The sequence below is a fragment of the Muntiacus reevesi genome, chromosome 5, assembly GCF_963930625.1.
Source record: "Muntiacus reevesi chromosome 5, mMunRee1.1, whole genome shotgun sequence".
NCBI classification, from domain to species: domain Eukaryota; kingdom Metazoa; phylum Chordata; class Mammalia; order Artiodactyla; family Cervidae; genus Muntiacus; species Muntiacus reevesi.
The window spans coordinates 52,485,648-52,556,212 of record NC_089253.1 but is presented as its reverse complement, the minus strand read 5'-3'; the positions used below and the strand labels follow the sequence as shown (position 1 = coordinate 52,556,212).

Genomic DNA, 70,565 nt, shown 5'->3' with positions numbered 1-70,565 from the left:
CCATTACACCGATGTGAAGAGGTATTATTTGGGAGTTAATTCTTGTGACTTATACCCATTTAACATGTAATATATTCATCTAGCATTTTGGTCATGTATGCTAAAGATTCCCAACCTCTTTACCACTTTTTGTTAATCTTCCTCATGTTTTGAAAGATTTATTCACCTCACAAATTTACTGAATGATTAATATGTTTTCCCTGAGTTGAATGAGAGAAACTCACCTACTATTTTAAAAATCTATAATATTTGTGATGTATACAGCCTTAAAATACATACATTGTCATTCTCCAAAATACAGTAAATTTTGAATGGCCTTCAAAAATATAAATTCTACATGAGATTTAGTTTTTTGGCTGGTGGGATCCTAGTTCCCAGAGCAGGGATTGAACCCTGGCCCTTGGCAGTGAGAATGCAGACTCCTAACCACTGGACCACCAGGGAACTCCCAAGGTTTACTTTTATAGAAATAAGTTTCAGGTGAACCAATGCTTTGATAAAGTTTTTTCCAAGAACTCCTTTTCAGCAAATCAGTCTACTTTCAGTTGGACCAGCCACCAAGGAGCTTTTCTGTTTGAACTAGCCACACTAGCTCATCGGGGCTGAGGCTTTCTGAAATCTTGAAAGGAGTTAGACTGTTCCAGTTTCTACCAGTGCCACCAGCAAAACTTCAAGGAGGATCATCCACCCAGTGTGGCCTTGCGCTCTGCTAATGTGCAGACCAGCTTGAGAATAAGTGAATGGTGCCTCAGAATTCATTTCTGCTGTAACTGGCTGGTGTGTTTGGCATATCAGCCAGACCTGAGCTGTTTTCACTAGCTGCCTAGAGAATTCATCAAAATAGTAGTACTGTGTACTATGTCCTTGCGTTTGAATGGTGTTTTTATCTGTCCAGAATACTTTCACATTTGTTTTTCCATTTGGTCCTCCTAACAGAGAAGGAGCCAGCTGAGAGACAGAGACACAAAGAGGTTGTCATATCTGAAAATCACACAGCCAGTTTGTATCAGCCCAGTTCTCCTGGCCCTAGTCTGGTGTTTTTTTTTGCACCATAGCAGTTCAAAGAAAGATACACAATTAGGGAATCTCCTCTCTCGTGGGCTCTGGGGAAAAATTCCCTCCATAGCCTTAACCCTCTTTTCTAATTAGTCCTAATTAGATTAGTTCTGTTTAGTTTTTCCTCATCAGACAGAGAACAAATTTCACAGTAGGATATGGAAAATCACTACCACCATCAGTTATAGTGACTGTCCCCCTCGGGGCCTTAATGGAGCCTCAGAGGCTCTGGGGTGCCCCTGCTGAGCAAGAACCAACACTGACCACTGCAGAACTGTCCTAGGCGCCGTGGGAAAGAGCGCTCACCGAAGACCACTAGCAGCCTTGTACAGGCCAAAATAGAGGTGTCCTGGCGTCCCAGAGAAAGCAGTCTTGCTCTGAGCAGCTCTCTGTGACCCCTCCAGGACCAAGAAACATGAAGGTCTGGCCTGAAGCAGAGACACACCTGTAGCATTGAACATAACCACATGTCAAGGGCCCAGAGAAGACAGTGGCTGACTAGAAATATGAAACCTTGAGTTTTTCAGTCAAAGCAGCTTCCTCTCCCTCTGCTGGTGGCAGTCGGCTCTTCCTGGGTGGGGGCCAGGTGTGGGGGACTAGAGGTCAGCTCAGGCCAAGGTTTGTGGTTCTCTCTCCAGGTGAACGTCATCCCCCCTGTGTCCGAGGCCATCATCAACTTCCGAATTCACCCCGCACAGACTGTTCAGGAGGTGCGTGCCACGTGTTCCTGACGAGTGGGTCAGCCCTGTTGAAGTGTGTCCAGCGGGGCCGGGTGGAGCTGCAGTTCCAGGGCTGGCCCAGGGGCTCATTTGTTCAATGATTTTTCAAAGGCTTCCTACGTGCCAGGTGCTTGGCTGGGATAGGAGAGCCCTGGCTTTAGGGAGCGTGGAGTCTGGGGTGGGAGATGAATGATGATAACCATGATCAGAGCAGCAGCACAGATAGTGGGCTTGCTGCGCTCATGGCGCTGTTCTCAGGTTTACATACTGTATACACTCGCTTAACCCCCCAACCACTCTGTGAAGCAGGGAGTGTGTCCTCCTCATCTAACAGGAAAAATGAAGGCACAGAGCCATGCAGCAGGTAAGTAGCATGCCCAGCATTATACAGCCAGGACTAGTTCCAGAGTCTGCGCTTTCAGCCTCACACTATACTAGGATTATAACAATTAGGGACGAAAAAATTACCATAGAATCTGAGCAAAATAAGGGGCTGATGCTACCTCTAAGAATCAAGAAAGTCTTTTTCCAACCACTAGAAAAGGACTTAAAGGACTAATAGGATTTGGCTAAAAGTTAAGACATTCAGGGTACAGGGAAAATGAAATCTAAAGAGTAGGATAATTTGGGGAAAAGTGATGGAAGATGAAAATGGAGTTGTATTGATAGTTTGGGGGTCTAGGCTTTGAGTGCCATGCCAAGGAGTTTGGGCTCTAATCTGTGGACAAATGTCAGAGGTCTTCAAACCAGGCTGTGATAGACTCAGACTCTCTTTTAGGGAGACAGTGCTAGTGGCGATCCTGAGGAAGCCTTGAAGTTAGAAGAAATAATTAAATTGTTGCAACATCTCAGACAGTGGGTATGGAGGTCTTAACTGAGGCTATCATCATGGGGTAGAGTAGGTACCCACCAGAGGTGTGAGAGGTGGGTTCTTCAGGACGCAGTGTGTGATATTAGTTCGCCAGGTGCTGATGCCTTTAACCAAGATTGGGAATTCAAGAAGAAAGCAAGTTCTCAGAGAAATATAATGGTCTAGAAATTTGAGAGGCTTCTAATATATTAATAGACAATTATAAATACCTTAGATCTAAAGAGATAATAGAGACAGAGGCTGGAGTATTATTAATTGAAACCCCTAGAGCCAATAAAATCCCATGGGAAGGGTGTGTGACCCCTTGGAGAGAAGAGGTTACAGACAGACTTGTGATGTTCTGCTATGAACATCAATTTAAAACTTAGGAAAATGAATGTGTAATTGCAAACCATGATGAGTGCTATGAGGAAAGGGGGCTGCTGCTATCAAAGAATTTAAGAAGGAATGAGAATCTGTCCGCGGGTCAGGCAAGACTTCCCTACGTGATATCTGATCTGGAAGCTAAAGGGTGAGAAGAAATACACAGAACATTTGACATCTCTAAGAAAGACCAGCTCATTTAAACATCAGGTTGAGCTAAAAAGAATTCAGAAGGAAAATCTGGTCCTTCTGAAAATGATCAAAAAACTAACCTGACAACTATGAAATGAGTATTATATTCCAGGATTAGGCAAGATAAGGGGTGGGTGGTGTTTCCTGGTGCTCTTCCTGGCGGATCATCAAGGGTCCACCGCACTTAGATTTCTGTGGTCCTTTCTCCCTGGGGCCTTCCCCATGGAGGCCGTCGTGTGTCCTCAGACAGGCTGGGGGCAGGCCCGCATTGCAGGGGCTGGGGGCACAAGCTGGCAGCCTGCCCAGAATCACCCGGCGTTGGCAGGGAGCTGGGACAGTGTAAGCCCTGGGCTCTGCTGCTTTTCATCCAGTGCCAACCTCTGTCTTCTCCCTGGGGGCTCGTGGGGCCAGGAAATCACTGAATTCCCCTCACTGAGCTGCTTTCCACCAGTTTTTTTCCAGCCTCATTCCAACTCCATGCCCTTTCCAAGGGCTGTTTTCCACCAGCTGGGGCTTTCATCTCCCCAGGTTCTGGCACTCTGCCCTCCTCCCCACCGCAGTGGCCTTCCTTCCCCACCGATCGATGAGATCTCTGGGCTCCCTAGGCCCACCCTGCTCCCCTGCCTCAGTGGGTAATGGAAAGCCCCTGTCATCCCAGAAGCACACAGTACCTCTTCATCCTGGTCATGCCTCTTCCTCGTGCCCCGATTCTAAATGGCTCCCTGTGCCCTCTTCATCCATCTTTACCTGGTCTCACCTGTAAATTTTTACGGGAAAAATCTGAATGAACTTTTTGACCAACCCAAGAGCTAGGTCTCTGGCCCCATCGGTGAGGAACAAGAGCCTTCAGAAACCTAACAGACTGCCATGTGGAAAGGAAGGTTTGTTCTGTGTGACCCTCAAGGGGCAGAAATAAGGCCACTGGGAGATGTTTCTGGGAGCCCCCACTTAAAGCAGAGTGCTGGAGTATAGCACCTCGCATGATAGTGAGCTTCTCAGAGGCTGGATGTCCACCTATCTAGAGTGTTTTACAGAAAATTCCTGTCTTCCTTCATTTATTCATTCACCAAGTGTTTATTCAGTGGCTACTGTGGGCTAGACATTCTTCAAAGCACTTGGGAAAATGGTGAACAGACCAAGATTCCCATTCTAAAGATGTTTACATGCTAGTGGGTGTAAGGAATCAAATATAAACAAGTGGAAGAAGTAGGCACCACAAAGGAAATCATAGGACTATGTGTCACAAAATGGTTGTGAAGTGGTGTTGGGGCGGTGAGCAGCTATGTATCCATGGTCAGTCCTCTCTTCAGGGCTTCCCCAGTGGCTCAGCAAGTTAAGAATCTGCCTGCAATGCAGGAGTCACAGGAGAGACAGCTTCAATTCCTGAGTGGGGAAGATCCCCTGGAGGAGGAAAATGGCAACCCACTCCAGTATTCTTGCCTCAAAAATCCCATGAAGAGAGGAACCTGGCAGGCTCCAGTCCATGGGGTCCCAAAGAGTCGTACATGACTAATGACCAAGCACACACACAGTCCTCTCTCATGAGGCATTTACACTGAAAGCCAAGAGGGAGCAAAGACCTGGGAACAGCATGCAGGCAGCAAAAGCACAAGTCTCTATTCTCAACAGAGGTGCTGATGGCTCTAGCACTACTGACACATTATCCTGTGGATTCTGTAGAATATTTCAAAAATAAAAAAAAAGAGGTATGAGTAGGTTAGATGCTACAGGAAGCCGTCCTTCAGTTCATTATTAAGAAGATGCTCATCACAGAGTTGTTCAAACATGAAATTGATTAAAACACATGATGGTGATCTTTCTGCCACTGGAAATATTGAAGCACAAGCCAGTGACAGCCTGTCATGGTTGTTTTGATGACCGGTCTTACAGTAGGGTGGAAACTGGTCTTGCTAACTCTAAAGACTTACATCTTTAAGTCCCCATTGTCCCTGCCTTCGAACTTATTCACTCAAGAAGAAAATACAGCTTTGCCTAAAATAGAAAACAACATAATGTGGAAATAAGGACAGTAGGGGCTCAGAGAAGTGAGGAATCAGTGTGCTCTACCTTTGAGGTCCCCATTACCGTTGATGAATCCCTCCTCTTAGTCCCATCCTTGTGCCTCTGATTATTGCCCTTCTAAACAGGCAAATACCAGCTAACATACATTGAGTGCCAGGAGCCCCCCTAAGCATATTATACACGTCCAGTCACGGTAACAACCACCTCAGCAGGTAGGTGGTACCATCATGCTTCTGTTAACAGATGAGCAGGTGGAGACACAGAGGCTGAGGAGTGTCACACAGCTGTGAGTGGCTCCCCAAGACTCAGAGCTGAGTGTGCAGGCCCCTTCCCTGCTCAGCCTGTCTCTTGCCTCTTCTCCATCATTCTCATATCCTTCCTTCAAATTCTGGCTTAAAATCCATACCACTAGGAAATCCATCTTAAATGAACACCACCCTCTTTCTGGCTCTACTCAATGCCATTTCAACCTGTAGGTACTTTGGAAACAGTGAAGCACCATCCTTGTGAAGTCGGATACCCAGCCCAGCAGTACTAGCTCTATAAAGCTTGGGCAAATTCCTTAATGAGACAACTCCTGTTATTTTTTTTTATTATTATCATCTCACGTCTTTTAAAATGTATATATGCAACATTCATTGCGCACCTTTTGTATTCTTCGTACTAGGCATAAAGAAATGCGGCCTTTGGGTCAGGACCTAGCCTGGCGGCTGGTGGCATCCCTGGGCTCTGTGGTGCTCACTGCAGGCACGTGCGCTCAGTTGTGTCCCACTCTGCGACCCCATGGCCTGTAGCCTGCCAGACTCCTCTGTCCATGGGATTCTCCAGACAAGAGTACGGGAGTGGGTTGCCGTTTCCTCCTCCAGGGCATCTTCCCCACCCAGGAATCGAACGCGTGTCTCCTGCATTGCCAGGCAGACCCTTCACCACTGAGCCACCTGCTCACTGAGGTCCAATCTGTGTGCCTTCTTCAGTGTCTGGAGGCAGGAATCTTTAAGTAATGTGGGGCAGGGCACAGCAGACACTTCTGGGGATGACTTTAGGAGCCTTCCAGTGGGTCAAGAACATATCCAGGCAATATATTAATTCTTGTATCAGAGTATTTGAGACATCTGTGCTGGAGTGAAAATAAGCTCTGGCAAGTGAGTTGCCACTCCCCTCAGTCCAACAGCACAGAATTGGCTTTGCCTCAGATGATGGTTTCTAAGTCAGAAGAAGGAACCCTCATTTCCTTTCCAGAACTGACACTGACCTAAAAGAGGTCCTCTCAAGATAATGCCCTCCAGTTATGAGACAGACACTCCCCTTTCTAGGGCAGAGACCATCCTAAAGCAAGGGCTTCTCAAATAGCTTGAGACCGGTGCTGGAGCTTTCCCTGGGGGGCTGGGTGGGTTTGTGGTCAGCCAGCCCAGACGGTCAGCATCCTCATCATTCCCACACAGCTTCATGTGATCCGGTCCTCAGGGTCTGGTCTACATCCTGCCTGGGACCAGGACTTTTGCTGAGTTCAGCTTTGGTCACTTCAGACTGAAATTTCTAGAAGCTTCCTCATGTTCCTTCCTGAGGAAAGGAGGCTCAGCGAGAAAACTTGAATACTAGCCCCCGAACTTCTACTTTTTATCTGTTGAGCTCATCTTCCTGGCCCCAGTGCAGATGGTTACAAACAGGAAGCAGGGATACCCAGAGAGAAGGAAGAAAGTGTATGACCTGTCACCACCTGTCTGAGACTCTCCCAAGCTGAAGTGAGGTCATTACATCTACCCTCCTGCCTCGAGATGGTTGAGATTTCCACTCTGCTGTCTCTTGTACATTTTCACCTAGCCTTAGGTTCTCAGCCTAAGGGAAATTACCCAATATCCTGATTTTCCAGTTCCCTACCTCACGGCTATAAGGCAAGCCTCCCAAACATCTAACACAAATCTACCACACTGCAGATTTCCAGGAAGAACAGCCCTTCTATCTCCAACAACCAGGAGGCTGAAATTGAGGTCTCAGAGCTACAATGAGTCTCTTCTATAAAGGCTCTGCCTTGCTGGAGAGAAATCAGGACTGTATAAATTCATACAGTACTTGAATAGCAGACCAATAAGAAATCAAACTTTCTTTATTTCCTCTCTCAAGGTCCTAAAACTAGCCAAGGACATTGTGGCTGATGACCGGGTCCAGTTCCACGTGTTGGATGCCTTTGACCCCCTGCCCGTCAGCCCCTCTGATGATCAGGCCTTGGGTTACCAGCTGCTCCGCCAGACCATACAATCTGTCTTCCCGGAAGTCAACATTGTTGCCCCAGGTAATGACTTCATCAACTGTGGCTGCCAGAGTTTGGGGGCAGGGGGGCGGTGCTGGAACTGTAGCCTATCTGATAGCCACTGCCTCACCCCCATCCCAGCTGTTCAGCCTGGAAACAGCTGGCTGCTTCCTCTCCTGATGGGACTGGAAATGCATTTTCCCCTCCAAGTGGAAGTGAGAACGCAAACAGGAAAGGATCAGAAACAATAAATTAGGTCAGCCAAGCCTGGGTCCTTGCTTAACCTAGGCCAGCCACTCTGGACTAGAGGAGAGGGTCGGCTGAGATTCCCCTTCCTCTGGAGGAGCCACAGAGGGGGTTGGCTTCCACCCATGCAGTCTGGTTCTGACCCATTCTAGGATAGCAGCTCAGCCAGAGAGCTCAGAATTTGCAGCCCATGAACTTCTCCTGGCTGTACCATTGGAATTAACCCCCTTCACCCCACCCAGTAGCAGTGCCTCTATGCCCCTTCTCCAGTCTTCCAGCGTGCCTTCCAAATCTATGCTGTATAGATAGTGGTTCTCAAATTTAAGAGGACAAGAGGATCACCTAGGGAGCTTATTAAAATGCAGATTACCTGGACCCACTCCCAAAGATTCAGGTATATTAACTCTGGAGAGGACCCTGGAATCTGCCTTTTTAATAAATATCCCAGGGAATTCTGACACCAGCTGATGGCTGACCACAGTTTGAGAATCTCTGGTCTGTGATGTGAGGAAGAGATGCTATAATGTGAAGACTTGTGTTCACTTTGCTTTTATCTACCTTCAATCATGGAGTCTCTCATTTTTCTAAGCTAATTCTTAGGACCTGTTAAGCATGGACCTTAAAGATATTATAGTGAAATTCTATAACCATAAACTCCTCAGGTATTTATTAGGGGGGGGGGGGGGAAGCAGTCTTAGTTTTTAATCAACTTAAATCTGACCCATTTCTCAGAAATTCAACCTCAGGCATTATTGAAACCTCCAAGCAACTCCACCACCCCCACCTTGAATCAGGCTTCGGGGTCTTATGCAATAACATAGCATCAGGACCCCTTAGTCTGTGGTCATCAGTCCTTGTGTTTGCCTCTGAGACATCCATTATCCTGCCCACAAGGTTACTTCAGGTTGCAGATTTCCTCTGATTCCTTGACCTGTCTGGGGGGTGAGATCTCCAGACCCAAGATCTCCCCTGAACATACCCTCTGAGATGTTCTACCTCCTTGGACTCCTACCACAGAGCAGGAGCTGGGTCCCTACCATCTAGGAACCTTGGCTTTCATACTCCCAGGTTCTCCTCTCTTGGCATCAAAGGCTGTCTACCCTTCCCTCTCCCTTGTGGGGCACCTGTGATAATCTCATCAACACAGTTAGGCTTTTACAGAATAAAGATAGGCAGACTTCAACTGGCAGAAATCTCCAAAGCCAGGAATTGTGAAGGGACCCATCTGAAACCAGGAGTGGAAAGTAGAACAATGGACCTAGAGGCTATCATACTAAGTTAAGCAAATCAGACAGAGAACGGCAAATATCATATGGTATCACTCATGTGACCTCTAGGACAATGATATAAATGAACTCACTTGCAGAACAGAAATAGACTCAAAGACGTAGAATGCAAACTTGTGGTTATCAAGTGGGAAAAGTGTTGGAGAGGATAAATAGGGAGCTTGGGGTCAACAGATACACACTATTATATAGTAAGTGTATAAACAGTGGACCAACAGATACACACTATTATATAGTAAGTGCATAAACATTGGATCAACAGATACGCACTATTATATATTAAGTGTATAAACAGTGGATCAACAGATACACACTATTATGTAGTAAGTGTATAAACAGTGGGGACCTACTGTGTAGCTCAGGGAGCTACATTCAGCATCTTGTATAACCTGTGATGGAAAAGAATCTGAAAAAGACAGGTATATCTGAACATGGATAGCTGGGTCACTTTGCTATCCACCTGAAACTAACACAACACTGTAAATCAGCTATACTTCAATCTTAAAAAGGATACTCAAAAAAAAGAACATGCAACACATCATCCCAAGTTTGCTATAAAGCAATAGCCAATTGTATTTTTGAAATTTTTCTGTCACTTTTAAATTATTAAAAATACCTATCCAACTACATGAACACAGAGCTGTGACCCTGTCATGAACTCAAAAAGCACACCTGTACTTGTGGGATCTTTATGCATAAGCTTAATAGCTTCATGATAAATCTGTTCTGCCTGAAAGTACTTAAAAATGGGATACATTTCTAGAATAAAACACTAACTCAATCAAAATAAAACACAAATTACCATCTCAAATTCATCCCACCACACTTTAACTGATAATCTAGGGAGTCTTTTTTCAAAGATCATTCATAATGGAGAGGAATCCCAGCCCCAGCTTGGAGGGGCTGGGGAGGATGGGGACGGACGACCTACTACCTTCAGGAGAGTGGGACACTAGAGAGCATCCTGGGACTATCCAGACCTGCAGTTTGACTCTGGGAAGATAGAGTCCTGCTTCAGAAGACAGGAATAACCAGAAATTATGTTCTACTTTTATTCTTGCCTGGAGAACCGCCATGGAGAGAGGAGCCTGGTGGGCTACAGGCCATGGCTCGCAAGGAGTCGGACACAGCTGAGCACAGTGGCACAGCATGTTCTCCTTTAAGAGGATTGCCATCGGCAGCAGGAAAAGTCCCCCAGAGAGCGTTTGTTTCTGACCTGAGTGATACACAAGAAAGGTTGGGCAGTGAAGAAACGGTGTTTAGATTTCTGCGTATCTAAATTTCTACTGATAGAATAACCTGGCCATACGTATGAAATGAAGCCATTGGCCTCCGTGGTCATCATGGAGAGAGGGCACTTAGCCTTGGACCATGTAGGGGATGTCTCTCTAGTGCCCTTGGGAGGTGATTCTATGTTTCTGGCTGAAATAGTATCTTAGAAAGGCTTTGAAAATGGGTAGGCTGAAGGACAAAAATCCATGGCTGCAGTCTCCTAAGGAAGATTCAGGCATCTTCTGTGGTGACTCAAGAGTCCCAATTTTCCAGGTAGCCTACGGGCCACCACTTCCTTGGCTTGGCTGCTTACATAAAGCTCCATTTCTCTGGATTCTTCCTTTCTAGGTACCTGTATTGGCAACACAGACAGCAGACACTATCTGAATCTGACCACCAGCATCTACCGGTTCAACCCCATCTACCTACAGCCTCAGGGCTTCAGTAGGTGAGTGACTGAAACAGGTTTGGACAGCTTGGTGGAGAGGAGATACATCCGACCTGTCCCTTTCCCACTTCATTCTCCTGACAGCCCACAGAATGGGGCAACCTGGGATTTGTACGAACTAAAAGATACTGCGGAGCCCAACTGGCCAGCTTTTCTCAGTGCCAGAGTCTTGCCACTCCCCAGAATTTAGGGGAACCAGTGACTGTTTTTCAGGGATGGAGATAATCAGGTGACTGGAAAGAACCTGGTAGAATTAGGACGTTGAGTCCCACCTCTTCCTTCCTTTGCAAGAAGCGCTCCCCTCTGGATCTCATTTCCCCTGAAAGTGGGTACTCCAGAATTCTCAACTTCCACTTAATGAACTGCAGACACATTCGAGGTCAAAGATGAACTCATGCTTTGAATTCTCAGAACATACCTTGGGAATCTGAAACTTATTCACCAGTTTCAACTACTGTGTGTGAACTTCTGCTTTGTGGGTTCTTCAGCAAATTTTTAGTCCTGGGATATAGGGGCATGATTTCCATTTGCCTCTCTGCTCCTTACCATACCAGCTCTAATTTCCTCATCAAAAGTCAAGTTGTTTGAATAAATATTTGAATATGAACTTAAGAACAGATTTCATGGGGAGGAGGTTCACTGGTTTTTTTTTAATGAGTGTAGGTGGGGGTAGCTCTTCTTTATATCCTTTCATCTTTGAGGTTACACATGTGCCTTGGTTGTATTGTTGTGTGGAGGCAGTCTGTGGGCATCGGATCTGACAGTGAAGTTCGAGGTGAAGTAGAGAACCCCACAGGCTCTCCCACAGCCTGGCAGTTGCCCTTCCTACCCACCTGTGCCCCTGATAATGTGGGGAGGGGTGGCTGGCATCGGGATAAGTCTAGCTGGGACTCCAGCCTTGGAGAGAGAATTAAAAGATAACTTCCCCTCAGAGGAGGAATCATTAAATAGATTCCAGAGCAGGAGATGATCTGCACTCCCCAGGACTATCATCTGCTCCCCCTGTACTTTGCCATGGACCTAGATCCTGGAGCGGTGACCAACCTGTCCTATGAAATCTCACTGCTTCCAAACGGCTGCTCCCCCCTTGCCCACTTCCTGCCCCTGGAGGGTCAAAGGCCAGTGGCTTCAGGGGATGTAGGGTGCTCTGCAATAACATTTGCACTAAAGCAATGGCCTCCCCCCCCGCCCCCCAAATTTCTCTCCCTCAGCATCCATGGAATCAACGAGAAAATCTCAGTCCAAGCCTATGAGACCCAGGTGAAATTCATCTTCGAGTTTATCCAGAATGGTGACACAGATGTGGAGCCAGTTCCTCACCTGCATGAACTGTGAGGTTGGGGACCAGCTGGATTAGGGATGCCTGATGCTGGACCAGGACTAACCCAAGGGGGAAAGCCAGTGTTGATGAAACTTTTGGTCAAAAATCATGTCATAATAACCTCACCCACCTGCCTTGGTCACTCCTAAACTCAGTGAAAAACAGGGCCAGGAAGAAGGGGAGGACCATCAGGAAGCTGGCTTCTCCCTCCCTCCAGACAGCTCCTCGGTTCACCATCAGTTATTGCCTTCTTTTCCCTCTCTTAAAATAGAAGGTATCTGGCTTGTCTGCCTTGCACTGGTGAATTCACTGCTCCTTGTTAAGGCCTAACTGAGCAGACACAGATTTTAAAAATATCAACCAGATTTTACCTTTTAAAAAGTGTTTAATTTAAGGCACGTTTGTTGGGCTGCCTTTTCCTCAGCTTATAAATTTGTCCTTGCCATAACTTCCTTTCCTTTCCTCCCCTCCATCCCCCCTCCCCCCTCCCCCCATCCCCCCCTCCCCCCCATCTCTTCTTGGATTGTTTATCTGGCTCCTCATCTCTCCCCTCCTGCCCCTGCCTCTCACCTCTTCCCCTCCCATTTATTCTACACCTGGAGCAGGACTTAAACTATGTCACTACCATAATTACCGCAACAGCTGGTCAAATAAAGTGGTCTGTGCAGCACCGTCTGGTCACTGGGGGGTGAAACTGAGGCAGCGGGCTCTGGGGGAACCGCAGACCTCCTGGTTCTGGAAGTTGGGGCCTGGAGAAGACGACCTCTGTCCTTGGGCTCCTCCCAAGGGCTCCCTGGGTTTTGCTCCCTCCCCTACCCTGTTCCTGCCACCTGCTGCTGCCGTCCCACCCCAGGAGGCACTCATCTGCCGAAACATTTCCCTGGCACATCCTGCGGGCTGAGCTCCCAAGAGAAAGACAGCCTCTCTGGAGCCCAGGACCAGCAGGGCCCTGGCCCTGACATCGTGTCCTGGTTCAGACTCATCGAGGGAAAGTGGAGGGCAAGTGGGGAGGGGACTGCCAGTCGAGGCTCTTCTCCACGGGTGGGGCAAGGGCCAGCTGCCCTCCCTTCGGGGACTGCAAAGCTCCAGTCTGTGTTCCGCGGATTCCACGCCGGAGCACACTGGAATCTGCTCAGTAGCTGTCAGTTGGGGGACATTGAAAGGCAGTACTTCTTGGCTCAAGGCTGGGAGCTATGCTTTGTGGGTCACAAGGGAGGGAGTCAAGGTCATGGAGGGAGACACAGACGGAGCTGGTACTAGAGATGACATTCCCTCTTTTTTCCTGTCCAGACAGGACCCTCCTCGCCTTCCTGGAGTTTAACAGCAGTGGGACAGTGGCTTCTTTTCTCCTCGCTATCCCTTGCCCCTCTCCACCCGCCTGTGGGTGTGAGCAGCTCCTCAGGAGCTGGAGCCTAATGGAAAGTGTTCAACACACGGAGCAGGGATTATTTCAGGTTCTCTGCTACTCCCCCTAAGAGTCACATTCCTTCCCTCGCCCTCTCTTTTTTGGCCACTTCTGTACTTAATTTAGCCTTTGTTAGAGGGTGAGCTGAAGAACAAAAAGGACTCATCACATCTGTACAGAGCTGTGCAAAGTACTTTCACACACCTGTCTCACTCATCGTCATTTGCGATCTGTCGTGTCCAAGTCTTCAGGATCGCGTGGACTGTAGCACACCAGGCTCCTCAGTCCCTGGGATTTCCCAGGCAAGAACTGGTTGTTGTTCCTCCTCCAGGGGATCTTCCTGATTCAGGAACCAAACCCGAGTCTCCTGCGGCTCCTGCGTTGGCAGGTCGATTCTTTGCCACTGAGCCACCTACCTGGGCAGCCCCAGACTTATCTCACTGGAGCCTCATGAGAGCTACGTGGAGAGGCATCATTCTTCTCACAGAGGAGAAGTTGTTTCTCAGAGAGATTACAGTCTAGCTGGAGGCAGATTCAAATGCGTGTCTCCTGGCCCCAAGCTCGCTGTTACTCCATAATCCAATGTGACAGATGAAACCTACTTTAACAAGATTAAATATTATTTAATACTGACAACAACCCCAAACGTGTTATTGCCCTTGTTTTTAATAAATGAGGCAACTGAGGCTCAGAGGTTAACTAATTTGTCATGCAGGTGTTAGGGGCAGAGTCCATCTGAATCCAAAGCTTGTATGCAGAAGAGTCATTTGCCCAAGAAGACACAGTTCTGAAGGGGCAGCCTTGGAATTCAAATGCAGCTCACAAATCCCCAAATCCAGTGCTTTTTCAATCATCCTACACTGCCTGCCCCCAAGAACCTCTGGTGTGTGGCTCATTCATTCTGATTCAGGGAGATCTCAAGGACATAGGCGGTTCTACTATTGAATTTGGTTCTGAGCTCAAGTTCTCTGTTCCCCTGGCTGACCTCTTGCTATTCACACTTGTCCCACTGTCTGCCAACATTCCTTACCACCCCCAGCCTCAGCTTCTGTGTTCAGCTCTTCTCCCTTCTTGAGTTTGGGGACAGCCAGGCCTCTAATGATCTCTGGGATAACTGGGGAAAAAGTGAGCAGGGGTCCCTGTCCCTATCAGGTCTCCCTTCTCTCTTCTAGCATCAGAACAATAGTCTTCCGAGCCCCTGGGGAGGGAAGAAGTTCTCGAGAGGGAACTGCTCCAAATCCTGGCTCTGAGAACACAGCCATTCCAGCCCTCTGGCCTCTGAAGTGTTCTGAAAAGAACAGTTGAACGTGCTGGCCAGAACAACATAACAGGATGCTGGGCAGAATGGGACAATGAACCTGGGACTTTCTTTCACCCTTACTCCATCCATGTACCACTGCCCAAATCCATCTGAAAGAGATCCAGCAGATAATCACAAGTACACTGCATACTCCCATCAAGGATTTGGCTCAAGTATCTTATTCATACCTCACTCCCAAAGGTTGGAAGGAAGATACAGTATTCATAGGCAAAGAGAGTGGGGGAAAGGAGTAAATTTGGGCTGAAGACCCTTAATTTTTTTAATTAATTTATTTTTTTATTGAAGGATAATTGCTTTACAGAATTTTGTTGTTTTCTGTCAAACAACATGAATCAGACATAGGTACACATATATCCCCTCCCTTTCCAACCTCCCTCCCATCTCCCACCCCATCCCACCTCTATAGATTGATACAGATCCCCTGTTTGAGTTTCCTGAGCCATACAGCAAATTCCTGTTGGCTATTTATTTTATATATGGTAATATAAGTTTCATTTTACTCTCTCCATACCTCTCACCCTCTCCTCCCCTCTCCCCATGTCCATAAGTCTATTCTCTATGTCTGTTCCTCCACTGCTGCCCTGTAAATAAATTCTTCAGTACCATTTTTCTAGATTCTGTATATGCATTAGAATATGATATTTATCTTTCTCTTTCTGACTCACTTCACTCTGTATAATAGGTTCTAGGTTCATCCACCTCATCAGAGCTGACTCAAATACACTCCTTTTTATGGCTGAGTAATATTCCACTGTGTATATGTACCACAACTTCTTTATCCATTCATCTGTCATGGATATCTAGGTTGCTTCCGTGTTCCAGCTATTGTAAATAGTGCTGCAATGAACAATGGGATACCTGTGTCTTTTTCAATTTTGGTTTCTTCAGGGTATATACCTAGGAGTGGTACTGCTGGGTCATATGGTGCTTTATTCCTAGTTTTTTAAGGAATCTCCATACCATCTTCCGTAGTGACTGTATCAATTTACATTCCCACCAACAGTACAAGAGCATTCCCTTTTCTCCACACCCTCTCCAGCATTTACTGTTTGTAGACTTTTAGGGGCACCCCTGGTGGCTCAGACAGTAAAGCATCTGCCTGCAATGCAGGAGACCCAGGATTGAGCCCTGGGTGGGGAGATCCCCTGGAGAAGGAAATGGCAACCACTCCAGTACTCTTGCCTGGAAAATCCCATGGACAGAGGAGCCTGGTAGCTTACAGTCCACGGGGTTGCAAAGAGTCCAACAGGACTGAGCGACTTCTCTTTATTCTGACTGGTGTGAGGTGATATCTCATTGTAGTTTTGATTTGCTTTTCTCTAATAATGAGCAATGTTGAGCATCTTTTCATGTGTTTGTTACCCACCTGTATGTCTTCTTTGGAGAAACGTCTGTTTAGGTCTTTTCCCCACTTTTTGATTGGGTTGTTTGTTTTTCTGGCATTGGGTTGTATGAGCTGCCTATATATTTTGGAAATTAATCCTTGGTCAGTTGTTTCATTTGCTATTATTTTCTCCCATTCTGAGGGTTGTCTTTTCACCTGCTTATAGTTTCCTTTGCTGTGCAAAAGCTTTTAAGTTTAATCAGGTCCCACTTGTTTACTTTTGTTTTCATTTCCATTACTCTAGGAGGTGGATCATAAAGGATCTTGCTTTGATTTATGTCATCGAGTGTTCTGCCTATGTTTTCCTCGAAGAGTTTTATAGTTTCTGGTCTTACATTTGGGTCTTTAAACCATTTTGAGTTTATCTTTGTGTATGGTGTTAGGAAATGTTCTAATTTCATTATTTTACTTGTAGCTGTCCAGTTTTCCCAGCACCATTTATTGAAGAGGTTGTCTTTGCCCCATTGTATATTCTTGCCTCCTTTGTCAAAAATAAAGTACCCATAGGTGCATGGGTTTATTTCTGGGCTTTCTATCTTGTTCCGTTGCGTTATATTTCTGTTTTTGTGCCAGTACCATACTGTCTTGATGACTGTAGCTTTGTAGTGTAAACTGAAGTCAGGAACGTTGATCCCTCGAGCTGCTCCATTCTTCTTTCTCAAGACTGCTTTGGCTATTCAGGGTTTTTTGTGTTTCCATATGAACTGTGAATTTTTTTGTTCTAGTTCTGTGAAAAATGCTATTGGTAATTTCATAGGAATCGCATTGAACCTGTAGACTGCATTTGGTAGTATAGTCATTTTCACAATATTGATTCTTCCTACCCAGGAACATGGAATATCTCTCCATCTGTTTATGTCATCTTTGATTTCTTTCATCAGTGTCTCATAATTTTCTGTGTACAGCTCTTTTGCCTCCTTAGGTAAGATTATTCCTAGATATTTAATTATTTTTGTTTCAAGGATGACTGGGATTTATTTCTTAATTTCTCTGATTTTTCATGTTAGTATATAGAAAAGCAAGTGATTTCTGTGTATTGATTTTGTATCCTGCAACTTTGCTAAATTCACTGATTAGCTCTAGTAATGTTTTGATACTATCTTTAGGGTTTTCTATGTACAGTATCATGTCATCTGCAAACTGAGAGTTTTACTTCTTTTCCAATCTGGATTCCTTTTATTTTTTTCTTCTCTGAATGCTATAGGACTTCCCAAACTATGTTGAATAATAGTGTTGAAAGTGAACACCCTTGTCTTGTTCCTAATCTTAGGGGAAATGCTTTCAGTTTTTCACCATTGAGAATAATGTTTGCTGTGGGCTTATCATATATGGCCTTTACTATTTTGATATAGGTTCCTTCTATGCCCATTTTTTGAAGAGTTTTAATCATAAATGGGTGCTGAATTTTGTCAAAGGCTTTTTCTGCATCTATTGAGATTATCATATGGTTTATATCTTTCAATTTGTTAATATGGTGTATCACATTGATTGATTCATGTATATTGAAGAATCCTTGCATTCCTGGAATAAACCCAATTTGATCATGGTGTATGAGCTTTTTGATGTGTTTTGATGTGAATTCTGTTTGCTAAAATTTTGTTTAGGATTTTTGCACCTATGTTCATCAGTGATATTGGCCTATAGTTTTCTTTTTTTGTGTTGTCTATGTCTGGTATTGGCATCAGGGTGATAGTGGCCTCGTAGAATGAGTTTGGAAGTGCTCCTTCCTCTGCAATTTTTTGAAAGAGTTTTAGAAGGATAGAAATTAGCTCTTCTCTAAACATTTGATAGAATTCTTGTGTGAAGCCATCTGGTCCTGGGTTTTTGCTTTTGGAGAGATTTTTTTTTTAATCACAGCTTCAATTGGGTTGTAACTGGGTTGTTCATAATTTCTATTTCTTCCTGGTTCAGTCTTGGAAGATTGAGCTTTTCTAAGAATCTGTTTATTTCTTCCAGGTTATCCATTTTATTGCCATATAGTTGTTCATAATAGTCTCTTCTAATCCTTTGTATTTCTGCACTGTCTGTTGTAACCTCTCCTTTTTCATTTCTAATTTTGTTGATTTGATTCTTCTCTCTTTTTTCTTGATGAGTCTGGCTAAAGGCTTGTCAATTTTGTTTATCTTCTCAAAGGACCAGCTTTTAGTTTTATTAATCTTTACTATTGTTTCTTTCATTTCTATTTCATTTACTTCTGCTCTATCTTTATGATTTCTTTCCTTATACTAATTTTAGGGGTTTTTTGTTCTTTTTCCAGTTGTTTTAGGTGTAAAGTTAGGTTGTCTATTTGATGTTTTTCTTGTTTCTTGAGGTAGGATTGTATTGCTATAAACTTCCCTCTTAGAATTACTTTTGCTGCATCCCATAGGTTTTGAGTTATGTTTTCATTGTCATTTGTTTCTAAAAATGTTTTTATTTCCCTTTTGATTTCTTTAGTAACCTGTTAGTTATTTAGAAATGTGTTGTTTAATCTCCATATGTTTGTGTTTCTTACAGGTTTTTTCTTGTAATTGATTTCTAGTCTCATAGTGTTGTGGTCAGAGAAGATGCTTGATATGATTCCAATTTCCTTAAATTTACTGAGGTTTGATTTCTGACCCAAGATGTGGTCTGTCCTGGAGAATGTTCCATGTGCATTTGAGAAGGTGTATTCTTCTGCATTTGGATGAAATGTCCTGAAGAAATCAATGAGATCCATCTCCTCTAGTGTAACCTTTAAGACTTGTGTTTCCTTATTAATTTTCTGTTTTGATGACCTGTCCGTTAGTGGGGCGTTAAAGTCTCCTACTATTATTGTGTTACTGTCAATTTCTCCTTTTTGCATGTTAGTGTTTGTCTTATGTATTGAGGTGCTCCTATGCTGGGTGCATAGATATTTACAATTGTTCTGTCTTCCTCCTGGATTGATTCCTTGATCATTATGTAGTGTCCTTCCTTATCTCTTGTAATCTTCTTTATTTTAAGGTCTATTTTGTCTGATTTGAGGATTGCTACTCCAGGTTTCTTTTGCTTCCTGTTTGCATGGAATATATTTTTCCATCCTCTCACTTTTAGTCTATGTGTGTCTTGAGGTCTGAAGTGGGTTCCTTGTGGACAGCATATATATGGGTCTTGTTTTTGTATCCATTCAGCCAGTCTGTGTCTTTTGGTTGGAGCATTTAATCCATTTACATTTAAAGTAATTATTGATATATATATTCCTATTGCCATTTTCTTAGTTGTTTGAGGTTGATTTTATAGATTTTTTTCTTCTTTTGTATTTTTTGACTATATAATCCCATTAACATTTGTTGTAAAGCTGGTTTGGTGGTACTGAATTCTCTTAACTTTTGCTTTTCTGAAAAGCTTTTTGTTTCTCCATCAATTTTGAATGAGATCTTTGACGGGTACAGTAATCTTGGTTGTAGATTTTTCCCTTTCAGTACGTTAAATATATCCTGCCATTCCCTTCTGGCCTGCAGAGTTTCTGCTGAAAGATCAGCTGTCGAGCATATGGGGTTTCCCTTGTATGTTACTTGTTGCTTCTCCCTTGCTACTTTTAATATTCTTTCTTTGTGTTTAGTCTTTGTTAGTTTGATTAGTATGTGTCTTGGCGTGTTTCTCTTTGGGTTTATCCTGTACAGGACTCTTTGTGCCTCTTGAACATGATTGACTATTTCCTTTTCCATATTGGGGAAATTTTCAACTATAATCTCTTCAAAAATTTTCTCATACCCTTTCTTTTCTCTTCTTCTTCTGGGACCCCTATAATTCAAATTTTGGTGCATTTGATATTGTTTCAGAGGTCTCTGAAATTATCCTCAGTTCTTTTCATTCTTTTTACTTTATTCTACTCTTCAGAAGTTATTTCCACCATTTTATCTTCCAGCTCACTGATTTGTTCTTCTGTTTCAGATATTCTGCTATTGATTCCTTCCACAGTATGTTTAATTTTAGTATTTGTATTGTTTGTCTCTGTATGTTTGTTATTTAATTCTTCTAGGTCTTTGTTAATTGATTCTTGCATTTTCTCCATTTTGTTTTCAAGGTTTTTGATCATCTTTACTATCATCATTCTGAATTCTTTTTCAGGTAGTTTGCATATTTCCTCTTCATTTATTTGGACTTCTGTGTTTCTAGTTTGTTCCTTCATTTGTGTAGTATTTCTCTGCCTTTTCATTTTTTTCTTTAACTTAGTGTTTGAGGTCTCCTTTTCCCAGGCCTCAAGGCTGAATTCTTTCTTCCTTTTGGTTTCTGGCCTCCGAAGCTTGGTCCAGTGGTTTGTGTAAGCATCTGTATAGGGTGAGATTTGTTTGTTTGTTTGTTTGTTTGTTTGTTTTTCCTCTGATGGGCAAGGCAGAGTGAGGTGATAATCTTGTCCACTGATGATTGGGTTTGTATTTTTGTTTTGTTTGTTGTTTAGATGAGGCATCCTGCACAGGGTGCTACTGGTGGTGGGGTGATACTGGGTCTTGTATTCAAGTGGTTTCCTTTGTGTGAGTTCTCCTGTTTGATACTAGATGTTAAAGCGTCTGCCTGCAATGCGGGAGACCTGGGTTTGATCCCTGGGTTGGGAAGATCCCCTGGAGAAGGAAATGGAAACCCACTCCAGTATTCTTGCCTGGAGAATCCCATGGATGGAGGAGCCTGGTGGTCTACTGTCCACGTGGTCACAAAGAGTCGGACACAACTGAGCAACTGAACTGAATTGAACTGAGGGTTAGTTCTCCAGGATTCTAGGATCTTGGAGTCAGTGCTCCCACTCCAAAGGCTCAGGACTTGATCTCTGGTCAGGAATGAAGATTCCTCAAGTGGTTTGTTATGACATTAAGTGAGATTAAAGCAAATATCCAAAAATGAGAAGCCAAAGATGAACACCAGACAAATGGCAGTTACAAAGTCATGGAAATAATAATTAAAATAATGGAATATACACATATACATATACACCCACAAGCAAAGTCAAAACAGTCCAACAAAAATAAAGTACAATAGGTTGACCCGGTGAATAAAGAAAATCAAAAAGTATATTTACCAGTTAAGAACAAAACTAACTAAAGCACAAACTGGAAAACAAAACTAAAGCAAGGTGCCAAGTGGAGAATAGAGCAATGAAAACAAAACTAACAAATATATTGAGAGGACAGGAAAGAAAGAAAAGAAAGAATAGATATGCAAAGTTAAATAGAGGTAGATGAAGATTTATACACATTGAAGATTAACTGCAAGGGAAAAGAACAGTGGGAAGGCAAACAAAGTAATAAATGTAGAAAAAATAGGTATTAAAAATTAAAATTATAAAAGAGAAAAGAAAAAAAAAAAAAGGAAGAAGAAAGAAAAGGGGGGGGAGGAAAAATCCACAGAACTACAAAAGCCCAATGTAGAGGCAGAGGTTTATAACAATAAAAGCTGTGACTGAGAAAAAAATTTAAAAGCTCAGATGCTTAATTAGATTTCATAGTGCCAATAAAATCAGCAACTACTGTGGGGTGGGGGAGAAGAAAAAATACAGAAGAATCCACAGAACGAGTCAAAACATAAGAATAATAAATGTCTTTCTTGAGTCACTGCTGTCAGGGTCCTTTCCCTCACTGGGAGTCACAGTCCACCTCACCTCCCTAGGATGCCCTCCAACACCGTGCTGATCTCTAGGCCTGCTGTGGGGGCAGCTCAGATTCTAATGTGTACTCCTGTGTGTTCTTTCCTTCACTGTCCACAGCTATCAGAACTAGTGCGTTGTCTTTTGTGGGAGCTCTCAGTGGTCTTTCATATATTCCATAGACACAGAATCCTGCTAGTTGATCATGTGGACTTAATCTGCAGCTTGTACAGCTGGTGGGAAGGTTTTGGGTCTTCTTCCTTAGTCACACTGCCCCTGGCTTTCAATTGTGGTTTTATTTTCACCTCTGCATGTGGGTCATCCACTGGGGTTTGCTCCTGAGGCTGCCCTGGAGGACTTGGGTTTTCCCCTGCGAGGGCCAGGTGTGGAGGTGGTGCAGCTGCTTGGGTCGCAGGGGTTCTGGCAGCACCAGGTACTCAGGGGAGTTGGGGGCTAGGGCAGCAGGAAATGTAGTGCTCTAGGAGCACATGGCAACCAGTAGTGGCCAATATGCTGCAGTATTCTTGCCTAGAGAACCCCTCTCCCTGACAGAGGTGCCTGGCAGGCCACAGTCTACTGGGTTGCAAAGGGTCGGACAAGACCAAAGTGACCCTGTGTGCATGGACACAAGACTTTTTTTGCCTGTGGCAGCTCTGCCCCAGTGAGGGTTGAGCATGAAGGTGGCACAACTGCTTGGCTTGTGATGACCCTGGCAGCGCCAAGTGTGCAGGGACCAGACTGCCTCCACCGCAGGAGTCATGGCCCTATCAGAGTCTTTCTTCGAGCCTCTTGTAGCTGGCGATCAGAAGGCCCCCTTGGCCAGTCTATCTCCGTAGCTCCGCCCATTCAGGCCCTCAGAGGGCTCCCTTGCCTGGGGTCCTTCTCTGTTGCTCAGCACGTCAGGCACACAGAGGGGGCCCCTGGCTGGGGTCCTACTCTGAGTTCAGTGAGTCAGGCGTTTGATGGGCCAGCCTCTCTATTGTTCAGCTGTGGATGCCGGCATGTGGAGAGACAGGCTATGGTGATGGCTCCACCCCCTACGTGTGACTCAGCGGTATTGCCTTGCTTCCAAGGCTGCCTGGCTTTCCTCCAAAGGCATTTCCCACCACAATCTCCTCCCTCCCCTCCCCTCCATCTGTCTCTCTGCAGTCAACAGGAGCCCTCACACTAGGATTGCTCCTCAATCCCTAAACTCCAGCTCCCAACCACTGCCCCTTCCAGGAGACCTGTGTTCCTGCCTGGCATATGTATGGCTGCGACAATGACTATCTGATTCTCATTCCATTTATTCTCATTCCATTCTCTATTCCATTCCATTCTCATTTCCATTGCAGATCAGCTGTTTCACTCTCAAGCCTTAAATGTTTCTCCTGTGACTCAGACAGTTGCCCCAATGTGGGGATCAGACCCGTGCTTCAGTTCCCCCACCCACCAAGGGCAGGTCCAGTCCTTCTGACACTCCTAGTTTTTCCCCCTAGTTCCTTTGTCCTACCGAGTTTTGCGTGGTTCTATGGATTCTTTTCCTCTGGTCATGTACTCCTGTCCCCTCTCAGCTGGCGTTCCGCATGCACTTCTGTGTCTGAAGGTGTGTTCCTGATGTATCCGTGGGGAGAGATGTACTCCACATCCACCTACTCCTCCGGCCTCTTGTTCTCTCCTGAAGTCCCTTGATTTTCATCATAGGTTTCTGTAAACTTGGCCATTCTCAATCCAGTATTCTTTTCTTCCAGAGGAAATAATGGAGACAAAGTTCCTTCTGAAGAGCTGGACACTTCTTTAGTTTTTAAAATATTTAAACCTAATTAAATATTTTAATAAAAATAAAGCCATTTGCAGTTTCTGTGTTCAGTGTCCATGTGGCTGTTAATAAAAAGCGTAAGTATCATGTTTCATACGTGACATCTAGATCTACTGTTGACTTTTAAAAATGCACAGCATGGGAGTTGTGAGGTAAGTTTTACTTGGAGCAAAGTGAAGACTGCAGCCTGGGAGACAGCACCTCAGATAGCTCTGAGAAATTTCTCCAAAGAGGCAGGGGGAAAGATCAGTACATATGTGATTTTGGTGAAGGGGGAATACATGCAGTCAAGCACATATTTTCCCAGAAGGTTCCTACTAGTCTCATAAAACTTTTGCTAGTCACAAGGAATAGTTGTCACCATGAAGGATTTTAGTGTTTTTCTAGATATGGGGGGATACAAGAATTGGACTCATAAGATCAGCTCCTGTAAATAGAAGACCTATCCTATCAGTTTTTCCCCCAAGCACAGAGTGCCTCATTTCTGCTATCCACCCTGAACTCCTTTCAGTGGGTACTGAAGGTCAGCAATAGCAGCAGCATGATTTTATCATTGTAGAGGCAGTTGGTAAGTACCAATTTGTAGCCGACAGGGTGCCATCACGGTCATAAATCCGACCAGACTTTGGGAGGCATTTCATGACTATTTCACTATCTCACAGTGCAAGGGAGGCTCCTTCCTGGGTCTGCTGGCGATTGCGAAGACAGGCTACTCACTCAATGTGCTATTACTGGACTAGGTCTTATCAGTAATAATCAAAGGACTCTGGACCAACTTGTCTTAATCTGTTAATGGTCCAGGAAAGATCCCCTCTTATGGTACCTTCCCATATCTAGAGTTACACTATTACAGTCACTGATCACATACAGAACTATATATTTCATCAACTGCTTCAAATTGCTTAGTCATTATTATTTTCATTGGAGGTTCAGTCACACACATTACCAAATGGGAATGCAAGAAACGACTATCTTGTAAAACAAAGAAAGTACAAATAACATAGCTAGCCATATTATTAAAGTCTTAAGTAAGAATGAAGCCAGAACTTACACTAAGTGCATCCCAGTATATTCTCAGGTCATCTGACTTAGACTATTCTGTACCAATTTTTATCTTTCAGGGAAATCTTATGCACTGTCCATAAGACTCCTAGCCCAGTTTCCTAGTGTTACTAAGGTTGATTATGCTTAGTATGATTTAATTGTTCCCAAGATAAAGAAGGGGAGCTTAAATCTGAAATGACCACAACCTAGTGTTAATGTCATAAATCCATCCCATAATTGTGGGAGGTTTTATTCCTTGAATTTTTGCTGTTGCTCTGATTGAGCTTGAATAGCTTAGAGGAAAATTCATATTATGGCCAGGGTCAGAGAACCTATTATTAATCCACCAGGTGAAAGAATTCCACCTAGTAATATCAAGAGTAGCCTAAATAGGACTGAACTTTCTTCCAATTAGACTCTTGGAGTGGAGAAATCCACCAAGGTAATCTAGAAGTAATAGATGCAGATAATTGACCACAACTCAACAATTGGGGTTGATCTTTAAAACTAGCATATCATATCCATGATAGAAAATTTTTGATTTATATGCAAAAGTCTAAGAGGTCAAGATCACACAAATCAGGTCCAAGATCTTGGTAAGCTGCCTACTTCTCATATCATTTTCTTCTCTTCCTGGTGTAGGTGTAGTGTCCTCTATTTGAGCATTGTTTTAAGGTGAGTTTGAGGTCAGCAGTCCTCTCTCTAGGTCAGTCAGTTATAGGGGCCTTTAGAAGTGGGAATTAATCCAAGAGTCAATTTCCCTTCAGTTTCACTGTACATGAACTAGTTAAGAATACTTGATTTAAAAGTCCTTCCATCCAGGTTGGAGACAGCCCTTTAAATTATGTCTTTTCCAGTATATATAATCCCCTGTTTGCAGGTCATGGAGCATCTGATCTTCATCCAGAGATTACTGAGATAAGCTTCAGAAACAAAACTTAGAGTGTCCTTTTAATAATTTGATTAACTTCATATTAATATAACATAATAAGAAGGAACTATCTGGGAAGTGAGTGAGTAAATACAGACCCTCATTTACATAATTGGGATTTAACATTCATTGAAACATAATCTTTTTAATGTCTAAAATTACTCTCATGTCTACCAGACATATCCACATTAAGATTAATTTGTTTGCAAAATAAATCAGGTCTCAAAAAATGTATCTGGGCCTGATAATTTATATAACTGTAATTGATCATATAGGCTTTTTGCTTTACTGAAATTGTTATAAGGGGTCTCAAACAACTTTTTTCCCCCAAACTTTAAACTTCAAACTGAACTTTTTAAAAAAACCTCTCGGGGTTAGGAAAATCGTGCCAAGGACTTATTACATGTTTCACCGTACAGACCTAGATGATCTTCTCCCTTCACAAGGTCCCCAAACACCTTAAGATTTCTGTACCTGTTGGTGAGGTAGCTTTCCTTTTGTTGCTCAGTCACTCAGTCGTGCTTGGCTCTGTGACCCCGTGGACTACAGCACGTCAGGCTTCCCTGTCCTTCACCATCTCTCGGAGCTTGCTGAAACTCATGTCCGTTGAGTCAGTGATGCCATCCAACCATCTCATCCTCGGTCGTCCCCTTCTCCAATTTATCTTTCCTAATTTATCTGATGAAGCTGCTGGAAACCTAATAGATTACAACATCTGGAAGGAGCAGATAGAAAAAAAAGGTGTTTCAGTTCTGCCTACAAAAGTATGATTTACCAAATTACTGTAGGTCATAATTAGTTTGATGGGAAGGTTTTCCTTTCAGCTGTAAAACACGGATTCAACCCAGTAATTTTTCAGACAGAAGCCATAAAAATTATAACCATTTTCACCAGTTTACTCAGTCCTTTTGTTAACTAACTCTTTTTGTTAACAGTTTATGAAGCCATCCGGTTTCTCCTTAGGATTCTTTAATTTCTTACCCAGTTCAGCATTATGGTCTAAAAGTCAGAAACTTACGTTTATCCAATTCTGTTAATCTTCTTGAAGAGGAAGCTTTTTTGCAAAGGCATCAGCATAAAACCTTAACTGTCTATAATGACAACTTAAGGCTCATTTAAAATTTGATTACAATGCAATTGACAAACTAACGTGGTTACTGCTGTGACATACAACACTTGCAGATGATAATTAGAATTATGACTGATAACATCTTACCAGGACATTTTAGAATTTTAGGAACTCCAATAAATTTTAGAATATCTATATAAGTAACATTTACCACACAATATAACCTCAGAAGATCTATTACTCATTTGACAATACTTCCAAGGTAATTTAATGTATCAAATGAACTTAGTTTACATCTCTCTTTGGGATGTTTCAGGGGCCCTTTGAAACATCCCAAAGTTAGCTAGAGGTCAAAGGACTTCATTAAATTTTGATATAGGAAGTTTTGTCGAAAAATATCAAAAAGAATTTAGAACACTCAATCAGATAGGATCATAGGTCCCTGTGAAGCAATAGTTATTCACTTAGCCAAAGTAACAAATTTCAAAGGCAAATACAGAGCAGATCACTTAAAAGGGCTTAAAATCTGTTATCAAAGGCAGTTCAGCATCTTAAGAAAACTTGTGATGCACAAAATCTTTTCTCAGGGTCCACTCTTCACAAACCTCTTTTTAGCCATCACTTGCTATACCATCACTATTTTCCCACTCAGAAACAGACATCTGTAAGTCAGACCTACTTCTTTTTCCCTTAATAAAATGCAATTCTATTCTTCATGCCTTTTTTACTGAAAACACATCCTATTTTCCTTAAGCAACCATGAGCTGACCTTTATATTAGCATTCTATAGATTGGTGAGCATAAATACTAATGATAATTTCTAAAAACACTTCCTTTCTTATAGAGAACATCTCAAGATGGCAGCAAACATATTCATTAATAGTCTAAAATATCCTTAGTCTCTCTGTAAGAGGAAGCCAGTGATTATTAATTACTGTTTCAGTATCTCATTTTATTTGGGAGCGACCTAGGTATTCAATAAGCTTTCATCACTTAACTTAGCAGAACCCTAGTAATTCAGTTTCTCAAAATCTGGAGAGACTAAAATATAATTACTCTTAATGGAGTTTATCTGAAAGCTCTTATCTCATTTACATTTTCTTTCCTTAAAAGTTTCTTCGCACTGAGATCCTTTCCTTGTTGGCAAATTTGTAACAGATATAATAAGATCTTATTTAGTCTATATTAAACCTAGGCCCAATGAAAGTACTATACTGATGACTCTAAGACATGTCTATACTAATTAGATCAACAAACGTGAACATTAATGCCAGGACGCTGCTGTTCAGCCGCTCAGTCATGTCCAACTCTTTGTGTCCCCATGGACTGCATCAGGCCAGGCTTCCCTGCCTTTCACCATCTCTCAGAGCCTGCTCAAACTCATGTCCATGACAGGTATTAATTTAATACTGAGTATTTCCCAGTTCACATGAATCTGAAATTCATTTAGTTCCATTTTTCTTATATTTAGAATTGTTTGATTTGTAAGCACTTACTTTTCTTCAGGCAAATTAAATTAGAGCTCATTAGCAAATTAACCTCAGAATTCTATCCAAAGACAGATACATGCTGAGACAGATATATTCAGACAGACACAATGAGAGATCTAGCTTCATTCCCTGTTTTCAGTGTTTGTTTTTTAGTTTCAGCAATTAGAGATGGTCTTGATAGATAAGTGACCCTGAGAGCTCTGGTCTCAAGGCACAGAGAGTGAAAACCAGTCAGACTTCCTCCCTCAGGACATTTTCTTTTTCCTTCAGGCTAACTTTCTCTTAAACAATTCTTCAAGAGATGGGAATACCAGACCATGACCTGCCTCTTGAGGAATCTGTATGCAGGTCAAGAAGCAACAGTTAGAACCTGACATGGAGCAACAGACTCATTCCAAATAGGGAAAGGAGTACGTCAAGGCTGGATATTGTCAGCCTGCTTATTTAACTTGTATGCGGAGCACATCATGAGAAACGCTGGGCTGGAGGAAGAACAAGTCAATGACAGACTGCCAGCAGCCTTTTTTCATCTTGATGTAGTTTCGAAAGAAGCTTCTAGACACCAATCAAAGTAAGCGTTCTATTCAGTCTGTTTGATCTTGTGGCCAACATTTTCTAACTGTGTGCACAAAACTATCAATTTGGAATATCAAAAGAACCTCAATTTGGTCATTTTAGGTTGAGGTCTCCTTTAGTATAATTTCCTCAAATTAAGTAGGTACATGCAAGTTGAAGTTTTCTATGTACATAACCCTGGCTGAGGTGTTAATTAAAGGCTGGCTCTCTGATGCTCCTTATTCCTGTATTTCAGAGGCTCTATTTCCCGTTTTAGGTTGAGTTTGTCAGAGGTAAAATTCCTTAGTGAAACTGTGTGGTAGGCCCATGTGCTGGTGTGAGATCAGCTCTAGCCATCACCCCAGACATTTCAGTTCTTACGTGTCTCAGTTTCTCCCTCCAGCAATCTAAGACCACCAAGGATACTCAGATCACTGATTCGCCGATTCTTCATCTCCACCCTCTGGGAGCAAGTGCTTCAATTAATGGATGGGTTTCCCCATGGGACCACTGCATGGTGTGAGGACTCAGCCTCTACTACTCCCATCAATGTCTCAGTCACGTGAGAAAACTGTAACTGGTCAGGAGGAGTCTCATCCTTTTTCTTCAGCGCCAAGCTGTCACGTAATATCTTCACTTTTATCCTAACAAATTACTATTAAGGCAACTGAATTGAGAAAAAATGTCAGGTCAGCCTTTCCTGACCACTCAGGCAAGACCACTCAGTCTCCTACAACTGAGCAAACCCTGGTATCTTTCAACCAGCCCCCACCCCAGTATCTTTCAACTGGGCAGGTTATTCCTTGATATCTTTCAACCAAACCCCACCCAGTGTCTAGACGCTGGTGGGTATGTCCCAGTATCTTTCAACTCCCCACTCCCCACCAGTATGAGGGAGGAATGGGGAACTGGCAGGACAGGTCTTCAGATAGATATTTTCAGGAGCCAATATTACTAATATGAGCCCAATTCTTGTATCTCCCCAAATCTAGAAAAGCACGAAAATCCTTCATGGTGATGACTGTTCCTCATGACTAGCAAAAGCTTCATGAGACTAGCAGAAACCTTCTGGGAAAATATGTGCTTGGTTGCTTGTATTCCCCCTTGACCAAAATCACATACATACTGACCTTTCCACTGCCTCTTTGGGACAGTTTCTCAGACCGAGCTGAGATGCTGTCTTCCAGGCTTCAGTGTCCTTATTTTGCCCCAAATAAAACTTAACTCTCATGCTGTGCATTACTTTTTAAGTCAACACTACAAATTTAAGAATGCTATAAATTATTTAATACTACAAAATGTCTTCAGCAAATATTACACTGATTCTTGAGTGCCTCCAAAGCCAGAAATTGGAACTCAAAGAGAAGCAAGAAAGTGGTCACTCAGCACTCCCGGGAAATTACACACCATGCAGGAATCTATTGCCGTCATGCTATCTGAGAGGAAGGATTTGACAAGTCAATTTTCTTTTCCCTTAGCTAAGCAAACTTTGACAGCTCAATTCCTCCCTGCACTCCAAAGCTATGTCTGTCTCCAAAGTTCACAGTGACGAAACTCACAATGCCACATCTTTGGGGCATTTCAGATGTAACTTTTCTTTTCCGAAGATATAGATCAACTTATGGAGAGAAGTGTTTCCCTGGGACCTGAACTGTGTTAGTCCCAGACACGTGTGTTTGGGGTGACCAGGTGCTCTGAACCAGCACTGAAAGCTGAACCCCAAGGGACAGAAGCGCCTCTAGGATTTTAGTAGACTTAGTTCTTTCGTGGCTATAAACTGTGATACCTTCTAAAGCATAAGGCTGGGGTTAAGGAGCTCTCTTGCTCAGATCTAGGAGGTAAAATCTTATTTTATATTCCCCATGGTTCCTGGTTGGGATTCCCTGGTGCCTCTGACAGTAAAGAGTCTGTCTGCAATGCAGGAGACTCAGGTTCCCGACCTGGGTCGGGAAGATCCCCTGCAGAAAGAAATGGCAACCCACTCCAGTATTTTTGCCTGGAAAATCCCATGGATGGAGGAGCCTGGAGGGCTACAGTCCATGGGGTCACAAAGAGTTGGACATGACTGAGCGACTTCACTCTCACTTTTATGGTGCCTCATCAGGGCCATCAGGAAGCCGTCATGGTGAGGAGGTCATGAATAAGCTAAGACTTCAAGGTTAGATAAGAGTTAACAAAGCAAAGAAGTGGGGAAAACAGGGGAGGGGGTGTAAAGGATGTGCCAAACAGAATAGAGTGTGCAAACGAGAGCCTGATGCCTTCAGGAAACCGGAAGGAGGCTTGCTTGGGCCTCATGAGTCAGGACAGGAACTCTGGAGCCTGACATGAGGAGAGCGGGAGAGGGGAGAATAGGTGAGGGGATACTTTTCCTCACTTCCATCTTTCCACTCTTCTCATCTTCACTTTATTCCTTCTTTCTAACATGTATACAGTGATTACGATATTCTAGCCCTTGTACTAAATAATTATACCTAGATATAAATATAGGTAAAGGGCATAGGTATAGAAATAGGAATAGCTATAGATAGATAGCACCAAACAATGTGCTAACCATCAGACAATTGCACTCATCTCCCATGCTAGTAAGGTCATGCTTAAAATCTTGCATGCTAGGCTCAGCATTATGCGAACCAAGAAGTTCCAGATGTCCAAGCTGGGTTTGGAAAAGGAAGAGGAACCAGAGATCAAATTGCCAACATTCACTGGATTATAGAGAAACCAAGGGAATTTCAGAAAAACATCTATCTCTGTTTCATTGACTATGCTAAAGCCCTTGACTGTATGGATCATGACAAACTGTGGAAAATTCTTAAAGAGATGGGAATACCAGACCTTCTTACCTATCTCCTGAGAAACCTGTATGAGGGTCAAGAAGCAACAGTGAGAACCCTGTATGGAACAACTGATTGGTTCAAGATTGAGAAGCAGATAACGAGAGGGCTGTCTGCTGTCACCCTGTTTGTTTAACCTACACACTGAGCACATCAAGGGAAATGCTGGGCTGGAAGAGTTACAAGCTGGGATCAAGATAGGCAGGAGAAACATCAACAACCTTAGATATGCGAATGATACCACTCTATTGGCAGAGTGAAGAGCAACTGAAGAGCCTCTTGATGAGAGTGAGGAAGGAGAGTGAAAGAGCCAACTTAAGACTAAATATTAAAGTAAAACTAAGATCATGGCTTCCCTGGTGGCTCAGAGGTTAAAGCTCCTGCCTCTAAGGCAGGAGACCCAGGTTTGACCCCTGGGTAGGGAAGATCCCCTGGAGAAGGAAATGGCAACCCACTCCAGTATTCTTGCCTGAAGAATCCCATGGACAGAGGAGCCTGGTGGGCTGCAGTCCATGGGGTCACCAAGAGTCAGACACGACTGAGTGACTTCACTTTCATTTTCACTTAAGATCATGGCATCTGGCCCCATTCCTTCATAGCAAATAGAAGGGGAAATGGAAGATTTCCTCTTCCTGGTCTCCAAAATCACTGTGGATGGTGACTGCAGCCATGAAATCAGAAGATGATTGCTTCTTGGCCAGAAAGCAATGACAAACCTAGACAGTGTGTTGAAAAGCAGAGACATTACTCTGCTGACAAAGGTCCATGTAGTCCATATAGGCTATGGTCTTCCCAGGGATCATGTAGGATTGTGACAGCTGGATGGTAAAGAAGGAAAAATGTCAAAAAATTAATGCCTTTGAACTGTGGTGCTGGAGAAGACGCCTGAAAGTCCCTTGGACAGCAAGGAGATCAAACCAATCTTGAGGGAGATCAACCCTGAATATTCACTGGAAGGACTGATGTTCAAGCTGAAGCTCCAGTATTTTGGTCATCTAAGGTGAACAGACAGCTCATTTAAAAAGTCCCTGATACTACGAAGACTGGAGGGCAGAGGAGAAGAGGGTGTCAAAGGATGAGATGGCTGGATAGAATCACTATGAACCTGAACTTGGGCAAACTCCCAGAGATGGGAAGGGACAGGAGGCCTGGTTCACTGCAGTCCACGGCATCGCAAAGAGTCGACTAAACAACATCAATAGATAGGTAGAAATAGATATATAGACACAGATTTATGTGTGTATAATCATTCAGTTATATAATTATAATTATTTAATACTAACAATTACCCGGTGAAGTAGGCTGTTACAGTGTTACAGTTGAAAGATCGAGTCAGTGGATCCGAGAAAGGTAGGTGTGTTCAAAAAATATTTAGGTTAGTCACTGTGCGTGCTGTGCTAAGCTGTTTCAGTTGTGTCCAACTTTTTGCGGGTTCTGTACCACTAGCACCACCTGGGAAGCCCCCAGCAATTCCACTCTGAAGCATTCTTTCAGAAGAATTGAAAACACACATTCAAATAAAAGTTCACACTCCTGGTAGCACTGTTCACAATAGCCAATAGATGGAAAGAACCCAGCTGGACACCAATAGGTGGACGGATAAACAAGATACCTCGTGTCTGGGCCATGGACTACTAGTCACCCACAAAACAGAATGGCACATGCTGCAACGTGGGTGACCCTCGAATTAGTCACGTGGAGAGAGAAAGAAGCCAGACACACAAGGTCACGTTACCTGGCTCCATGTTCATGAAACGTCTAGAATAGGAAAATCCATAGAGTCAGAAAGTAGGTTAGTGACTGCCAGGAGCCAGGGGAAGGAGAGAGTGAGGAGTAAGGGTTAAGAAGTTTCCTTTTGGGGTGACGAAGATGTCTTATAAAAAATAAATAGAAGTGATAGTTGCACAACATTGTAAATATACGAAAAGCTAACAGATTATATGTTTTTTCTTAATTGAAGTATATTTGATTTTCAATGTTTCACATATTGTGTCACTTTGTGACACAAATGAGTCACAAAGTGACTCAATTATATATATATATACACACACAACTGAATCTTTTTCATATGCCTTTCCATTATATGTTATTACAAGATATTGAATATAGTACCCTGTGCTATAAAGTAAGTCCTTGTTTATCTATTTTATATATAGCAGTATTTATCTTTTGGGGCTTCCAGGTGGTGCTAGTGGTAAAGAACCCTTGTGCCAATGCAAGAGACAAGAGATGCAGGTTTGATCCCTGGCTCTGGAAGATCCCCTGGAGGAGGGCATGGCAATCCACTCCAGTATTCTTGCTGGAGAATCCCATGGACAGAGGAGCCTGGCAGGCTACAGTCCTTAGGGTTGCAAAGACTCAGACGTGACTGAAGTGACTTCACAGGCACACAGTGTATACCTTTTAAACCCAAGGTCCTAATTTATCCCCTCCACCTTCCCCTTTGGTAACTGTCAGTTTGTTTTCTATGGCAGTGAATTGTATGCTTTGATTTTATTTACTGAAGTATAGTTGATTTACAACGTTGTGTTAATTTATGTTATAAAGCAAAATGTTTCAGCTATACATATATATACACACACATTATTTTTATGTAATCTTTTTTTAAATCATAGGATACTGAATATAGTTCTCTGTGCCATGCTGTAGGACCTTGATGTTTATCCATTAACAAGTTAATTGTATGCTTTTAAACAATTAATTTTATGTTATGTGAATTTTATCTTAATTTTTAAAAATCCAAAAAAAGTCTGTAGGAGGTGGAGTCAGTAGATGGCAGTTGGTGATTGATGGAGGGTAGGGAGATGCAGAGGGCTTCCCTGGTGGTTCAGTGGTAAAGAATCTGCCTGACAATGTGAGAGATGTGGGTTTGATCTCTGGGTCAGGAAGATTCCTTGGAGAAGGAAATGCAACCTATTCCAGTGCTCTTGCCTGGGAAATCCCATGGACAGGGGAGCCTGGCAGGCTATAGTCCTAGGAGGTGCAAAAGATTCAGACACGGCTTAGCAACTAAACAGCAACAACAAAGGGAGATGGAGAAGTAAAGGAAGGAGTCAAGAAGGACTGCCAGCCAGCTGACTTGAGCAAATGGAAAAAGTGACTATATTTACTGAGAAGGGGAAGACAGGAGTAGATTTCTAGGAGATGACGAGCTCCACTTTGGATATGACAAGTAAGAAGGGTTGAGACACACAAGTGAGGAGCTCAGAAGAAGTCTAAGACAAAGATATTTGGGAGTCATCAACATAGCACCATAAATTAACTCTTTAAGAGTAAATGAGATTTGAATTGGTTCCCAGAGCTTTTTAGGTCTACTATATCCTTCTACTTCTCTGTATATTTATTCTATTAATTTTTCGAGAGTTTGATATTGAAACTCCAACTAAAAATCTTAATTTATCTCCTTAAAAAAGTAACTGTAATATACAGTGGAACTATATGTAACCTTGTTCTGTATTGTCCAAGTCTCCTGTAGCTGTGTTATCATATAAAAATTTTTTAAAAAAGAGAAAATGAGACTTAATATCTAAGGGTCTAATCAAAAAAATAAATAAAGAAAGAAGAACCAAATTTGTAAGTTTAAATCAGAATGTTAAAAGACATGTCTGATAAAGGACTGTTATCCAAAATGTACAAGAACTCTTAAACGTGAAAAATAAGGAAACAAACAATCCAGTTAAACAATGGGCCAAAAACCTTAACAGACACTTCACCAAAGATACACAGAGGGAAAATCAGCATGTGAAAAGGTGGACCACCTCACATGTTATCAGGGAAATACACACTGCAACAATGAGTCACCGCCACACATCTGTTAAAGTTGTAGGCCCAAATCCAGAACCCTGGAAACATCAGATGGTGCTGGGGATGTGGAACAACAGGAACTCTTCCACTGCTGGTAGAAATACAAAACAGCACAGTCACTCTGGAAGACAGTTCAGCAGTTTCTCACAGAACTAAGCGTGTGCATGCTAAGTCACTTCAGTCACATCCGACTCTCCACAACCCCAGGTATTACAGCCCACCAGGCTCCTCTCTGTCCATGGGATTCCCCAGGCAAAAGTACTTGCTGGAGTGGGTTGCCATGCTCTTCTCCAAAACTAAGCATACTCACCGTATAAGCCAACAATTCGGTTCCTTGGTATTTACCCAAAGGAGTTGGAAACATATCCACACCAAAACCTGTATACATATGTTCATAACAGCTTTATTTATAATTGCCAAAAACTTGGAAGTAGCCAAGATATATTTCAGTAGGTGAATGGATAAATAACTATGGTACATCCAACGAATGGAATATTATTTAATATGAAAAGTAAATGAATATGCAGAGCAAAGAGGATTCTTAGGGCAGTGAAAATACTCTATATGATATTATAATGAGAGAAATATATCATTATATATTTGTCCAAACCTATAGGATGTACAACACCAAGAGTGAACCCTAAGGTAAACTTTGGGTGACTATGATGTCCATGTTGGTTCACACTGGTTAAAAATGTACCACTCTGTTGAGTAGTGTTGATAATGGGGCAGGTGATGAACATATGGGGACAAGGGGCATAAGGAAAATCTCTGTACTGTCCTCTCAACTTTACTGTAAATTTTAAAACTGCTCTTTAAGAAAACTGCTCTTAAAGGATAATCTTTAGGGAGACTTCCCTGGTGGCCCAGTGGTTAAGAATCTGCCTTGCAATGCACAGGGTGACAGCTGGATCCGTGGTCATGGAACTCAGATCCCACAAGCCACACAATGTGACCAAAAAAAACCCCCAAAACCATATATATTAGTCATTATAAAGGTAGACTATGTCAGAAAACATTACAGAAATTTTAAAATATAAGGCATTAAAAATTAATATAAATTTCAAAATATAAAATCTCTATATTCAAGGACCTACATGGAAAAATGAAATCAACAGGTAAAACAATACATCCATGTAAAGTAAGTCTTAAGTTGTGTACCAATCATCAAAGACATTTCATCTTTTTACCCTCCACTTCTCCAAATGCACACAGCCACAAAGATAGCCACATAGCCACACATTTTCCCTGTTCCTGAAAATGACACATTCTCCCTTGCCTGTCTGTCATTTCACTCTGTTTCCTCTAATTAGAATGCTTTTCTCCTCTGTTTTCTATTCTTTAGAGGAATATACTTGGGAGTAGAATTGCTGAATAATATGGTAGTCTTGTGTTAAACTTTATGACAAAACATTGAACTATTTCCACAGCAGCTGCCCCATTTTATACTCTACCAACAAATGTACAATAGTTCCAATTTCTTCACATCCTCACCAACACTTGTTATATTTTCTGGGTTTTGCTTTTATTTTTTTTTTATTACCAGTCTAGTGAGTGTGAAGTGGTATTGTATTGTAGTTTTGATTTACATTTCCCTTAAGCTGGCTTAAGGGCTTCCCAGGTGGCTCAGTGAGTAAAAATCTGCCTGCAATGCAGGAGACACAGGCAGACACAAGTTCGATCCCCAGGTTGGGGAGATTCCCCTGGAGGGGGGCATGGCAACCCTCTCCAGTATTCCTGCCTGGAGACTACCATGGATAAACAGCCAGTCCATAAAGTAGCAAAGAGTCGGATGCGACTGAAGTGCCTGGGCACGCACAGATGCAAGCTGGCTTAAAACTCAACATTCAGAAAACTGAGATCATGCCATCCAGTCACATCACTTCATGGCAAATAGATGGGGAAACAATAGAAATAGTGACAGATTTTATTTTGGGGGGCTCCAAAATCATTGCAGATGGTGACCGCAGGCATGAAATTAAAAGATGCTTCCTCCTTGGAAGAAAAGACAGCATATTAAAAAGCAGAGACATTACTTTGCCAACAAAGGTCCATCTAGTCAAAGCTATGGTTTTTCCAATAATCAAGTACAGATGTGAGAGTTGGACTATAAAGAAATCTGAGTGCTGAAGAGTTGACGCTTTTGAACTGTGATGCTGGAGAAGACTCTTGGGAGTCCCTTGGAGAGCAAGGAGATCTGACCAATCCATCCTAAAGGAAATCAACCCTGAATATTTATTGGAAGGGCTGAGGCTGAAGTTGAAACTCCAATACTTTGGTCACCTGATGCAAAGAGCCAACTCACTTGAAAAGACCCTGATGTTTGGAAAGATTGAGGGCAAGAAGAGAAGGGGGCAACAGAGCATGAGATGGTTGGATGGCATCACTGACTCACTGAATATAAGTTTGAGCAAACTCAGGGAGATAGTGAAGGACAGGGAAGCATGGCGTACTGCAGTTCATGGGGTTGCAAAGAGTCGGACACAACTTAGTGACTAAACAATATGACTATTCTGTGCTTACCAGGTGGCACTAGTGGTAAAGAACTGCCTGCCAATGCAGGAGACCTAAGAGACACAGGTTCAGATTCCTGGGTCAGGAATATCCCCTGGGGGAGGGCACAGCAACCCACTCCATATTCTTGCCTGGAGAACCCCCAAGGACAGAGGAGCCTAGAAGGCTACAGTCCATAGGGTCAGGATGAGTCAGACACGGCTGAAGGGACTTAGTATGCATACATGACTATCTTAAGCAACTTGTTTTTAAAAAATCTTGGGTATTTATTTATTTTGGGCTGTGCTGGGTCTTCATTGCTGCACAGGCTTTTCTCTAGCTGGGGCTTCTCATTCCAGTGGTTTCTCTTGTTGTGGAACTCAGGCTACAGTAATTGCAGCATGTGGGCTCACTAGCTCCAGTTCCCGGGTTCTAGAGCACAGGCTCAACTGTGGCACACAGGCTTCGTTTCCCTGCAATAATTGGGATCCTCTCTGGTCAGGGATGGAACCCATGTCTCTTGCATCGGCAGATGGATTCTTTACCACTGAGCCACCAGGGAAACCCCTAAGTAACTTCTGAATGCACCTTCTTGTTTAGTTGCTAAATCATGTCCAACTCTTTTGTGACCCCATGGACTGTAGCTCACCAGGCTCTTCTGTCCATAGGATTTTCCAGGCCAGAATACTGGAGTGGGTTGCCAAATCCATCTCAAGGGATCTTCCCAACCCAGGGATCGAACCTGCGTCTGCTGCGGCTCCTGCATCATAGGAGGATCCTTTACCACTGAGCCACCAGAGAAGGCTCAAGAGAAGCCCAAGAACCCTGGAGAGGGTTGCCATTCCCTTCTCTAGGGGATCTTCCTGACCCAGGATCGAACGCAGGTCTCCTGCACTGTGGGCAGATTCTTTACCATCTGAGCCAGCAAGGAAGACCCAGAATGCACCTACTTTTCTCCAATCCAATGACTTGGTTTTGAGCTATCATATTGCAACAGCCTACTTCATAGAGTAATTATGAGGATTAAATGAGTCAATATATAAATCCACACAGGAAGATTCAACTGAAGCATCTCTGTGTCTTTAAACATCCCCAGAGCCTTCCAAGTGTTCAGTGTTTTCTCCTATGGGTAGGCTCCTCCTCTTGGCAGCCACATTGTTAAAGCTCCCCAAGAGATTCTTATTAGCAGCCATGATTTAGAACCACTGGTTTGGGACACTCTTCCCCAAACTGGTCAGATCATGGGAGTCACCTGGGACACTAATTAAAAGGGCGGATTTCCTGTCCTGGCACCAGATCTTTGGAAACAGAATTTCCAGGAGAGAGGCTTGGAAATCTATATTTTAAGAGAAGTGCCCACAGGTGATTCCTATGACCAGGCCTGTTTAGGAAACCCTGAGCTAGATTGACAATACCAAAAGCTTTGATTGTGTGGATCACAATGAACTGTGGAATATTCTGAAGGAGATGGGAATACCAGACCATCTGACCTGCCTCTTGAGAAACCTGTATGCAGGTCAGGAAGCAACAGTTAGAACTGGACGTGGAACAACAGACTGGTTCCAAATTGGGAAAGGAGTACGTCAAGGCTGTATATTGTCACCTTGCTTATTTAACGTATATGCAGAGTACATCATGAGAAACGCTTGGCTGGAGGAAGCACAAGCTGGAATCAAGATTGCCAGGAGAAATATCAATAACCTCAGATATGCAGATGACACCACCCTGATGGCAGAAAGTGAAAGGGAACTAAAGAGCCTCTTGATGAAAATGAAAGAGGAGAGTGAAAAAGTTGGCTTAAGGCTCAACATTCAGAAAACTAAGATCATGGCATCTGGTCCCATCACTTCATGGCAAATAGATAGGGAGACAGTGGAAACAGTGGCTGACTTTATTTTTTGGGGCTCCAAAATCACTGCAGATGGTGATTGCAGCCATGAAATTAAAAGATGCTTACTCCTTGGAAGGAAAGTTATGACCAGTCTAGACAGCATATTAAAAGCAGAGACATTACTTTGCCAACAAAGGTCCGTCTAGTCAAGGCTTATGGTTTTTCCAGTAGTCATGTATGGATGTGAGAGTTGGACTATAAAGAAAGCTGAGCGCCGAAGAATTGATGCTTTTGAACTGTGGTGTTGGAGAAGACTCTTGAGAGTCCCTTGGATGGCAAGGAGATCCAACCAAGTCCATCCTAAAGGAGATCAGTCCTGGGTGTTCATTGGAAGGACTGGCGCTGAAGCTGAAACTCCAATACTTTGGCCACCTCTTGCTAAGAACTGACTCATTTGAAAAGACCCTGATGCTGGGAAAGATTGAGGGCAGGAAGAGAAGGGGACGACAGAGGACGAGATGGTTGGATGGCATCACTGACTCAACGGACGTGGATTTGGGTAGACTCCAGCAGTTGGTGATGGACAGGGAGGCCTGGCGTGCTGCGGTTCATGGGGTCGCAAAGAGTCGGACATGACTCAGCAACTGAACTGAACTGAACTGAGCTAGTGGATAATCAAAGGGCAGTAAACACAGGGGGCATTTTGAAACTAGATAATCTGGTTTTCAGAATATGATCATCTCACATTCTGGCTCTGGAAAAGCAAAACTTGCTAACCTTTGGTGAAAACTTACAGCAGGGGTGCTGCCCCCCAAGACTGTGTCCCCACCCACACCCATGTGACAGACCATCCACCTTAAACCCTCTGCAGTTAGGAGAGCCCTCACTCTGTGAAGCACAGACCTCAGTGTGAGTCCCGGAGAGCCGGAGCTGCCCAGACGCCTTACTCCTTCTTTGTGGCTCTTCCTCCTTGGTGAAATCATCCTGTTCCTACTGTGTGCAAGAAATGCTCCAAACGTGATGGTACCTCTAATCTCCACAGCATCTCTAAGGAAGAGAGCACTGTCACCATTTTTTTAGATAGGGCTCAGAGACATAAAGGAGTTTGCTCAAGGTCACATACCTAACGCGTGACTGAGCATGGATTCAAACCATGTGATTACAAAGCTGTGACACATTCCACTCTGCAACTCTGTCTCTCAAAGATGACTTCATCTCCCCAGTTATAGCTCACCAGACTATTTGGCTTGCTGCTAAGTTTTCTCAGTTATACATGGGAATTTCAGACCTGCAGCTCCAAAATACCTGGAACCATCCAGCCTGAAGGAATCCAGGAGAGTATCCAGGGAGCTTTGGGAATTGAGTTCAGAGAGAAGAAAAGGGGGTGATGAGAGCACCCAGCTTGGAGCACAGATGGACACTCTTCTCCATCCACCCCCATCACACATCCTCCTAGAACCGAAGGAAGCCGGAAGAGGATATCACCTTAGTTCGGGTCGGCAGGAAAGATGTTGACCTCTGGGAGGGACATAGCTGGGGTTATAGGAAGGGGAAAAATGGGACACGTCATCCCTTCCCCAGCAGAAACGAAAGACGGAAAACTTTCCAGCCATGTCAAGCGAGCCTTGTGACTATACCATGCTGCTTACGGGATTCAGGGTTTACAGGGCTCTGGAATTTTACGATGTTTCAGAATGAGCATCCAGGTAGTCTATGGAGAAGCCACTGGTAGACAGCAGCTGTTCCTGAAAGAAAGGCCACATGACCCGGGGACCCCAGGATAGAAGCTAAAAGAACCGTGTGTTAGCAAAGTGCTGGAGATACGTCCCGCACAGGCTACTCCACAGGCCCCAACATTATCCACGCCTCCTCCCTCCTCTAAATCCTCCAGCTGTCAACAGTCTCATAGTCTAAGAGAAACACTGTGCTTGCTATGTGAGTGCCATTCCATGACACTCCAAGGACCCCTTTTCAACTAAAGTGTTAAGCCCCCAAGTTTATACCACACAGAAAATTCTGGAGCAGCTGCCAGCCTTGTTGTCTCTCGGAAGGGAAACCTGGGGAGGGGATGCTGAGCACCTGAGTTTATTGTGGTGCTGCAAGGGGGGCAACTTCTCTTCTGAACTCAAGGAACTTGGTCAGACTTCTGACCTGACCTGGTATCAGCTGTAGCTGAAGGAGGAGAAAGAGAGGACAGGGCAGAGAAAGTGACATAAGAACGTAAGAGAATGCAACAGGCCTAGGGAAAGACATCCTGGAGATGAGGGGGCCAGCAGTGACTTAACTGTCTTCCATCTTCATGATGGACATTACAGGCCACGAGGAAGTTTCAGATCTGACCAAAAGAAAAAAAGAGTTCCTTAATGGGGAGATAGCAATGAGAACCCTTTAAGTTCTCTCCTTTGGAAAGGAAAAGCATAGAAGAACTGCCTCAACTAACACACTTTAAGAGTGACCAGGAGGGAATTCCCTGGCAGTCCAGGGGTTAGGACTCAAGTGTTCTCACTGCTGGGGGATGCCTGGGTTCAATACTGGTCAGGGAACTAAAAACCCAAGCAGATCCACCAAAAAAAAATAAAATAAAAGGGGGAGAGAGAGTAAGTAGCAGCAGCGCCTACATAAGCTTGGAGGTTCTTGTCATACAGAGACCCACTGTGATATTCAGAGACCCTCACCATCTCCTTGACACCATCACCTCCTCCACTTCTCAGACTCTTCTTCTGGAGCATCTGGCGGGCTTGCTACCTGCTGCTAGTTCCTGTCTTCTCACTTGTGACCTCTGTTCCCTGTATCTGTGCTTCTCTTTTCACAGACTCTATTTCTGCTTTTTCAGCAGAGAAGGGCTGGGCATCTTCCCCTTCCCAAGGTCACATCTGGCTGGGTTGGAAGAAAATCTGTCCCCTCCAGCCCCTCAGTGTGAGGTCCTGGGAATCAACACAGCACAGAACAGACTACCTGGATGAGTCTCATCCATTTTATCCATCATTCATTCAACACGCTTCTTTAGTACCTACTAAGTGCTGTGTGCTAAGGCATTTCAGTAGTGTTTGATTCTTTGCAACCTTATGGATGGTAGCCTGCCAGGCTCCTCTGTCCATGGGATTCTCCAGACAAGAATACTGGAGTGGGTTTCCATGCCCTCCTCCAGAGGATTTTCCCCATCCAGAAGAAGAACCCATGTCTGTTACATCTCCTGCATTGGCAGGCAGTTTCTTTACCACTAGCACCACCTAAGTGCTAGGAGCTGGGAATACATTAGTTATCCAGTGGCCCTGAGGCTTCAGAAGACCTGCAAAACTGAGGTCTTCGGTATTTATATACTCATAGAAATATTTGCAATACCCATAACCAACAAAGAACTCGTATCTAAAATGTATAAAGAACTCCTATAAAACAGTAACACAGAAAGCCTAACAGAAGATGGTGGGGAACACATGTATACCAATGGCTGATTCATGTCAGTGTATGGCAAAAGCCACTACAATACTGTAAAGTAATTAACCTCCAATTAAAATAAATAATTTTTTTAAAAAAGAAAATGGACAAAAGAAATAAAGTACTTGAACAGATATCCAAATAGCAAATAAACATATGGAAAGGTGCTTAACCTCAATCAGTACTAAGGAAATGCAAAACTGAACCACTATGAGATACCAGTGCACACCCAGCAGAATGGCTAACATTTTTAAATCATTTTAGAGTGATGACACAGTGTTGATGGGGATGTGGAGTGATTGGAATGTGGGATGTGGACTGCCTGCAGGAGTGTCAACTAACATGAGCACTTTGGAAAATTATTTAGTAGCGTTTACTGACCCTAAAGGGTTTCCCAGGTGGCATTGATGGTAAAGAAGCCACCTGTCAATGCAGGAGACAAAAAGAGACATGGGCTCAATCCCTGGATCGGGAAGATCTCCTGGAGGAGGGCATGGCAGCCCTCTCCAGTATTCTTGCCTTGAGAATTCCATGGACAGAGGAGTCTGGTGGGCTACAGTCCATAGAGTCGCAAAGAGTCAGACATGACTGAAGCAACTTTGCATGCACGCACACACTTCTTCGCCTGCAGACACGCACTGATGCTAAACACATAAACATATTCAATGACCCAGTAGAACTGATGCTTTTGAACTGTGGCGTTGGAGAAGATTCTTGAGAGTCCCTTAGACTGCAAGGAGATCCAACCAGTCCATCCTAAAGTAGATCAGTCCTGAGTGTTCATTGGAAGGACTGATGTTGAAGCTGAAACTCCAATACTCTGGCCACCTGATGCGAAGAGGGGACTCATTTGAAAAGACCCTGATGTTGGAAAAGATTGAAGGCAGGAGGAGAAGGGGATAACAGAGGATGACATGGTTGGATGGCATCACTGACTCAATGGACATGAGTTTGAGTAAACTCCGGGAGTTGGTGATGGACAGGGAGGGCTGGCGTGCTACAATCCATGAGGTCACCAAGAGTTGGACACCACTGAGCAACTGAACTGATGACCCAGTAAGTCTGTTTGTAAGTATATATCCAACAGAAATAGAAACATAAGTGTGCCAATGGACAGAAACAAAATTGTTACAGCAACTTTATTCACAATAATGCCAAACTAGGAACGACCTAGATGTCCACCAACAGAATAATAAAAAATTAAACTGTGGTAAATGCTTTTAATGGTGATGAAATGAAACTCATATTTTATTGCAAGACAAGAAAAATTGAAACAAAAGTTTTGTCTGCCCACTTGGGCCTCCTCCGTCCCCTTTAGTATGCATTGTGCATACGCGTTAACCAGAACTCCTTAGCAGATAACATTCCTTATCAATCTTGTAAGGGCTCATGATGCCCCACGATCTGCTTTGTTATGCACATCTGGATAGCATAAACCGTCAATACATTATTCAGTGTATAAACCTTCATCTCAAAAACACATATAACTATGTTTTGACCTCCAGCAGGCAGAACAGTCCTCAGAGCTTTCTGAAAAACTGTCTCTCAAGTTATAATCCTCAGGCTGGCTTGAATAAAGTTTTCCATTTCTTTCTCAGAACATCTATTGATTTTTTTTTTTTTTCATCAACAGCTGCAATGGTGTACCATACAGCAATGAAAATGAATGAGCTACTGCTACGTTGGGCTTAAATTTCACAAACACAAAACTGAGTGAGAGGAGCTAGACACACACAAACTAGCTGAACAGTTTCATTTATACAAACTTCCAAAGCAGGTGAAACTAACCAACGGGATTAGACAGAGGTTAATTTAGGAAGGAGGGTGGGGGAGTGACTGGGGGGAGACATGAAGAGGGCTTTTGGGGTGCTGGCTATGGTCGAATTCTTGATCTGGGAGGCTGTCATACAGGTATGTTCACTGTGTCGTAATTTGCTGACCTACATATTTGGGATTTGTGCACTTTCCCACAGATCTGTTGGGAAATTCTATTTTAAAATACTTAACAGGGGAAGGGAACTGCTTCAGGAGAATTTTATTTTTTTGAAGGAGGGTAGAAAGGGAATAGGAGGTGGATCAAGATTTTCCATTCAGGTGGCTCAGCTGTGGCAAGATGAAAAGGGGAAAGAGAGGACTGTTGAATGGAGCAGGGGCAGGAATTATTTCCAGCCCCCAACTGAAAAGTCTCCAGACTCCTTCGCCTTAATTCCCTACCCAATCCTACACCACCTACTCAAAATCGGATCCTTCTGGATGCAACCCAATGTTTCCGAGTCTAGCGGTTACTTTTGTATCCAGGCAGAAAGACGTAGTGTTCCCAGTCAAATTAGAACCCCAATTTTGACACAGCCATGTCCTCTACTAGGTGCTATGAGAAACTGCAGGCCCTGATGCCAAATGTCCCAGCAGCTAAACTGGAATAATCCTGAGGGAGAAGAGGGACTAGACAGTGCGCGTTTGCAAGGGAATTAATTACCTGCTCCTGTTGCTCTGTGTGTGCTGGGGTGCGTGCGAGTTGGGAGGAGGGGGTGCGGTATCTCAGAAAGAGGAAGAGGCAGCCAGAAGCACCTATCCAGCGCTGTGTTTTCTCCGCAGGCACGTCTCTACTCCAAAACTCATCCGGGGGTCTGGAGTCACGCTCGAATGCACCCCTGAGCCACCTTCCGGGAGGAAAATGACAGGAAGGAACCACTGGTCACAGGTTCCACTGACAGGAGGGGAAAACCCAAGGGTGGTGGTTCCTTTACGGGGGAGATCACACCCCGGACACCAAAACATCCCCCAAAGAACTGGTTCTCCGTTCGCGTTGGAGAGGTGGAGATACCCCAGGGAGGAAGTGGCAAAAGGCGAAATGGGAACAGCCCTCTTTGATCCCAGAAGGTGCGTCAGGGAAAGTTGGATTTTGTTTAGCCTGGGATGGATACATCCTTCCGTGCTGCCGATCCCCTCCGCCCCGCCTCGGGCGGTGAGTGTAGGACCACAGCGGTGGTTTTGACCTCTTTTTCCTCCCTCCCTCTCGCCCGCCCATTCCCAGCCCTTCTAAGGCTGGGACTTTATTAAGGCCCGTTCCTTCAGGCTGAGCCACGCGCTTGCAGGAACGCGGCAATCTTGTGGAAAGAGCAGAGGTGACTTCTCCCCAGCAGGCAAGAAGCTGTGTCCCCAAAAAAGGTAGGGACGGTTCTCTCCGGGAACCGAGCCCGGGGCGCAGAGCAGCAGCATGGTGGTTTGAGCCCCGGCGGTCAGAGCTGGCGGCGCCGCTGGGACGTTTCTCGGTCTTCCTGAAGGCCTGAGGCACAAGGAAACAATTCCGTACTCAGGGGTAGACGCGGACCGGCGCGCACGCCTTAAAGGGGCGAGCGACGGTCCCGGCGCGGCGCGGCAGCCCCGGTAGGCGGCACCACGCGGGGAGCGCGAGGACCCGCGAGCGGCCTCCGGCGCGCGTCACCCCGCGTACTGCGCCTCCCCGGCGCCCCGCCCCCGGGGCCGGGCCGCGGCTGAGCCCGCCCCCCTCGCCGCCCCTGATTGGGGGCTGCCGCTGTCCATCCGGAATCTATTTTTGATGGAATGGGGGTGCCACCCATTCTGCCCCAGATCACGTTTGCCGCTAGCAGCCAACCAGTCGGGCCCAAGTCTGCGGGCAAGAAGGGATTGGGGGCGAGCGAGCTCGGCCCCAAAGCCCGCTGTCCGGACTGCCCCCCGCCCTGCCTGGGACGCGGCGATCTGTCCTACCCGCCTGGGGCACCTACCCCTCGTGGAAACCGAGAGGCGGCCTCGCTCGCCCAGCGCCGAGGCGAAATGTAGCAAGTCGGGTGCCGCGGCTGGACACTCGCCTAGGCTGGGGTGTGTGTGTGTGGCGGAGGGCATCTGGGGCCGAGGAGGACTACAGAGGAGGAGGAGTGATGAGAAGTGGGGGACCCTTGCCTCCCCCGAGACCACGGGTCCCCGCCGCCAGTCGCCAGGCGCCCCCTTTCCTTCTGAGTGAGGAGGGGCAGGTCAGTGCTGTTGGGTCTAGGGGGTGGGTGGCGAGGCCGAGGGACCTGGCATCCCGCGCATTCGCTGAGTCTGTTTGGAGGAGAGGCCGGAGGGCCACCCAGATACTTCTCCCAATCCCTGGGTTCGGGGACACGAAAGTCGTCTGCTTAGTCCCCTCCCCGGAGCATCCCGGGTCACTTTTGCCCCTTTCATCCCAGGGCCTAGGCCCGGTTGAAGTCTCTCTACTGGCAAAAGCGGATGAGGGGCTGGCTTCTCTCGCTCCGAGCCCCGTTTCAGGTTAGGTGACTTGGCAGGAAGACGGGAGGAGGAGGGCCGGTCAGGTTTTAGCGGACTCAGAAACTTTTCTGGCACAGGAGTCGCGGACTCTCCTGCTCAGAGCTTTCTTCCTGGATCTCTAATGAAGGTTTTTGAAAACCAACGGGACAGTGTTGAAGGAGACTGGAAAAGGGAGTCCTGGTGACGTGAGTGACTAGAAAGAGAAAACAATTCCCGTGGGCCAGTTACTGGAGTTTGATACACCCTTCCCCAAACTGGAGTTGACTAATAGTGTGTGTTTGGAATACTTAAGGACCTATTCATCCTTCCTAGGGAAATTCTCTTTAAACGTATTTTTAACTTGTGAGAGCTCTTCTGGTGGAATGGAATCAGGTGGGAACAAGGCCCTGGGGGTTCCTGTAGGCAAGAAGTGGGGCCATTACCCTAAAGAGACATGTATTTGGGAGCAAGTGCGTTTTGGCTTATGCTGCTTTTGTTTTTTATTCTGCTCTTTTATTTATTTTTTCGGGTGGTGCTTTTTTGTTTTTGTTTTTTAAGAATGCCATTATATGGCACTCTCAGTAACCCTGGGGAACAGGATGAACCTAGAGAACTGAAATGTGTGCATAGTAACCACAGTGTTACCGTCCTTCCCTTCAAAGTGAGATAACACGCACGTCCTATCTGACGAGCTCACAAGGCCAAGCAAGAGCAGGGGCAGAGAAGTAGCGGAGGCCTGGATCCAAGTCAGTGTCTGAGCTTTTTGTAACACTCTTGACTCTCAAGGGCAGGAGTGGGTAGGCCTCTGGCTCTTGGCCTTGGTCTGGCAGGCCTGCCCCATTGCCTGGGGAGTTCTCCCAGTTTGTTGGGTTTTTTCCCTCAGGGACTAGGGTTTGTAGGGGTGTAGGGATCTTCACTCAGTAGTCAGATTCTCCCTGCTTATTTGCCTTGTCTCATGACTGTGAACTATCGCTTTCTGCAGCCAAGTGGCTGCAGGGAACTCGTGACTGAATTTGTAACAGACCCTACTGGGAGACCACATTTTAGTAACCTTGGGTTTTTAATGGACATTCAAGAAGGGATCTCCCCCAGGACATCCCTTCCCATCCCCCGTTGCTGAGAAGGCAATGCCAAGGTCTCCTGCGCAGCATCTTCCCTGTCCCAGGCAGGCCCCGTCTCATGGCTGTTGACCATGGTGGTGGTCCCTGATGGGCAGTGCGTTGCCTGTTGGGAGGATGGCAGGGCTAGTGCCTGCTGGGCATCCACATGTTTCAGGGCAGGAATGGGGGGTGTTAGTGAAAAAGGAAGGGAAATAGCAAACTCCTTCTGCCTGCCGTGTGGGAATATTCTCGCAGTGGGAGCTGTCTTCTGCCCTACCGTAACATTTCCTTGTCTTCCTTTTCCCACGTAAGGTGTTCCATCCAGATTCTTGTGACTGTGAGGACCAGGGATTTGAGAAGATACAGGGTCTTCCCAGAAAGGAGGAACTTCTCTGGAAAAAAAGGAGAGAGACGGCTGACACTGCCCTGGGACCAGCAGAGCCGGAGGAGCTGTGGGCAGCTGACTGAGCCCAGCCAGAGGCCGCCCCAGGCCAAGTCTGCCTTCCAAAGGATCTGAACTTGGGCTGCTTGTCATCAAAGCAGGACCACCTCAGAGGCGCCCCAGACTTGACCCGACTCTTCTGCTCTGGATGCCCCCGACTCTGAGGAGTCTGCGCTGAGAACCAAAGAAGTGAGGAGGCCAGAAGCTTCTCGGCCGGCTGGGTCGGGCACCTGCACCCCTAGCGCCGGCTGCAGCTCTGGTGCGGAGTTTCCTGCTCCCCTCCAGCTTGTGGCTTCAGTGCTTGATGGGGCTGCCTATCAGTGGATCAGCTTCTGAAGCGCCTGATCAGAGCGGAGAGCCGCGGGAAGAGGTCCCGCGGCCACCACGCCTGCGTTCACCCCAAGACTAAGTTCTTTCCCAAGTTAGAAAGGGAGCCAGAGCGGAGAACAAAAAGAGGGGAGATCCCCCTTCTCCTCCTCCCTCCGCGACATGTCCTCCAAGCCGGAGCCGAAGGACACCCACCAGCTGAACGGGACTGGTCCGGCCGCCTCAGCCTGCTCTTCGGAGGGCCTCAGCCGAGAGCCCTTGGCTGGGACCTCGGAGTTCCTGGGCCCCGACGGGGCGGAGGTCGAAGTGGTGTTGCCTGAGTCTCGGGCCAACGCCAAGGGCCTCCGGGAGGAGGACGCCCTGCTGGAGAACGGCAGCCAGAGCAACGAAAGTGATGATGTCAGCACGGACCACGGCCCCCCCACCCCCTCCCCACTCAAGGAGACCTCCTTTTCCATCGGGCTACAGGTGCTGTTCCCCTTCCTCCTGGCTGGCTTCGGGACGGTGGCTGCCGGCATGGTGCTGGACATCGTGCAGGTAGGAGCTGGGAGGGCGGCGCTGAACCCTGAGCCTGGAGCTGTCTTTTCCTCCTGGGAGACTGTCTCTTGGAGCTTTTCCTCCACCTCCCTGTCAGAAGCAGCTGCTGTTTCCTGGAACCCTGTTTCCCTTTGGATCATCTCCTCAGTTTCTTCTTCCTCTGGTCCCTTTCTACAGAAGCCGTGAGGAATCCCGGTAGCCCTGGGACAGGTGGTCAGGGCTGTATTGCTTAACAAAAGCAGGGTTGATTCCCAAGCTCAGGCTTGGAAGAGGAGATGGAACAGATTGTTGCCTGCCATCTCTCCTGGTCATTCCTGCAGAGCCCAGCTCACTAGGAGACATTTAGATCATGGGCCTTCTCTTTAGGCTTTCTTTCCCCTTTATTTTGGGGGTTTCAAGGATACCCACAGTAGAAAGCTCAGTCTCAAGCCTTCCCTTCATCCCCCTGCTGGGCAGGAATTTGTTCAGCTGCCAAGAGGGTCTCAAATTAAGCAAGAAGGTTCTTAAAGGCATTTTGTGTTGCTTGTCTTTGTGTAACCTTGGCAGGCTCTCCTTAGAGAATGGGGGTGGGCACATGCTGAGACATGATTTGGAGGGTTGGCATGATAAGACATAGAAGTGTTGATTATGTGACAAATATGGGGACAAAATATAACCAAACTTGGGCAGAACTATCTTTTCTCCTTTCTCCTTACCTGTCTTTCATAAACCATGGTGGGCAAAGAGAGCTCTTTGTGAGGCTCCTAGGTAGAATTAAGGAGAGGAATTGGCAGAACCAGGAAGCTAAGAGCCAGGGATATGCTATGTTAGTGTATTGTGGGTTAGGAGTTACCCAGGACCTCCAGGTCCCCAAGATGATTTAAAGCCTTGTTTCCAGCTAAAGTTTTTGAAGCTTAGTAAGACACATAAGGCTTTCTGAAAGTGCTGGGTTTATCTAAGTTAATCATTAACATGTATCAGATTCCTCCTGAGTTCTGGGCTCTGTCCTAGGTACTCAGAGAAATGGGAAGGCTGGAGGTGTTCTGGCTTTTACCCTTTGGGCCTCCCCCTGCCCCCTGCCCCAACCAGTGAGTCCTTGGCCATGGAATCTCTCAGGAGGACATGGATTTCAGCATCCCCTCCCCTTTGCCGAGCCAGCCCTACAAACGATGCATATGATAATACAGAGTCCTGCTGGCGAGTCTTACCAGGCCCCTGTCCCAGGAAGCAGGATGGTTGGTTCTAGGAGGTTCTTTCAATGGTGTCTACCTGGACCACTTTGACTTGAGTCTTTAGGGGAGCGCTGCACCTTTGGTTGCTACTGAGGATGGTGTTTATATCATGCCCCTGTCCCCCTTAACCTGTCTCCTGGGGGATTGTTCCTCGTGGAGGTTGGGATGCCAGTCTGGAGCAGTGAGGGCAGGTTTTGGATTCCTTGCCCAGGTAGCTGCTCCCCTCCTAGAGCAGCGAGTGGGATAATGAGAGGAAGAGAAATTAGACCAGGGTACCAGTTTCTCCACCTCTTCCATCCCTTTCCTGTGGCCTGGGTTCTCATTCTCAGAGGTTTCCAGTTCTGGTTTGGTGCCTCCAAAGGGGTGTAGAACCAGGGTCTGATGGTAACCTGGGAGGGGTTATTTTATTTTCTAGAAAGTAAGAACGGTACTGGGCAGCATCTGTTGGACTCTTCTGTGGACCCGTGGGGTTCACACCATAACTGTCCCCATTGTGTAGATAGGGAGCCAATGGCTCAAAGGGATTAGTAACTTGTCCTTGGTCATCGGACTGAGAACCTATGTCCTTAGCCTCTATAGCCTTTACTGTGGCCATGGTTCCAAAGTTGGTTAAAGACTGTGGGAGGAGTCTGCTCTTTGTCTTTCCTTGAAAAACAGGGTAGACTGGAATCTGGAACAACTGGAGTTATATTCTAAAAGAGCAAGAACAAAGGTTTTTAGAGGGCCATTCCCTCGCCTTCTCTTACGCACTCAAGAGAATTCTAGAGCTGGAAATGACTTCCGGCATCTTATCCCTTACCCTGAGACACTGAGAAACCAGGCAGGGAATGTTTGGAGCCTGCCGAGTGTGCCCACAGAGGGCCAGCATTTGCCCTTGGTGTGGCACCTTGGCTCACCCCAGAGCTAAGGTGCAGTTGGTATGGACAACAGTGGCTGGCCTGTCTTTGTGCCCGCCCCCAGCCTTCTCCCGCAGCGTGTCTGGAGCAAGCCCTGCAGATGGCTGCAGTCGTATCATGGCAGGGATGGCGGGAGCAGAGGGATCAGGGAACGCAGGGAGATTTTTATTCCATATCTAAGGGAGTGAAAGAGATGACTGGCAATCTTGGGGTCAGGAGGAGCAAGACGATTTCTAAGGATTCACATCTGCATTTCCCCCTTACAGGCTAAGCTGAACTACAGTGGGATGGAGTCCTCTCAGCGGCTGGGGCCCTCGGGGGGAGCTGGCTGTAGGGTGTCCCCCGTGTCTCAGAGCAGCTGAGCCCAAGGCCCTGCCGGTGCAGACGTCTCCTTGGTCCAAGGCCCTCATTTTTCCCCACTGCTGCAGAAGCCCCGGCTTTTCCCCAGGCTCCTCTTATCTGCCGTCTCTCCATTTAGTGTGTACAGCCACCTTGGCGGTGAGATAAGGGACTGACTACTGGCCAAAAGTAGGAAAAGGTTAAGTACTGAGGCTGAAGTTCCCAGAGCGTTTGGGAAGGAAAGCGGGACTGGGCCCAGTGTGGGAGAGGAAGGGGGTTGGCCTGGGGAGCCTCCATCCTGCAGAGGCCCTGCCCAGCCTTCTGGTTTGGTCCTGGGCAGTCCCAGGTCACCTCACTCCCCTCTTCTGTCAGCCCTTGGAGGGATGGGGGTAGCAGGAGGTGGTGTGCCAGCCTTCCCTGTAATTCTGCTGCTGCTGCTGCTGCTAAGGCGCTTCAGTCATGCCCGACTCTGTACAACCCCATAGACGGGAGCCCACCAGGCTCCTCTGTCCCTGGGATTCTCCAGGCAAGAACACTGGAGTGGGTCACCATTTCCTTCTCTGTCACTGGAATTCTGAGTTGTGTTAAAACAGGTGAGTCTCCCAGCTCTTCATCCTCACTGCTTATGTCCTGAAGATCCCTAGGAAAGGAGACACCACTGTCCCCAAACGCCTCCTTTTCTGGCTTTTCTGTGTGTACAGAGGAGTCTGCAAAGGTGAAGGTGGATGGCAAGGATGGCTTTGGGTAAGCGGGGTGGAGCAGAAACATTCCTCCTGCCCCCACAGGTAGGCTACCCTACCCTTGGCTGGCCTGACCCCAAGGCTGCCTGCATTCCTGGACAGAGCACTCAGGTTTCAGGTATCCGCCTCTCTTATCACACTTTGTCCAGCCTTCTGCCCCCAGGCGCCGCCCTGAGGGCCTCCCCCTTGGACACCTGCAGGGAGAGCCTTAGGTGCAGGCTGGGCTTACGCCCATCTGAGCTGACTCAGCCCTCACCCTGAAAGTCAGCTCCAGCCCAGCTTCCCGGGTTCTCCTGCAGTTCTCAGAGCTGCTGGGGATCTGAGTCACCTTCGTGTGTTTGACTGCAGCCTTTCCAGCCTGTGACTTCCTTCCTTGCCGTTCTCCTCCTGGAGGGGAAGAGGGCTCAGGGCAGAACACTCCCAGGCAGACTTGGTTCTCTCTTTGAGGCCAGAGGAGGTGTCAGATGGAAAAGAGATGAACAGACCAGGGTGAGACAGCAGTAGGGTCGCTGAGGTGTGAAACCTTTGGTGATGAGTCAGGATTATTGTGGTTCATCCTTCCTCTAAGCTACCAGGAACCAGTGAGCCCCCATACCCCCCCATCATCCACAGACAGAGAAGGAAGGGGAAGAGGAGCCGCATTTCTGAGAAGGAGTGAAATCTGTCCCTGTGTGCCATCCGCATTTCCCGCCAAGGGCTTCCTGGAACGTGTTCTTTTCCATCCCCAGCGAGCAGGAAGGCGTGGGTGAAGGCTTGGCTCGTGGGTCTGACTTCAGGGTCAGACACTTCCAGGCAGGGTGAACAGGACGGGCCTGAATTAGGCCAAAGCAGGAAGGAGACGCACTGGGCCCTGGCCCCTGGCACTCTACCCGCTGCTCACCTCAGGGCCAGCCTGCTTCCCGGGCCCTCCCAGAGCCGTGTGTGTGTGTGTGTGTGTGTGTGTGTGTGTGTGTGTGTGTGCACGTGCATGTCAGAGGCTCCCCTGAGAGGCTTTTGTGGGTGAAGAAAGGATGTGTGCAGCCACTGGCTACTCTGACCAAGTGCCAACTCAGGGTGTTGCTGGGTGGGGGTCAGGTGGTGTCAGGTTCCCAACTGCCCCTGGCAGGCCCGGGAGCCTTCTGCTCAGGGGCTGTTAGCGTGAGTGCCGATTCTGTCCAAATCGCTGCTGAAGGCCCATCCCTTCTAGGTCCTAGTGTAGTTGAAGGAGAAGGTGTATGTGTGTTGAGGAGGTGCAGGGATTTGAGGATTTATAACCTCATATATATATATATATATATATATATATATATATATATATATATTTATATTATATATTTATAATATATTTAAGTATTACCGTATAATATAGTGGCAGCTAGAGGGGCTTAGCTGGGCTTCATATATTTATTTTTTCTTAACCATAAAGACAATATTCCTTACAAACAATTCAGAAAATATTTGTGGCATACATTTGGAGTGTTTCTTTTCGGCCTCCTTCACTCTGCCAACACACACACACACATTTTACTTACGCCCACCTGGAGATCACAGCTTTTCACAGAACCGGAGGCATGGAAGCTGGGAGAGGTTGATGTTATGCCGTGAAGAGGGGATATGAGGCTGGCCTCAGAGAGAGGCTTCCAAAACCGCCAGTCAGCCACTTCTATTGGGAGGGGGGTGTCGCAGAAGGAATGCTTGCTCTCCGAGCTATGAGCTACGTGTCCAGTTGAGGTGAGGGAGAGGGGGCAGAGTGGGGCACGGCCCTGCCTGCTGGGAGCTGGAGCCCCAGCGGCGTGTGCATCGGCCTCGGCCAAGAGCAACAGTGCCTGACCTCCTGCAGGGCCCGTGGGGCCCGTGGGGCTGCCTCCCCTCTAGGGGCCCCAGGGCTAAGAAAGGAGGTGCCTCCGTCCTGGCTCTTCCTGTGGGTGTCTGAAAGCTCAGCAACTGTGGCTGGGGTCAGGGGGGTTCTCTCCCATCCTTAGTTGTCAAGAGGAAGCCTTCCCTAAAAAGATCCCTATGCCTTCCACTGTGAGGGGCTAGGCCAGGAGCTCAGGGAATGAGAGGAGCCCTCCTCTGGGGTCCTGGTAGGGACCCCCACTATCAACACCCCCCCCATACCCACAAAGAGAACTCTGACAAGAAAAGAGAGGTCCTTGGCTTTATAGGTCCCCCAGTGCGCTGCCTCCCCTGGCCTCGGCCCCCTCTGATTTCCATGCTCCTCTTTGTTGTTGTTAAATTGTGGCTTAAAAAAAAAACAACACATAACATAAAATTTATCATCTTAACCATTTTTAATGTGCAGTTCAATGGTGTTAAGTATATTCACATTGTTGTAAAACAGGTCTCCAAAACTTTTTCATCTTACAGAGCTAAAACTCTACACTTTACACCTAAACATCGACTTCCCTTTCCCCTTCCTCCAAGCCCCTTAACAGCTATGCTACTCCTATTCCTAGGAAGCTGAATACTTTTGATACCTCGTATGAGTGGGATCATGTAGTATCTGTCTTTTTAAGACTGGCTTGTTTCACTCACTATAAGTCCTTATGGTTCATCTATGCTGTTACACATAACAGGATTGCTTTCCATTTTAGGGCTGAGTAACTTACCCTTGTGTATGTAAGACTATGTTTTGTTTGTTAATTTATCCATCAATGGACACTTGGGTTGCTTCTACCTCTTGGCTATTAGGAATAACGTTGCTATGAACACGGATATGTAAATATCTCTCTGACACCCTGCTTTCAATTTTTTTGGGTGTATACCAGAGGCGAGACTGCTGGATCCCATAGTAGTTCTCGCCTTAATTTGTTAGTAACAGCCATACTGTTTCCCATAGTGTTTGAGCCATGTTTCATTCCCATCCAGAGTACTCAAGGCTTACTATCTCTCCATATCCTTGTCAACTCTTGTTATTTTTCTGTTTTTTAATAGTTGCCATCATAGCGAGTATAACTTGATATCTCATTGTGGATTTGATTTGCAGCCTTGCTTATCATTAGCTGTAGAGTGTCAGTCCTGGAATTGCCATTATGGACCATCTGATCTGGTCCTGAAGTGTACATTTTACAGTTAGGAGCTCAAGGCCTTGTAAGTTGTCTAAGGAGCCCCTGCTGGCCTCTGTGGGACAATGTTGGGGACAGAGCGGGTGGCCTACCCTCGTGGTCTCACGTGGAAGACCAAGGCTGTAGGTCCAGTACCCTTGCACTTTGCTTCCTGACCTTGGTAGTCTGATCAGCCTGCATATTTCTGTCTGGCTGTCTGACCCCTCCCCTCTCCAAACCTGAAAGCTTTCCATTCTTTTTTTTTTTTTTTTTAAATTTATTTTTTAATTGAAGGATACTTGCTTTACAGAATTTTGTTGTTTTCTGCCAAACATCAACCTTCCCATTCTTAGAAAAGGAAGCACAGAAAGGAACTCAGGCTGCCCTTGGGGCCAGGGAAGGTAACCCCATCCCAGCATTTCTTGCAAGTCTTTAGTTTCAGTTGCAATTAAAGTAGCTTTCAAATAGCCAGTCCTGGCTCCTACATTTCTCCTTCCTAGCCCTGAGTATAGTGCTCTCTGAACCTCGGTAGTTCCCTCCTTTACAAAACAGGGATAAGAATAGCTCCTACCTCACCACGTTTTTGATAGAGTAAAATGAAAAACTGCACAGAGAGCCCTCAGCCTGGCACACGGTGCAGACTTAGAAGACATTAGCTGGAAGAACGGGTCGGAGAGCGGAGCCTGACGGTCTCAGGGCTGGAATCCACGGCGCCGGTACTCTCCCCGCAGCAGCACCCCTCCGTTTCCTAACCGAGAGACTGGGGGAGTTTTCTGGGGTGACAGGGCCGAGGAGGAATGAACAGCCTCTCACAGACCAGCCCTCTGAGGTTTGGGGGCCGCCGTCTTCATTCAGAGCCTCTTCTGAAGGAGAGCTGTGGCTGAAGCCCAGAGCCCTTGGAGATAGCAGCCAAACAAACTCTAATCTCCTCACCCCCGTGGAGCCCAGCTCTCAGCAGCTGAGACAACAGCACCCGAGGCTGAGGCCACAGGGAAACTAGACTGAAGGTGATTTGAAGGGGGATCGCGCTGCAGTTCTGGGGTGTAAGCCAGCTCCAAGGTGACTCAGCTGCGTGGGTCCCCACCGTCCCCTGTCCTGGCTCCACAAAGTGGCCAAAGGAAGCAGAGCCAGGCTGGGGTCTCCTGACTGGGGGAGACCCTCTGCACATCCCCAGTTCTGGGTGGCAGGAAGGGGGCTATGTTGTTTGGAGCATCGTGGACTTGGTTTGCTTCCAGGATTCCTGGAGGAAAGGCGTCTGACCAGCTCACTCCCTGCTGATTCCACTTCCTTCTCAACCCCCTGCTCCCAGACTATCCAACTGTAACCAAGCAAGGGCTTGTGTGCCCACAGCACAGAAAGTCAAACTCTGGCTGCAGGTTTGCAGTGAAGTATGGGCTTACTGCCAGATACCAGGCAAGGCAGAGGGAGACAAGCCTCAGAGCCTCACCCTCTTGGTCTTTTTGAGTGAGGGGATTTAAAGGGGAAGAACAAAAAAGCTCTGGTAACTCATGGCCCAGGAGAAACAACCTGAGCTTGTAACAATGTTATCACTGATCTCAGCAATCTTAGTCATCTGACTCTGGCTGATTGCTGTTTAGTTAGCACAGAATTGAGGTCAGAAGGGGCAAGAAAGGGATTGAATTCAGACAGGGGCAAGAAAGGGAATCAAGTTTTGGGTAGAAACATTCATCATAAACTCGGAGCAGAGTTTATTAATTAATCATAAACTCACTTTCAGGGGACTCAGTTTCACTTTCAACTTTGATGCCAGTCCTGTGGGGCCCTGAGATTCCTGGGTTCTGTCTTCCCCTTGTAGCACTGGGAAGTATTCCAGAAGGTGACGGAGGTCTTCATCCTGGTGCCTGCACTGCTGGGCCTTAAGGGAAACCTCGAAATGACGCTGGCATCAAGGCTTTCCACCGCAGTGAGTGTCCTGGCTGAGGGAGTGGGGCACACAGAGACGGGCAGCACAGAGCCTGACTGAGAGGTCACTGCAGGCCTTTCTCAGCTGCTTGGGTCTGCAAGGTGGGTCCAGGCTGGAAAGGCTCAGGGAGATCCCGGGCTGGTTGTCCTGCCCCTGGTCAGGGGCTCCCTGCTCAGAGTGGTTCCCAGGCTCGGTTTCTGGAGGTCCCAGCCATCCCTGGACTCTTGCCCCATCCCCTACTTCGCACCCCACCTCGTGACTGTTTGTGCAGCTTTGCCAGGCAAGCATCACGCTGGTCCCTCCACCTGCACAGCCGGGGGCCTTCTCTGATCTCCAGCCCTGCTCTGCAGCTGGGCCGGAGCCGAGCCAGGCCTTCCCAGCCCCCTCCCACCCCACTCCCTCTCCCCGATGGCAGCTTACTCTTCTGTAAGGGAATCGAGGAAGAGGGGCTGCTCATCACTCCCACCTCCCACAAACTCTTAGATCAGCCGTTGTGGTTTGAAGACTAAACTAGATTCAGGGCCGCAGGACGGGAGGTAGGAAGTGGTAAAACACGGGAGGCCAGGGGAGCCAGGTGGCAGGGATGTCCCCGCGTGGCCATGAGCCCAGAGAAGGCAGCAGAGAGAAGTGGCAGCCTGCCTAGCCCTCCCCATCTTGCCCTCCTGGCCTGCTCCCAGCCACCTCAGTCCTTCCCAAACACTCTCATGGCCTCTGTCCTGCACCAGCAGCTGACCTGTTCCCCTTGGATGGCCAGCTGGCTTCAGAACCAGGGACTGATCGGGTCCTTCTCACCCGTATGGGGATGAGCTGCCCAGAGGAGCAGGGCAGAGCCCAGAATCGGCCTCTGTCCTGAGGAGAGGGGAGAAGAGGGTGCTGCCTTAAGAACCCCCTCGCCACCCCCCAGCCAGAGGCAGGAGGAGCTCAAGGCCTTCCCTCTCTCCAGCCCCTCCACCCTGCTTCACTTTCCCTGGGGGGGTCACACCCTGGTCCAGGGTCTCGGGGCACGTGCACCGTCTGCTGATCCAGGCGGGATCCTGATGAACAGAGCTGCAGGCTTTCCCAGCCTGACGCTCCAGACCCTGGTCCTCCCTTTCCCAGGCCAACATCGGGCACATGGACACACCCACGGAGCTCTGGCGGATGATCACCGGGAACATGGCCCTCATCCAGGTAAGAGAGCAGGGACCAGGGCAGGAACGTGACAGGCCTAAGTCAGCACCCACTGGCTCCCGAGTGAAGCTCCAGGGTCCTGCTGAGCTGCCTTCTCCCAAAGGAGCTCTAGGAGTTTTCCCTACTTCCCAGGAAAATGGCCAAGATCAGGGGGATTCCCAGGATCTTCAGTGTCAGTTCTCAGCTTGCAGTAATGCCAGAGGCTTGTGTGCCCCCAGCTCACATCAGGAGACTTGGAGTGCTGAAGGCCCTTGACCACTTTTGTCCCATGTCTCCATGATGCTGTACACTTTCCGGACCAGGAGTTCCTCCCCTTGAGTCCCAGGCCTGTATCTGGATGAAGTCTCGGGCTCTGTGGACCCTCCCCCGGGCCCCAGAGGAGCGCTCATTCAGCCAGTAACATGTGCTGGGGTCCTGCAGGGCGCACTACCCAGGACTGGTGTCTGGTGTGAAGCTAAATAAATAAAGACATCATTCCTGCCTGGAGGACCGGACAGGCCAGCTCTGCCCGCCTGCTGGAGCTGCTGGGGGCAGGAGGAGGTCTGGCCAAGTGCTCTGCTCCCTGAGTCACCGCTCCCCTCCGCAGGTGCAGGCCACAGTGGTGGGCTTCCTGGCGTCCATCGCCGCCGTGGTCTTCGGCTGGATCCCTGATGGCCACTTCAGCATCCCACATGCCTTCCTGCTTTGTGCCAGCAGCGTGGCCACGGCCTCCATCGCCTCCCTGGTCCTGGGTAAGGAGGGCGAGGGAGGGGCAGGGGGGTAGGCAGGGCGGTCCCAGAGGCGTCCAAAACCGGGCCCCTCCCGTCTCCCTCTCAGTTGGCGATGCCCCATCATCTCGTCTTCCCCTGCCTGGCCCCTCTCCTTCCTCCCCAGGCATGATCATGATTGGAGTCATCATTGGCTCTCGCAAGATTGGCATCAACCCAGACAATGTGGCCACGCCCATTGCTGCCAGCTTGGGTGACCTCATCACCTTGGCACTACTCTCAGGCATCAGCTGGGGACTCTACCTGGAGCAGGGTGAGGCAGAGGTCACTGAGGATGCAACCAGGGTGGATTCCTGGGTGGGACTGGGAGACGAGGCAGCGGTTTCACACACATGTAAGGGTTTCTCCTGTGTTCCTAACCATTTGGTTGGAACACAGTTTGTAGATAACTCCCTACCTTACAGAGATGAGGCTGAGTTCTTATCTCAGATTCATGCAGGCAGCAGGCGCAGGGGTGAAAGTATCTCAGAAATACGCTTGGTCCTGTGGATTCTTACTCCCCTTGGAGGCGTAAGGGGGAAAGGGCAAAGGAAAGGAACTAAGGCTGGAATCTGCTTGCACAATGAAAGAGAGGAGATGGGGCTTTTTCCAGGGATCAAAGCAAGAAACCTAGCATCTGGTCTCTGCCCTTAATAAGTTCAGTGTCTGAGGAGCTGGCCCCCTGGGTTAACAGCGAGCATCAAAGGAGTAGATACATTTGCTGGCATTTAGCGTGGTGTTACCGTTGGTCTGTTGGGATTTTGCAGGCTGAGCCGAGGGGCGGCTGGGAGCAGGGAGCACTTGCTCACCTGCGTCTCCTCTCCACCTCCCAGGAATCTGGCAGTACATCTACCCCCTGGTGTGCGCCTTCTTTGTGGCCCTGCTCCCCGTCTGGGTGATGCTGGCCCGACGGAGCCCGGCTACAAGGGAGGTGCTGTACTCAGGCTGGGAGCCTGTCATCATCGCCATGGCCATCAGCAGGTAGGCTCACTCCCCACCCGCCGCCCTCCCAGCCCTGGGAGGGGGAAATGTGGCCGGACCCTAGAAATGCCTTCAGTAGTGGCTCAGTCACGTGTGCTTCTGTTGGAAGTGATGGAGCTGTGTGAAGGGGTTTCGTTAGAAACCACATCAGCTTAGGGAGCTGACTACGCACAGCTGGGCTCAGGGACATAAGTGGCCGGGCCCCAGCGTTCTCCATCTCTCAGCTCTGCTTTTCTCTGTGCTGGCCTGCAGCTTCAGGTTTGCGCTTCCGTGTGCAGATTCCAACAGGTGAAGAGAGATTCTTTCTCTAAACTCTTCTGCAAAGTCCCATTATAGAATTTCACTGGCTGTCGTCCTGACTGTCCCTGAACCAGTCACTGTGGCCTCCGAGATGTGCTGCTCCGACTGCACGGGCCTGGGGCCGCACAGACCACGGTGGCCGAGTCTGGGAGAGCTGCTCCCCGAGGAAAAGTCCAGCCCTCCTCCCAGAGGGGAAATAAACACTGAGCAGGCACGGCAGCCAGCAGCTCCTCACGCCGACTCGGGAGGGAGTTGGAGGCGGCTGCTTGCTCGGGGTGCTGTGCTAGGGTGAACGTCAGGAGCATCAGCCGGTTCTGGCAAGGGGAGGCGAGGACTGGAGGACGAGGGACTCCTGGGGCCACCTCCCTGCCCTCGTCCAGACAGACCTGCGGCCCCACCCCAGGGACCAGAGCAGAAGCCTTCAGTGGTCTTTATGTCTGTGCAGTGTGGGAGGCCTCATCTTGGACAAGACGGTCTCGGACCCCAACTTTGCAGGGATGGCTGTCTTCACACCTGTGATTAACGGTGAGGTCTCGGCATCAGCTGCCAGCGGGGGCAGGAGAGGGCTGGATCAGAGGGTCTGGGGGCTTTGTATCAGTCAGGGTTCTAGCAGACAAGAGAGTCCAGCTCAGAGAGTTCAAGACTTGGGCTGGTTCCGGGAACCGGCGCTTGAGCATGGGGTGCTGGGTCCGCCTAGCTTTGGAGAGGGACTGATGACGGCGGGGCTTGTCCCCTGAGCTGTGTGTGTGACCGCAGGTGCCCACAATGCCCTGGTAGAGAAGTCAGGCTCCCTGCGTCTACACATCTGTCCCTTCCCACGCTCTCAGCCCCCCGGGGCCACAGGGGACTGCCGTGTCTCCTTAGCTGGGAGGATGGGAGGAGCCTCGAAGACACCCCAGAAAGGAGCCTGTCTGCTCAGTGCCTGCGTCTTGTCCTGGGGACTGGTGGATGGGCCCCGCTCCCCGGGCCCACCACGGCTTAGGACTCGCGTGTCTCCACAGGTGTTGGGGGCAATCTGGTGGCCGTGCAGGCCAGCCGCATCTCCACCTTCCTCCACATGAACGGGACGCCAGGGGAGAACTCGGAGCAAGCCCCTCGCCGATGCCCCAGCCCCTGTACCACCTTCTTCAGCCCTGGTAATGCCAGAGTTCCCACCTCCTCTCCTGGGTTTACATCATCACTTAAGAAACCCCTGGAGCCTGGTTACGCGGGTTCTCGTCTGTTGCGCTGTGTACACCAGCTGTTCTAGAGGGAGAGTGCAGACAGGAAGGCTGTCCTTGCCTGGGGCACCCCGGGGGCTGGGCGCTGTGGGATAGTTGCAGACCAGTCTGCCGTCTGCTGCCCTGGAGTGCACCGCAGCGCCCCCTGGCTGTGAAAGGCCTCCTGGCGCCAGATCTCCCCCTTCTCTGCTCACGCCCCCTCTCCGCTGGTCCTAGATGTGAATTCTCGCTCGGCCCGTGTGCTCTTCCTCCTCGTGGTCCCAGGACACCTGGTGTTCCTCTACACCATCAGCTGTATGCAGGGTGGGCATACCACCCTCACCCTCATCTTCATCATCTTCTACATGACAGCTGCTCTGCTCCAGGTGTGGACCGGCAGGGGCGTGGGGAGGGGCCAGGGCCGCCCTGCAGGGGTGGGAGGGGAGGACCAGGGACGGTGTGGCCAGTGAATGCTGGGCGGGGGCTCAGGAGGGCAGACCGCAGTTCCAGCCCAGTCCCTGAGAGGCTGTGTGGCTTTCGGTGTGTTGTTTTACTTCTCTGAGCCTCAGTGGTACATTTGCAAATCGAGGGGAGTGAAGCGGAGGTGCTGGCTTTCAGGCAGGTGCCACCCCCACTGGCCTGGCCAGGCAGCTCCACGTGGCTTTGTTCACATGCTGGGCTTCTTTGGGAGGTTTCATTTGAGTAGAGGATTTCACAACTTGAGAATGTGTCAAAATCACTGTACTAGACAATCTCTAGGATCCCATTCAGCCTTCCTGTAATACTAGGATGTTTTCTCCCTTGCTGTTTACTACATTTTTTCAACTTTTTATTTTGAAATCATTATGTATTCATAAGAATTTGCCCCCCCAAAATGTGCGGAGAGAGCCCATGTACCCGTCACCCAGCTCCCCACAGTGGTAACATCTTGCATAATTATAGCACAACACCAAACCCGGGAAGTCAGTGTTGGTATAATGCACAGAGCTATTCAGATTGCACCGATTTTACATGCAGTCTCATGTGCGCATGTAGTTCTGTCACTCATACGTTCATGTAACCACAACAGTCAAGACACAGAACAGCTCCATCACCACAAGTCTTTCTCATGCAACCCCTTTATAGCCAGTCTAATCCTCATTATTACATTTTCAATTTCTATAGATTTGTTTTTTTAATAGGTTAGTTCAAAAAATTTGAAAGGGTCAATAGAGAAGCCTCATTGAAACATCCTTCCTCCCTCTGGTCCTGCATCCAGTTCTCTTCCTCACCAGCCATTGGGGTCCTCTGTTCCTTTTAATAGAGCTGATTTACACTGTTGTGTTAGTTTCTGGTGTACAACAAAGTGATTCATATACAGAGATATAAAAGATACATGTATATCCTTTATCATACTCTTTTCCATTATAGTTTGTTACAAGACATTGAGAATAGCTCCCTGTGCTATATAGTAGGACCTTCTGTTGATCTGTATCTCTCATATATCCTTCAAGCTTATTGCATGTTTAGGCAAGTAAACATACATATTTTTCTCATTTTACTCTTTTTTTTTTGAGACACATATTATTGGGTGTCAGGACACCTTGGCCAGGTCTGGGCCACCCACGTGGTTTCCCCGCAGCCGTGACCCCAATTGCCATGTTCTGTTGCGAGTTGGGGTGAAGCGCCTGTTGCAGAGCAGGGATGGGTGTGGGCGCCCAGGGTCTGTGACTGGAGGGTGGCCCTCGGCCACCTTGGGAAGGGCGGGCCTGTCTCCATTCCTCGCTGTGAGCATGCCGGGGGCCATGCTCACCTGCTCTCTTCTCCAGCTGGTGCAGGGCCAGGGTGGGACACCTGATCCCCTCTAAAGGTTCCTCCTGATCCCCTCCCTGCCTCCTCCCGACGTGTGCCCAGGGCCTGCTCGGGAGACTGGAATGTGGAGACAGCTGCTGCCCATCCCTTCCTGGGGCACATCCCGAAGTCCTCTGGCCACATTCTTTATTTGGGACCCTTCTGCAGCTGCTGGCAAGGGTGTGAAGTTATGCTGGGGGGGGTGGGTGGGTGGAGGTGGTTTCGAGGGGGCTGTCCCTCACTCAGGATCAGGGCCACAAAAGTCCAAGGCCGTTGTGTGCAGGGCAAGGCAGAAGGTGAAGGATGCTGAAACTGTAACCCCTGCCTTCCTTGAAGAGAAGACTGGAGAGCAACCAGTCTGCCTAAATTTAGGTATCACATCTGGCTTCCGGATCCCCCAGTGGGCTCTGGTTCCAGGAACTAAGCCCCTTTGGGCAGAATTTGCATACCACAGTATTTACAAAGTACAGTCAGGAGTAAAACCTCCTAAATGACTGTTTCGGAGCTTTACCGTTAGAAACCATTTCATTCTTGCTCAGATGCAGTCATTTGGGGAGCCCAAATGCCAGGAATTGTGCAGACTATAGAGAAGATGCAGGCCTGTGGACATCCCCATAGTATTCTAGATCAAGTGCATCGCCAACTTAAAAGTACATGTAAATCTTGTTAAGAGGCAGATTCTGATTTAGGAGATCCAGCATGAGGCCTAAGATTCTGCATTTTTCACAAGCTTCCAGCTGTCGATGCCCCTGATCCTGGGCCCACTAGCAAGGTTCTAATCTAGATCATCATTAATTATCTGTAATAATGGAAGAAAAGCAAGGAACAGATACATGACAGCAGCAAGTTTCTTTTAAATTGATATGCACTGTGTGCTTGGTATTCAGCTGACTTATTCCTAATTCTATTTTGCTAGGACTAATGTTAAAATAAACTTGCATTCTCTGAGCAGAATGGGAAGGGTCAGGAGGAAGGCAGCTTGGGATAATCAACTGTTACTCGGACAACTGTGCCGGCAGCAGCCTCTCACACTGTCCTTATTCCTCTCTGCTCTGAGGACAAACCCCTCTCTGAAAAGCAAACTCCAGCCCCCCAGCCGCCTGCTGGGCTTCTGCAGAGGCCAACATGGCAGGAATTGGAGTGACCCGAGAATAGGATGACCCAGAATTAGAGGCAAGAGGACTGAATTCCTGCAACAAGGAGGATGTTGATTAGTAAACCTCTTGTTGGGTATAAATTTGGGAGCAGAATGTAATGTAGGCGACTCCAGAGAACAGAGGCATCTTCCTTCCCGATGAACTCAAATGCCTTCTGTCATCCGTTCAAGGTGGTCACTGTGGGCTGGAGGAGCAGAGAGGGGTTGTCGGGGCAAAAAGATGAGCTGACTTGCTTAAGAACTGGCTGCAGCTAGCCAGGCCTTGCAGTGCGGTGAACGGGGCGATCGCGTGGCCTCTGGCTCCCCCTGGAGAGGGAATGGCTGTAACTGGCCCTTATATTCTCCAGGTGCTGATTCTGCTCTACATCGCAGACTGGATGGTGCACTGGATGTGGGGCCGTGGCCTGGACCCAGACAACTTCTCCATCCCATACTTGACAGCCCTGGGGGACCTTCTCGGCACTGGGCTGCTGGCACTCAGCTTCCATGTCCTCTGGCTCATTGGGGACCGTGACACAGATGTCGGGGACTAGCCTGGTCACTCAACCTTCTCTCCACCTCTCTGCACTTTCTGTTTGAAATTTTTTTGCGGGGGTGGCGGTTAGGTCTTCTTCCCTCACCCCTATCCCACTCGACACTCCCATCTCTTTCTAGGACTTCACGTGGATACTGAATTCTCATTATTTTCAATGGGAATTTTTATACATTGAGCCAAGTTTGTAGAGTAAGAATTCAGATAGGACAGGTGGACTGAGATGAACAGTACAAGTAGGTGTCTGAGACAGTCACCAATGCAGTTGCATGGTGGGTGCCTCCAGAGGAGATGCCTGGGGCAGGGGTCTCCATCCAGGATCTTGGGACATTGGTTTAGCTTTAGCAAACTACGGCTCTGGATTGGGGGGGTTGTCTTTGTTTTCTCTTTTTCTTTTTGGTTGAACAGAGGGATAAATGTCACTCTCCCCTCCCCCACTCACATAAGTTTTCTAGAAGTGGACCAGCTTCAAAGCCCTAATTAAGAGACAGCTGGTCCTAGCCCCAAGTAATCCTAGCCCTGTTCTCTGCCCTGCTCTCCAAAAGGATGAGGTGAACTGCTTAAATTATATACTCTTTACCCAACTGCCTGAAATATACCACCAGCCCCTCCCTCTGATCTTTTTTCCAACTGACTGTCTCATCCAAGAAGCAATGAGCTGTGACCTGGTCTCCCTGTTGGCCCACATCCACCCTTAAGTTTGCCAAAATCGACATCCTCCCTGGACCCAGGGACCTGATTCTTCTTCTCTGTTCATCTTTATCTCTAATTATTTCTAAGCATGACCTTCCCCAGAGCTTGCCGCGTTGGCTTCCGAGATTGGGGATGGAGAATGGGTTTGTGGAGAAGCGCTGGGCGGTTGATGGGTGTCTCACTGCTGCTGTTCCTCCTGAGGACATAATCACATGCACCTTAGAATTTCTCGCTTCCTGAAATCACTCAAGTCTTTCATGCCGTGGAGGTCAGTTTTCCTCTCTCTTGGCTTCTGCCCACATCCATCATGTGTTCATTCACTCATTCAGCAAATACACAGCTTCTCCAAGAGGAGCGATTCTGCAGGCACAGCCTGAAACATTCACTGAGCGCTGTTTATTGAGTGCCTACTACGCATTAGGTCCTGTGCTGGGTACTGACTGGCCAGAGGAAACACAGTTCCACCCCCACCTCAGTCCCTGGATACAAAGGCTGTGCACCCTTTTCAGTCTAGCAGAAAAGGTGTCCTCACTGAATTTCCCTCTTTGTCCAAGCAGGGTCTGCCTCTCGATGCTGCTCCTGGCTCCCCTGGGCATGCAGCACTGGCCACAACTCAGGCCCCATTGCTCAGCCACTACTGATTTCCCTACACTACCCTCTCTCACCCTTGCCTCTTTCCATCTCCTCCCCACTCACCCGAAGTGGGGTTCAGATCTTGAAGGCCAGACATCCACCCACTGCTTCCAGTTTACCCTGCACAGGAGTCGGAGAGCGCTGGGGCCTCTGTATCCTCCCAGCACGTTACTGTGAACAAGTCAGAATTCTGCTGTCCACACTCACATGTGGACAGACCTGGGCATTTGGATGCAGGTTTCTTCCAGCCTCTATGTCCATAGCCTGCCCTTCAGCACTCCGCTTCTGTCACCTAAAGGGCCTATGTCCAGGGGAAGGCCAGGCAGTGACCCCATCTCTTACCACCACCCTGCCTCACCCCAAGGAACTTGCCCTATGTCTCTAGAGATGCTTTCTCTCTCTGCATCTCCACCCAGGCCACCCGCCAGAGCCTAGATACTTAGACTCGGAATCGTAGAGGCTACCCAGCTGGGGTTGCCCCCAGCAGAGTTCACTGACACCAGCCCGGCCTTGTTCCTGCTCTTCTCGGGCCTTCTGTCTCGTCGTCCATCTCCAGACACGTTTGCACACAGACTCTTGTACAGGCGTCAAAACCAACTCCTCCACCCCAAGGCTGTGCCTGTGTGGTCTGCAGTCACCCCTGCCCTAGGCACTCACCCCTTTCTCCTCTCTGGAGTTCAGCCAGGCTGCCCTGGAGGAGTCCGGTGCGCCCTCCTTCGCCAGAAGGTAGGCGTGCCCCAAGTCCTGAGAATGAGCAGAGGGAGGTCTGCAGGGCGAGAGGGAAAGAAAATGAACTTCATGACTTTCATGGACGATCCATTTCTTTTCCCCTGATTGCACAAACCGCATGGACTTTGGCCTGGCTGTGGGGAGCAACATTGGTTTACTCTTATATTCTTAAAAAGTTACAGAACTGTGTCCTAAGAGAATTATTTATAGTGACTATAACTGAATTGACAAATGTCAACATAACTGATAAATTATATTTGGTAAAATAAAGAGGACGTTTATTTAGGTGGTTGGTGGTTCCTGTGTGTCTCACCCAAAAGCAGCCTCCCCTGCTGTCTTGAGCCTGCTCTGTGATCCCACTCCCTCCTGGCATAGAAGTGGAAAGAGGCCAGAGTGTGACAAACGAAATAGCTCTTAGATACAGAGATGTGTGATAGGAAACAGTCATTTCTTGAGAAGCATCCAGTGCTGCTCTGGGACATCCTCCCTGCTCTCCGCAGACTGACTCGGCCTTGGTTGGGGTGTTGGCAAAGGGCGCATGCACCGGGGGGTTAGGAGTCCTTCCCTGCAGAGGTTTATCCCTTGCTTGGGCCACAATAACAGTAGTTGTATTTGTTGAGTACTCACACTTGCCTTCACCATGCTCAGCACTGTAAGTGCTTAGAAATTTATAATTGACTGCAAAGGGTTTAGAATCTGGCCTGGATCCAGATCTTCTAATTGTATTTGTGTGACATTGGACAGGCCATTTACCCTCTCTGAGCTTCAGTTTCCTCATCTGTACAGATACCTAGGGTCGTGAGGAGACTTCAATGAGATAATTCACAGAAAGCAATAAACACTGTGGCTGGCACACACCAAACCCCAATGTAGTAGTCGATTTTAAAGTAAGAGGGAAGTGGGCCAATCTCTAGACAATGTCAATACACTGACCACAGTGGTGAGTCAGGAGTGACTGGGGAGCAGGCAGGTGGAAAGGACACCTAACCAAGTCTTGAGGGTCAGGGAAGTCGTAGAGGAAGCCGGGAAGAATAGGAGTTAGCATGGGAGGAGAGCAGCGACATGGAGGAGAAATGGTAGGCTGAGCAGGGTAGCGAGCCTGGTGCTTTGAGGAACTACAAATAGTTCATATGACTGGAGCTTGGGGGCAGGGAGTGATAACACAACCTTCGGAAAGACACACAGCTTTTCTGAGATGGCAGGTAGGGAAGGGCAGAGTCACTGTGCAGCCCCACCCAGGCCTGACTCTAAAGCCTCTGCCGGGAACCACTGCCCTCCCAGGACATGTCCCCCAAAGATTCAAGACCATGTTATATAGCACGCAGTGCTGAACAGTACTCTACTCAATGATCAGCCTTCCTTTTTTCAGCTTTATTGAGAAATAAATTGAGAAAATTGAGAATAAAATTGTCAGATAGTTAAAGTGTGTACTGTGATGATTTCATATATGTATATGTTGTGAAAGGATTCCCCCGCTCATTGAGTTAACACATCCATCACTTCACATTATAACCATGTTTTTTGTTTTTTTTTTTCCTGATGAAAACATTTAAGAAATCAGCCTTTTATAATGCACCTGGACTCTGGGACTAGCTCTTCAAAGCAGTAATATTTAAAGTTAATGGAAAGAGGATAACTGCTTGCTAATTATTATTTAGATAATATTTCAATATACAATATTTTATACTATATGATATAGTTTTAAATAATAGCCTCATTTACAACTTCAATATTATCTCTAAAAGCTCTGCAAAAAAGATTTTATCACCATTTTACAAGGGATAACCTGAGACACAGAAGGGTTAAGTGCCTTGCCACCCAGCTTGCTCTCAGCCCACCATGCCTGGAGCCGGATGAAAGCACTGGCCAAGGTGTCCCTGCATAGGCAACACATAAACATTATACTGAAATAATCAAAAATATAGTGCATGTCACCCCAGTTTTGCCCTTGAGACACTTTGAATTGCTGCAAAACAGTAACTGTCTACAGAAATAGACAATATCTTCCAGTGGGCATTTAAAAACAAGCTTCCCAGGCGCCATCCTATCCCTGATGATATTTTTGCAACATAATTACAGGCAACACCACCAACCCTGAGATCAGTCAGCTGACAGTCTCCTGAAATCCAGCCATCTCCAGCTAAAATTCGGTAACTGAATTCAGTAACTGTGTAGCGCTGTTTACTGCACTGTACTTTATTACGATTATCTAGATATAAAATATTTTAATATGACTCCCAAAAAAGTGTCTGGCTTGGAAAAAGAAAAAGTTTTTTAAAAAGCTAATAAGAAAACGTACTGCCTGGTTGCCTAGTGGTTAGGATCCCAGGCCTTCACTACCACAGCCTAGGTCCACTTCCAGGTCGGCGAACTGAGATCATGCAAGCCGTGTAGTGCAGTCAAATCAACAACAACAGAAAAACTGCAGGAAAGTGAGGACCAGTTAGCCAGCCAGAAAAAAACAGTTTTTAACATAATTTGTAAGACCTTATGGCTATATTCATGTTTAGTTTAGTGGGGTTGACTGTCTAGTTATTGTTTTTAAGTTAAATGAAAATAGTCCCAAATAAGTAAAAAGTATGTCACATTCAGAGCACCGTAAAATTTCCTTATTTTGAACATGTTGGAACAAATTTCTTGTTTTGAACATTACAGAAATTATTTTCTCTTAGATTCTATGAAGGGAATGTTGAACACGTAGATAGAAATTGTTGCTTTAAGGGAGCTCTGAACTGTGACTGGCCTGGGACGCATATGTGATATCTGTCCTTGACTCTGCACTGGCACATATGTGAC

The 70,565-nt window shown here is 46.9% G+C and overlaps 2 protein-coding genes and 1 long non-coding RNA gene across 5 annotated transcripts in view; 2 read left to right on the top strand and 1 right to left on the bottom strand.

Moving 5' to 3' along the window:
* The window catches only part of PM20D1 (peptidase M20 domain containing 1), a 21,423-nt gene extending 8,716 nt beyond the window's left edge, over positions 1-12,707 (top strand). The window contains exons 10-13 of the mRNA XM_065938264.1: positions 1,695-1,766; positions 7,345-7,513; positions 10,624-10,723; positions 11,935-12,707. Coding sequence (XP_065794336.1) covers positions 1,695-1,766; positions 7,345-7,513; positions 10,624-10,723; positions 11,935-12,058 — 465 coding nt within the window. The 3' untranslated portion in view covers positions 12,059-12,707. The remainder of the gene's footprint in view (positions 1-1,694; positions 1,767-7,344; positions 7,514-10,623; positions 10,724-11,934) is intronic.
* A 10,763-nt stretch (positions 12,708-23,470) lies between these two features.
* Positions 23,471-45,996, bottom strand: LOC136169953 (uncharacterized). The gene is made up of 3 exons (XR_010663474.1): positions 45,490-45,996; positions 25,980-26,220; positions 23,471-23,592 (listed from the first exon to the last, which is right to left on the bottom strand). It is a non-coding gene; the product is annotated as an uncharacterized lncRNA (long non-coding RNA).
* Positions 45,997-46,065: 69 nt separating this feature from the next.
* SLC41A1 (solute carrier family 41 member 1) lies at positions 46,066-68,054 on the top strand. Of its 3 annotated transcripts, none has more exons than XM_065938263.1 (11): positions 46,066-46,181; positions 48,674-49,667; positions 57,693-57,800; positions 58,899-58,970; positions 59,557-59,701; positions 59,844-59,990; positions 60,550-60,697; positions 61,443-61,522; positions 61,999-62,133; positions 62,434-62,582; positions 65,530-68,054. In XM_065938263.1, exons 2-11 carry the CDS (start codon positions 49,293-49,295, stop codon positions 65,713-65,715), a joined length of 1,545 nt encoding a protein of 514 aa, XP_065794335.1. In that variant the 5' UTR covers positions 46,066-46,181; positions 48,674-49,292; the 3' UTR covers positions 65,716-68,054. The 3 variants fall into 3 exon arrangements, with proteins under 3 accessions (XP_065794335.1, XP_065794333.1, XP_065794332.1); XM_065938261.1 differs by lacking the exon at positions 46,066-46,181 and adding an exon at positions 46,624-46,853; XM_065938260.1 differs by lacking the exon at positions 46,066-46,181 and adding an exon at positions 46,624-47,005.
* Positions 68,055-70,565: the final 2,511 nt, after the last annotated feature.

Bases quoted from the DNA above. Each gene is read 5' to 3' on its own strand.
- SLC41A1 (XM_065938263.1), top strand. From the start codon at position 49,293: ATGTCCTCCAAGCCGGAGCCGAAGGACACCCACCAGCTGAACGGGACT. The intron at 60,698-61,442 runs GTAGGCTCACTC...ATGTCTGTGCAG, and splicing joins ATCGCCATGGCCATCAGCAG to TGTGGGAGGCCTCATCTTGG. The intron at 62,583-65,529 runs GTGTGGACCGGC...TATATTCTCCAG, and splicing joins TGACAGCTGCTCTGCTCCAG to GTGCTGATTCTGCTCTACAT.